Source organism: Oncorhynchus keta, chromosome 24 (genome assembly GCF_023373465.1).
Source record: "Oncorhynchus keta strain PuntledgeMale-10-30-2019 chromosome 24, Oket_V2, whole genome shotgun sequence".
NCBI classification, from domain to species: Eukaryota; Metazoa; Chordata; class Actinopteri; order Salmoniformes; family Salmonidae; genus Oncorhynchus; species Oncorhynchus keta.
In genome coordinates this window covers 28,180,986-28,253,074 of record NC_068444.1, presented here as the reverse complement: position 1 = coordinate 28,253,074, position 72,089 = coordinate 28,180,986, and the positions used below count along the sequence as shown (strand labels likewise).

General features: G+C 43.8%; 2 protein-coding genes across 8 annotated transcripts; one reads left to right on the top strand and one right to left on the bottom strand.

Annotated features, from left to right (window-relative positions):
- The first annotated feature begins 31,259 nt into the window (after positions 1-31,259).
- Positions 31,260-61,964, top strand: LOC118402906 (putative sodium-coupled neutral amino acid transporter 10). 7 transcript variants are annotated; one of them, XM_035801269.2, is made up of 17 exons: positions 31,260-31,360; positions 31,680-31,967; positions 32,301-32,464; positions 32,605-32,698; positions 35,791-35,934; positions 38,196-38,320; positions 46,689-46,791; positions 46,958-47,140; positions 47,260-47,371; positions 48,485-48,591; positions 48,841-49,000; positions 52,970-53,170; positions 53,385-53,765; positions 53,873-53,983; positions 55,794-55,814; positions 59,483-59,620; positions 59,781-61,964. In XM_035801269.2, exons 2-17 carry the CDS (start codon positions 31,872-31,874, stop codon positions 60,893-60,895), a joined length of 3,255 nt encoding a protein of 1,084 aa, XP_035657162.1. In that variant the 5' UTR covers positions 31,260-31,360; positions 31,680-31,871; the 3' UTR covers positions 60,896-61,964. The 7 variants fall into 7 exon arrangements, with proteins under 7 accessions (XP_035657162.1, XP_035657161.1, XP_035657159.1 ...); XM_035801268.2 differs by having other exon boundaries at positions 31,284-31,490; XM_035801266.2 differs by having other exon boundaries at positions 31,284-31,495.
- A 38-nt stretch (positions 61,965-62,002) lies between these two features.
- On the bottom strand, positions 62,003-64,083 carry ndufaf8 (NADH:ubiquinone oxidoreductase complex assembly factor 8). Its single transcript, XM_035801296.2, is given in 4 exon segments — positions 62,003-63,027; positions 63,125-63,220; positions 63,222-63,239; positions 63,774-64,083. Coding segments are annotated over 4 exon segments (216 nt in total). The 5' UTR covers positions 63,855-64,083; the 3' UTR covers positions 62,003-63,006.
- Positions 64,084-72,089: the final 8,006 nt, after the last annotated feature.

Sequence of the window (72,089 nt, the reverse complement as noted above, 5' to 3'; positions counted from 1 at the left end):
CGACAAACTGTCTTCACATAGTTCGATGGTCAGGCATCAAAATCTCTACAGGCCTCATCCTGTCCTTCCTCGAATAGGAGTGTGGGAGTGTGTGCGTGTGTGTGACCAATACCTTAATAATAAGCAATCCATATGAAATGTTTCATGGATTTTTAAAAAGTCCCTTGTTTATACATTACATTAGAGCGATGCGCTACCCGCCAAAACCATGCCGAATCAGTAAATATTGTCATTATTCTACTTTTTAAATGTGGCCGACGTAAGAGGCTCACTCACAGTCATATCCAAACCTAAAAATTGTCTACAGATGAACAACACAGGCAACATGATCGGTGTATGTAGTCCTGCTTATAGTCTACTCTAAAGTCACCCTGAGTAATTTAGGTAGTCTACAACAAAGGTGGTCAGAATGTCAAAGGTTTCAATGTGCAAATAGGCTACAGGAAAAATGGTGTTGTCTCGGAAAAAGGCTGTGCTACGCAGTCAAATTTAACCATAAAGGTTGTGCTATAAGAGGTGAATAAATAGCAACTCTAGAACAATTGACACAAGGTTATTACTACGAATGTTATATTTCAGCTGCTAGGGACTGTGGGAAAATAAATGCATGCTACAATCATTACTGCAGTGTTATAATCGCCAAAAGTGCATATTTAAATCGGATACAAAGAGGAGTCATTTATTTGATAAATGGAAAACATACAACATATTTCCGTTTTGACTAAATAAATAAAGAATGCGTTGTTATTTAAATGCATGTGTGTGTCCTTGCAGCGTTTGCAATCCATCTAAACAAGACGCAATTAGAAACGCAAACCCTATGACAAAATAAAAACATCTAAACCAGTTTATAACACGCCAGTCTATTCAAGCCGTTATATGATAGTTTATCAACGTTTAAAAACGTCATCCGTGCAAAATACAGCAGTTTGTTTGTATTCTGTAATGCACAGTGACAATGATAAATAAAAATGTGGAAAGTAGAAAACACCTACCTATAAAAACGACCGTCGGTCCCGCACAAAACTGTAGCCCATTTATAACACACGGTATCGCTATTGATTTACGCAGAAGGGAGAATAAAACAAAACATATAGATAAGGTGTAAAACCTTACCCTCTTTAAAATGTAAATCTTCAAACAGTCTTAATCCCTGCAAGTGTAATCTAACTAGTCTATCTAATCAAATCAGTGATTTATTAAAGGTTATCCGCATTAATATACATAATGTTCGAATACCTCTCCACTTCCTTTCCTGGTACTGTTTATTCCAAAGAAATAACTTCAGTAATCATCTTTTGGGGGGGTTCCGTTCGCTCGAACTCTGCACATAGTGTTTTAGAAACACCGGATCCTGTGCCTGTGAGCGCGCGAGACGGAATCCGTCCGAGCAGTCTTCCTGAGACTGTATAATCGCACATTTATGGCTGGATGACGCGTCTCTCTTCCCACAATGGAGCTCGAGCGTTGACATTAAACAGAAAATTGATGGAAAGACGAACGTAACGCAAACCCCATCTCTCCTTGTCCAGGACAAAGCTTTCTTGCCGTTTTTAATTAGGGGTGGGGGCACATGCACACACCGACCGATAACATGTATGCCCCCCTCCCTCCCTCCCACACATAGCCTACAGAAAACACAAACACACACCTTCCCCGTGCCATTACTGTTTTGTTTGCATTTCTGATTGTAGTCGTGGGCCGGATCTATGGAGGAGTCTGAGACAGAGAGATTGAGAGCGAAGACGTCCCCATCTTGGAGAGATATAACGTTAGCTGGTTAACATCGAGTCCCATCGGAGCCTCCAGTCAGAATTTTCACATTTTCTTTCCTCTAAAAAAATACCCTACATCTATCAAACTAGGCTACTGGCAGCAGAAAAACAAGTTTCGGCACACCCCCTCTTTCCCAGCTCGCGTCCTACCACAAGAATTTCACGGTTCTCAGACTTTCAGAAGCACACTGTTGTGCCATTTCAAAGATGACGAACGGACACAAACACACGGTCTGAGTTATAAGGAACCTCTAACTATTTAGCACACGCGTAAATGTCCATGGCGTTTACTTGCGCCCGTCGAAGACCTTTGATCAGGTTTAAACGGTTTCGACGAGCTTGTGCATAAGAGGTGCGATTTGGCGCGCTAAAGTAAAAAACACTGATTATCAACTGTTCGCCATGGAGAGAATACAACCCACATATTACCCATCTGGATTCACCACGCAAATAAATGTAAAAGCAAAGAGGACACAAACACACAGTCCTGAGCCGTTTACTAATAAGTTTACTTTTGCATAAAAAAATCAATTCAGTGCTAAATAGAAAATAAAATATACAAAAAAACTTTCAAAATGTGCGTCTCGAAAATAAATGAGAAACGTGTAGTCTAAAGTAGGACGTGAGACTTGATAGTCAGACTTTCTTTCCCTGTCCTTCCTCCAGCCTAAACTGCCCCCTACATAGGTCACCGCCCCAGGAATTATGACGTCACGAGGTTAACCTCTACACTACCGGTTGGAGGGAAAGAGCTTGCTCTGTCTCGGGACCATGTGTGTGTATGTGTGTGTGTGTGTGTGTGTGTGTGTGAGAGAGAGAGAGAGAGAGAGAGAGAGAGAGAGATAAAGATAATATCTCTATATCTCTAATGTGGTGCCTGGCAATAAACTGAAGCTCATATGAAATAAATCTCAAAACATACATACAATAGGTTTAAATAATTTCAGGTAATCAATTACATCTAAACACACACACATACACAAAGGAAAGCCCGGAAAATCTAAAAACACACATGCACACACACACCAAGGAAGGCCTGGAAAATCGTTAAAGATTCCAGCCACCCAAGCCATAGACTGTTCTTTCTGCTTCCTTACAGCAAGCGGTACTGGTGCATCAAGTCTGACACCAACAGGCTCCTGAAAAGCTTCTATCCCCAAGCCATAAGACTGCTAAATAGCTAATATAATGGTTACACGGACTATCTGAGTTGACCTTTGTATTTAATTTACATTTTTGCACTGTCTCTACGCACAGTCACAGGACTCTACATTCACAAGCACTGACACTTCAACACATAACCTACACACACATTCATAATGACTCTACACACACACACACACACACACACACACACACACACACACACACACACACACACACACACACACACACACACACACACACACACACACACACACACACACACACACACACACACACACACACACACAATCCTAATTTACACTGCTGCTACTCTGTGTTATCATATATCCTGATGCCTAGTCACATTACCCATACACATATCTACCTCTATCTCTCCAGTATCCCTCCACATTGTAAATATGGTATCGGAACTGACCCTGGAACTGACCCTGTCTATAGCTTCTTACTTTCTTGTGCTCTTATTTCTCATTTTTATTTATTGAGGTGTTTTTGTTCTACCTTGTTATTTTTAGTGTAATATTGATATTGATTACTGCATTGTTGGGTTTTTAACTTGCAAGAAAGGCATTTCACTGTACTTGAAACACACACCAGGGTTTTGTCATGCTTTTGGAATACAAATGTTTGGTAGGATTTATGGGGAAGGGAAGTGGGATGGTCAGGTTGACCAGGGCCTCACTCAGGAAGTTGACCTCTAGCCCGCTCTAGCGACTAAACCTTGATGCACTGTGTGTTCTGTAATACAACATAAAAATAAACCCCTTATAAATAGTGTCCTATACCACACAGGCAATATTAGCATGCAATCCAATAACAATTACAAATGCAAACTAAATAAAATAACAAAAGTGTGTTCTCACAATAATAAACTATTTGCATTGACCCCTCCCACCTTTGTTTTTACACTGCTGCTATCGCTGGTTATTATCTATCCATAGTCACTTTACCTCTACCTACATGTACAAATTACCTCGACTAACCTGTACCCCCGCACATTAACTCGGTACCCCCTGTATATAGCGTCATTATTGTTATTTTATTGTGTATTTTCTTAATTCTATTTTCTTAAAACTGCATTGTCAGTTCAGAGCTGTAAGAAAACACAAGAAAACACCTGTTGTATTCGGCGCACGTGACAAATAACATTTGATTTGATTTAGTGGGCAGTTTGTCCACAGACAGAACCAAACTTGGTTCACATTTGCTGGTGATGTGTGAATGCTCCTGGTATTGCTGAACGTGTGTGTGTGTGTGCGTGCATGCGCGCGCATATGTGTGTGATTGCATGCGTGTGTGTGTGTATGGGGTGTATAATTCAGTTGCAGGTTCCTAACAGGGCCATGAAAGCCTGACTGCGAGCGTGGGTGGAGCGGTGTGGGGGCGGTGCGGCAGGCAGGACCACAGCTGGAGCGGGTTAAGAATCAGGCACTCAACCTGTTTCTGCTTCCAATTTGGGCCAACAGACTGCTCTCTGGTAAACAGAAAACACTTCAAGGTGCCACGGACACTCTGGGTACAAGTTACCCTCAGGCACAAATCTAGGATCAGCTTAACCCTGCCTGAATCTTAACCTTAAACATTAGGGGTGAAATGGAAAAACGGACCTCAGATCAGTGTCTATGGGTAACTTAAGATGGTTCCTTGGCATCGGCCTCGTAAAATAAATACATGGTCACGTGAGCTCTCTAGAAATGGAGTTGAAGAGAGCCTGCTCCGGAAAAGGCCATATGCAAACACACTCACACTCTGTTCAGTTTAACCACAAACTTCACTCCCCCTTGTTTTTAGAGTCCTCATGATTCGTCAGGTGGGCATAGAACACACGCAGAAACGGTTTAACCACAGCAAGGAATGGACATAGAAAAACACTGGGCCGCCCGCGATCAGAACATGTGAGCCCATGATGTGTGGCTGCCTGGTTGGGTAGTCAGACAGACAGAGGGCATAGGAGAGAGTCTTATAGCGCCATAGTTGAGAAGCAGGCCAGAGCAAAGGCCCAGATTACAGAACCCCCTTTTATGGGTCTTTGACATGCTAATATGCATGTACTGTATGATACATAAAATTCCAGTACAGCACAGTAGTCGAGGATGGTCAAGCTGCAATCTTCCCATTATTGAGGATATAGGTATTTCCCCCTTTGACGTCGTCACAATATGCATGTACCCCATAAAAGAGTCTTACAGTACAGGATGCCGAGGCTGTGAACAGAGCCGTCTCTTAAACGCCAGGCTAGGCATTCTGCCCTCTCTGCCCTCTTTACCATTCCCTTCATCCCTCCATCCATCCATCATTCCTCTCCAGGGTTTCAGTCTAAAGTCTTTTTATCGCAGCTGCTGGTGCAGCCTCCGGGACAGAGACAAGGGCTGCCTTGTCACCCTCCCTCTCTCTGCTGACGCAGTTGGTTGTTGCCTATACCCTTCATCTGTCCCTCTCGCTCTCACTCACTCTCTCTCTCTTTCTCTTCCTCTCCGTTCCATCATTAAAAAACACAAGTTTTATCTCTCTCCTTATATCTTCAACAGCATCACAAGGAGTGGCGTGGCCGAGGTAAGTAATGTGAACGATAGCGATGGTCACCCCACAGCAGCTTCCCGCAGAGAGAAGAAAATAAAGTTTGTGTCCGAAACCTTTTTCAGACCCAGCAGTGGGTTGAAAGGTCAATGCAAACGCTGATCCAATAGGTTCGTCCCGACAAAGAGCCAACTCTCTCCCTCTTGCTTTTTTGCCAACGTTCCTTTCCTATTTGATTTCTTCCCCGTCTGATCCATCTCCATCTCCGTCTCTCCAGGCCCGAGGCAGATCTCAAGATAGCGCCAGCTGACCCAGGCATCACTGCCACAACATGGTCCCGAGACTCGGCAATTTAGTGTTCTTAGAACGTCATATAAAACAGTTTGAAGAGGAACAATTCAGGGCATTTGGAAGAAGGGAGAAGGAACTGATACAATACTAATCATTCTCTCTTTTATCCCCCTGCTCCGCTAAAAGGGTTACCTACCCACCACCAGTTTCTACTTCATATAGGTGCCTCCTAACCTTTTTATAACCCTGAACATCAGCATAGGCTTTCCATAAAGCTGTACCTACATACTTATATGACATGTATATGACATGTATTTTGATTTTACATGAGCTGTTGCATTAAAAACATTCATTCCATAATTCCATCCCACTGCTCCCTTCCACCTCTCCTACTTTGCTATTCCTCTGTCGTCCCTGGCAACAGGTGGCCTCTTCCTCAGATTAATTTTTACATTGGTAGTATCGTGGGGGAGTGTGTTCCTGACGTGAAACAGAGGGGTGATATTTCATAGATTGGGCTTATGGGCCTCCAGGAACATTGAGTTATATGGGACAGCGAGCAAGTGCACTAGAAGACGAGGGGGTAGGAGGAATAAGCAGAAACACACACACACACACACATACACAGATGAACGGTCAGAACACACACCCACACAGAGGAACGTTTAGAACACACACACCCACACACAGAGGAACGGTCAGAACACACACCCACACACAGAGGAACGGTCAGAACACACACCCACACAGAGGAACGTTTAGAACACACACACCCACACACAGAGGAACGGTCAGAACACACACCCACACACAGAGGAACGTTTAGAACACACACACCCACACACAGAGGAACGGTCAGAACACACACCCACACAGAGGAACGTTTAGAACACACACACCCACACACAGAGGAACGGTCAGAACACACACCCACACAGAGGAACGTTTAGAACACACACACCCACACACAGAGGAACGGTCAGAACACACGTCCTCTGAACAACCTTACTTGACTTACATTTTTGTGTTGCAGTTATGTCTTGTCCTAGGGTAATGGTACTGAACCCCCTACTACTACTACCCCCACCGAACCCCCATATGGTCCCCTACTTGCTACCTACCCCCTACGCTCCCCCACAGGTTCCCCTTACCCCCTTAACCCCTAGTGCTCTGTACCCCTGACCCCATCCTTTCACTGTTCCTGCTGGCTTTCCATTGTACAAGAGACTGAATATGCAGCAGTGTGTGTGTGTGTGTTTTGTGAGAATGTGCCCCAAATTAAAGACTTGGTTCATTCCACAATACCCACTGAGGTTTAAGAGTAAGGAGAAGCATTTTATCATAGAACATTGCACATTTATAGATCTGCCTCGAAAACAGCAACAACTGTTTATGAAAACGTTAATCCTGCTGCTATCTTCCTCTGACATTTATAGGGTGGCAGGTAGCCTAATGGTTAAGAGCGTTAGGAAAGTAACTGAAAGGTCTCTGGATCAAATCCCTGAACAGACTAGGTTAAATATCTGTTGATGTGCCCTTGAGCAAGGCACTTAGCCCCAATTACTCCTGTAAGCAATTGCTCTGGATAAGAGTGTCTGCTAAATTACTCAAATGTAAACATACACCAAAATGCCATCTAAATCGTCAGCAGTGATGTGACTGTCAGTGAGTTTACTCTATATTATACATGTGAGTGGATTAGTGGCAGGCTAGCATCACATTGTTACCTCCTTCTAGAGAGTTATCCATTAATTCAGGGTTAAAGTCCATTTGCATCCAGACAAAAGGGACATGGGGAAAAGGGGAGGGGGGAGTGTGTGTATGGGGATGATGTGTGTGTGTTTGTGGGGGGAGGGGTGTCACAGTGTGTGTGAGCGTATGTGTGTGTGTGTGAGTGATATGGGGAGGGGGAAATGTGTTGTATGTGTGAGTGTGTATGGGGACGGTGTGTGGGCTGGTGAGGTTGAATGGTCCTCTTGCAGATGAATCTGTTGCCCTCAGGGGTGCGTTTACATAGGTGAGGACTGACTGTTCAGCAACCCTAGAGTGATTTATCTGAAATACCACCACCTACCCCCGAGCCCCAGCCCCGGCTTCCAGCCCTGTCCCCCGACCTCCAGCCCCGTCCCCCGACCACCTACCCCCGGCCTCCAGCCCCATCCCCTGACCAGAGAGAGAGAGAATGTGTGTATAAACTCTCACCCAGGTAGGCACATTCCATATAAGTGAGCATACACAGACAGCAAATTCCCCAGTGCTATATTGGCACTGAAAGTGTTGGCCCATATAGAAACTGACCAGCGTTGAATTAACACTGTTTAGTGTAAAGCTTTATCTGCATATATTTCATAGAATACTTTGCCTTTTGAGTTTCCACCCATGAATAAAAAATGTTTGTGACAGAGACATGCTTGTTGCATACATCCATTTTCAGTCCCATGGACTTCACCATGTGACATCCTAGGTGAATATTTTTACAATACAATATGTATTTCATAAGGACTTATTTTGAGGGTTTACACAAAAAAATACTGAGTTGTTTGGATTGGGCCACTTAGTTGGGTTGTTTTAAAAAGAGCAAGGTTGGTTTGTTGACACTGGGTTATTGAGATATGACCCAGCAGATCAACTACTATGGGTGGGCATTTGAATAATTGTTCAGCAGTCTTATTATTTTAATGTTACCTTTATTTAACGAGGCAAGTCAGTTAAGAACAAATTCTCATTTACAATGATGGACTACCCCAAACCTTGACGACATCCCATGGGACTCCCAATCACAGCTGGATGTGATACAGCCTGGATTTGCACCAGCCTTTTGGTCCTAGACTTGGTACTCCGGTACCGCATGCAGTGTGGTAGCAGAGAGAACAGTCTATGACTTGGGTAACTGAAGTCTTCAACAGTTTTTTTAATAGAAACACAATTGATGGTCAAATGAACCCATGTTTGGGTAATCTGAACAACATGACATGTTGGATGATTAACTCAACCTGTTACATTACGCAGGCCAGCATGGGGATATCGAACGTTGGATTTTTTTTATCACCCGTATCCTGCATTCAGAACGACTGCCGGGGTTGGGAAGACTGAAATATGAGACTACCTAAAGAATCTAAACTGGAACAACCATTTCAGTAACGGGTGTAATAAATCCAAATAACATGTTGGATTATACTGAAAAATTATATAAACGCAACATGCAACAATTTCATTTTTTTTACTGAGTTACAGTTCATATAAGAAAATCAGTCAATTTAAATAAATTTATTAGGCCCTAATCTACTGATTTCACATGACTGGGCAGGAGTGCACACACTGGGGAGCCAGGCCCAGCCAATCAGAATGAGTTTCCCCCACAAAATGGGGGAAGACAGAAATACTCCTCAGCACCCCCCCAATTTAGCATTACATTCTTTGGAAACAGCTCTGGTGGACATTCCTGCAGTCAACATGCCAATTGCACGCTCCCACAAAACTTGAGACATCTGTGGCATTGTATTGTGTGATAAAACTGCACATTTGACCTTTTATTGTCCCCAGCACAAGGTGCATCTGTGTAATGATACTGCCGTTTCATCAGCTTCTTGATATGCCACACCTGTCAGGTTGATGGATTATATTGGCAAAGGAGAAATGCTCACTAACAGGGATGTAAACAAATGTGTGCACCAAATTTGAGTGAAATAAGCTTTTTGTGCGTATGGAACATTTCAGCTCATGAAACATGGGACCAATACATTACATGTTGTATTTATATTTTTGTTCAGTGTAGTTTCGAAATATTTGAGAAGCATAACATTCATTAATAAATCAATGTACATGCTAAAACATAGATATTGAAACAAACAATTCTTAAAATTAACATGCAATAGAGCATGCTGGGAAATAAGATAATAATGGGCATTGTTTTGGTTCAACTCTGGTTATTAACAACAACATTGGGGTTATTTTACACCCATGAGTGTTAATTCAACACTTACAGAGTTAAATGTTATGTTTAGAGTGTAGGCCCTCAAAATAAGGTCTTATGAAATATGTATTTCATTGTGTTTAATAATAATTTACATTTGTACATTCGCTCAATATCTCAGTTGGTTATGTCCTAAGGACTGAAAATGTCAAATGTATTTTCACAAAAAAAAAGAGTCATAGGTGGTAACTACAATTCACTTGAAAAGGCAAGGCACTCTGGGAAATAAGGCTTTATACCAAGAAGTGTGTTAATTTAACACTTTCCAGTGTCTACATGAGTCCACATTTTCAGAGTTAATTTAACACTCAGTGTTGATTTAACACTGGAGAATTTGCTGTGCACACACAGACGAGACACACAGATGTCAACTAATCACCGACACAGTGAGTGTGCAAAACATTAGGAACACCTTCCTAATATTGAGTTGCAACCCCTTTTGCCCTCAGAACAGTCTCAATTTGTCGGGCATGGACTACAAAGTGTCAAAAGCTTTCCACATGGATGCTGGCCCATGTTGACTCCAATGTTTCCCACAGTTGTGTCAAGTTGTTTGGATGTCCTTTGGGTGGTGGACCATTCTTGATACACACGGGAAACTGTTGAGCATGAAAAACCCAGCAGCGTAACAGTTCTTGACACACTCAAACCGATGCGCCTGGCACCTACTACCATATCCCGTTCAAGGACACTTCCATCTTTTGTCTTGCCCATTCACCCCCTGAATGGCACACACACACAATTCATGTCTTAATTGTCTCAAGGCTTAAAAAATATTATTTAACCTGCCTCCTCCCCTCTATTTACACTGATTGAAGTAGATTTAACAGGTGACATAAATGAGGGATCATAGCTTTCACCTGGATTCACCTGGTCCGTGTATGTCATGGGAAAAGCAGGTGTTCCTAATGTCTTGTACACCCAGCGTATATCCACTACTTCAAGAGAGCAAGACTTAGCTGGTGATACAATTATAGCTCCAGTCATGTTGTAAAGCATTGCACAATAAATGTCAAAGATTCTGTTCACGTCCACAACAACTCTGTCTAACTGAAAGCTGCAGCAGAACACAGAACAGCCGCTAATGCTCTGACAGCACGGGAGTGTGAAGAGGGGGAGCTATACTTTGACGGAGGATAAATGTTGTAAATTCTGTGACTCCATACATTTGTATGGGTATGTATTAGCTATGGTAATGTATGGTTTTTGACTGATCCACTTCACCCAATAATAGCTAGAGGGATTGTCTGACCTAAAGGCAGATGCTGAATCATGAGAAAAACATCTGAATTCATAATGGTTCATGGATTTTCAATTAGATGTAATATTTATACTATAATCTATAAATGTATAATAACAACAACACAGTAGAATTTCCCCCATCAAACCAGTTGCCAATCCAACTCTTCATCTCCTCTCCTCGCGTGAATATGCAGATCCCCCTTTAACCCACGTGCCCTCATGCGGGATTTCGAAGCAACGATTACAGAACGCTACACAGCTCAGCGCACCGGGGCTCCCTCCAACTAACCCCCCTGCTCGGCTGAGAGAAGAGAAGGGGAGGGGGAGATCGCTTCTTCGCGTCTCTCCCCTGCCAGCCCAGCTGCCGTGCAGTCTGCAAGAACACTTGAACAGAGGTAATGGCGTTGTTTGGATATGGATAGGGCTACACGGCAATGAGAGAGGTAAAGCGCACGACTGGACAAGGACTGGATGGACCAGGGCAACGCGGGAGGATATTTATCTGAAGAGGGCATCTAGGTCTTCGATATGGGAGAATTTTGGGCAAAGGAAAGTCGTCTTGCGGAAAAACTGTTCGCTTTTCAGAGAGGGGGGATGGGGACATTGGACACGGCACCATCTATACCCAAAATCAATCCCTTTTCACTTAGAAAAACGCAAGAATGCCAAAACAATTAGTCTGGAAAGGTGTGTTTTCGTAAGGAACATGCTCGACTACCGGCAAATACCAGGGATTGGTTTCATATTCGAATTCTACAACAACATAGGAACGCAGCCTATGCGCGCGACACAACGCCGTTTGGAACGCCCCCCATGACAAGGAGGTGTCAGCTCCAGGGCGCGAGATTCAAATTTTTGCATAATGTGGTATATTTTGTATTCTTGAGCTAAACTGCATCCGTGCTCACTTCTCATGTTACATGCAATCTGCCAGCTCTGAATGAGTTTAAATCCTGGAAAATAGAACAATTGCGTTTTCATCCACTTTGCGTTAACATATATAGAGGAGTTCCAAATCAATTGCAACGCTTTATGGAAAATATTTTGTAAAATAGTAATCGGAGCTGCAAAGGATTTATTTTTAACAAGAAAAGGTGGGCAATGTACTAAATGTGTTTCCCCTCTATTATATTATTCATTCATAGTTGTGATGCAGATTGCAGAGCTAATTTATTTTGTATTCGATCATTTGGATAGTCTTTGCGGAACATAAAATGCATGAAATTATCTGCAACAATTTAATGTAGCATTATGAAAAAGCTAATATAACTTCTATAGTTAGTTTCAAATGTAGGCTATAGTAGGCTATTACTACAATATGGACAATTTGAGAAAGATTATTATCCAGCATTTGTAAATTGTGTGCATGTTAGTAATACAATTATTTACCATACACATAACAAAGTATGTTGTTTAGGACGCGTTTCTATTCAATTTGAAATAATTCGATTTATTTCACTATGTACATTTAATTATCATTTGTTTTAAATATCAAACGTAGTAGAAAACTAACCAGATATACTAATAATATATATATCTACAGAATTGTTGTGAAAGTGCCCTTTCACTCCTGTAGGAGCCATTGGTGCATTGAAGGCATCAAATCCACAGCAATAAAACCTTAAAATCGATCAAACGGGCGGGGTGAGCGCGCCTCTTTCGCCATGTTGAAATCCTTTGTGTAGCCTATATAGATAAAGACTGTTGTTAACCATAAACTTTTTTTTTTTTTTTTTTACTTCAATACAATCAAGTATATCTGGTTAAACATTAAGCATGGTGTGACCCTGAATTGTTTTTGAGGATAATAGGTTTAGAAGATTTGATTTCAAAATCAACTAATTTGACTTGATTTTACAATGTGTTTATAGATAAGACTACTTCAATTCCACTTTAAACTCCTTTCTGAACATTTATTTTCATGTGTGAGTGTGATACAGTATAATTAAAAACCATGACTAAGTTTGCCAATTTTGTGTGCACATTAGTATGTTAATTGATTCATATCTAGTCGTTGACACTGCATTATTTGATAATGCCACAATTTATTTTGCATTACAATTAAGCCTATATATATGATCTAAGAATAATCAATTTTAGTAATATTATTTCTTCATTTTTAAATGTGTTTAAAAATAAGTTATTGTTGTCAAGGCCACTGGAAAATTTCATCCTAAAGTAGAGTGCAAAATAAAAAGTTAGCTACAAAAGCTTAGTGTTGAATGATAGTTTGTTATTAAATAGAATCCTAAATGACCATGTTAGTGTTTATAAACATGACTTATTGTGAACATATTTAGCAAAAACAAAGAAACCTTAATGAGTTAGAGTTTAAAGAGACTTCTCAAAATGTATACAACTCCTTATTATACAAGTATTATTATTATAATGATTAGAATAATAATAAGGCTCTAACAAAAAAAACGCTATTTTGGAAGGTCTTGCTTCACTATCTTCTCCCATATCGTGTTCCCACATACAGGCCTTTAACACAGTTTGACTGCTTGGTTTAATCTTGGCCTAAACAAAATTCCACCGTGCACACTACCATTCACATAGAATAAAAGACGTGTTTATTTATTGTCGATTATGAACGACATATAGGGCCTACACACACAAGTCTGCATTATGTGGTGTGCTTTTGATTAACAACAAGTGGGCATTGAGACAAATTAGAAATAACTCTAGCTCTTTTTTTGTCAGAACGTTTGAACGTAACGTTTTTGAGGAATGGAATGGAGCCTATGGAGGCTCAAGCAGGGACCTGTGCACGGCTGTAGTGAAGTTAATTCGAAGTGACTGCGGCGGGAGGGAGAGCTTTTGACTATGAACATGATGACGGCGATAATAGCAATAATAATAACACCGCCAGTCTGAACACAGGGCCTAACCTTAAATATATTAGGAAGAGAATATCAACATTTTCGCGACATTGATCTCTTTTGAATTAACATTGTCCCGTGTGGCTCAGTTGGTGGAGCATGGTACTTGCAACGCCAGGGATGTGGGTTCGATTCCCACAGGGGACCAGCACGAAAATGTATGCACTTACTACTGTACATCTCCCTGGATAACAGCGTCTGCTAAATTACGTAAATTAATTTGAAAAAATCACTTGAAGAAGAGAACAAGGCAATGTCTTCAGAATTTCAATATAGGCTATAGGACAAACCCCGAGTATCTTAAAACATATATTGTTGTTAGATGGTTATTGCATGACTCTTTAGGAGCATAAATGCACAGAAGAAAACTGGGGGCAGCATACGGGTGCTTCGATGTCGCATGTTTTACTTTTGGATGGGGGAACTTTCCGTAGAGTTTAGCTAGCCAAACAAACAGTCCCCTTAGATAAGATTGTCAGTAACAATGGCTTATTTGTTGAAAGAAAAAAATATGATCAAAATTCCAGTAAGCCCACATTCAGTGTAATATTAATAAGACATAAAAATAAGTATAAATATAAATATTTATATAAAATGTAGGCCTACAGTAAATATAGTATATCACACATTTAGATATGGCTGCAAGAACACCTCCCAGTTTAGAGAAATGTAGCCTACAATGTCCTTATTTGTATTTCGAGTATTCAAATACTTCCAAAATGTTACACTGTGAACATATGTTGTTGTGCGTAAAGATAAAACATCTCGAATTCGTTGTAGAATTTAAAAAATACATACATCTAACATGTGAGGGGAAGGGGGCAATTATAGCGTTGAGACCTGCAGAATCATGTAATGAGGTAGGGCTACTGATCTACAACTTGGACATGGGCAGGAAGCTATAGCCTATAAGCCCCTGCATTTAACTTGCAATCGTTTACTACAAAGGCAAATAGAATATGTTTCTAAACAACTGCATTTGTTTCACGAGAAGCACCGGTGTGAAGAAAACACTTCAAATCAGAAAGCAATGACTATTCAGACTCCGTAGATGTAGGCTGTCCTTTGATGGCTTGCGTTCCAAACCCCCATTTTGTACTCTGGCCCTTTACGCACGATGTTTTGTAAGCGGAACGCGTCTTAAATATTAAAGAAACCCGCCAGTCTCCTGAAACATTATTTGTTCATCAGGGGACAGGCCAAGAGAGCCTTATTTTACACAGCTTGGGGATTTCTCCACAAATAGGCCTATGAGCTGCTTATATGGGCGTTATACCAGCTGGCTACCATCTCGCCTCATACAACTGCACCATGTTTTATATCACGCACAAACTTTTGACTAGAGGTTATGTGATTTTAAACAATAGTGGAGATAGTGTGGTCCATAGTAGAGGATAGCAGCAGCCACGTCGAAGTAGTCAACCGATTTCAGTTCAGATCATTAAGTTGCCTTATTTGCATAGATAAATCATTAGGCTACTGTCTCTGATAGTCTACAATACTTCCAGTAGGCCTACTTTGCCTTGGGGACCTGGCTGCATCAGAATTTATTTCTTATTTTTCTCGACGTAGATGATAGGCCTGTACAGTTTTCTTAGGCAAGACAGGCCAGAACTACCCGTGGTCAAAGATGCAAGATGCCTTCCTTCACTACCAGTTGATTGTTTGGTGGCCAGCAAGGCAGAGTAGCTGCCTGCCTGCAGCGGGGGAAGGGGCCTCCATCTCGACGGGGGCTTCTCTCGCCACCCCGCTGAGTTGGGACGGGCAGAGAGCGAATCCTCACCCTAGGCATACTGCGCCCAGCTAAGAAATACAATACAACGTCAATTAAATGCAGTCTCCGCTGCGATTTACTGCAATGAATTATAAATTGGTAGTCTTTCTCACATACTAGAATCTTTCAAATTGCAATAATAGGCAAAATCGTTATGTAAAATATGCATACATTTTACCACATTTAGTCTCGCTGGTAAACCATCTCTCGCTTTTGTTGCAAATTCCAGTCTAAATAACCAGGTTTGTTTCAAGGCGTCAGTGTTTAAGGTCAAATTGTTTTATTGCTAGATTGCTAGTTATCCTTTTTTACCAGACGTTGGAAAATAAAAATGTACACATTTGCGAATAACAAAATAATTTCGTTGCTGTCGACCGTGAAATGAGAACAGGGAAAATATGGTTTAGCGGTAAACAGTGTAAACAATAATTACAAGTAGAAGGGGGAGGACGTGGCCTGACAGACAGGCGACACGCAGGGCTTCAATTCCAGGTCTGCAGGCCCATAGGGCTGAAAGAGAAGCAAGCGGGGTCTACCTTCTAGACCTCAGGTATTTTAGAAGGAGACCTACATACGATATAAACGCGTACTTATTTAATGAAATAACTTCGATAATGGAACAGAATGACATGGTTTCATCATTCTGTTTTCAATCTAGTAAACTATGGATTTCACAAGCTGTTGTTGCAAGTAGGCTTCCATGGATCCAACCATGCACATTCAATAGCCGTTTCTTCTATGTGCGTATCCATACTAGACAACTATAAGGCTTTTCATTTGCAGATGTACCATGATATGTTCACGTACAAGCCTTACCCAATTACCTCGTCGGTGTAGAAAAATGTGATAAAACAACAACATCGATTCAATGTTTCCCTCCTTCAGCCTTTCATTTCGCAGACACATTCATGTTAACTGGGCGAGACGAGGCGTGTTGGGAACTGTGAAGAAATATTATCAAGGTACATTTATTGAGGTAGCTAGAATATAGGACAATTGCGCACGTGCTTCAGAAGCATATCTCCATCGTGGATCTTGGCACGTGAAGTCCAAGCCTGGTCAAGTGATTTTACCTTCTATTTTAAAAGTAGGACTGTTTTATGATTCAATTTCAATGGGTCAAATGTCTGTTTTAATCGTGTATTTGGAGATAAAAATGTCGATATATAGTTCAAGTTTTTTTTAAAAAGTGAGTTTAGATTAAACAATCTAAACTGACAGCAATAGCCTGCCACCTTTTCTATAATTTACACTCCTTAAATTAACAATGTTGATGTTGGTATGTACCAATTGATTCCCCTGTCAGTGTCAATGCCTTTCATGTTTGTTTTTTTTGTATGATTTTTTAATCTGTAATATATGAATAAATATGAAATATAATACAATTCATCAAATCTTTTACTAAAATATGATGGGGACAGAAAGTAATTGAATGATAGTCTGGGCATTTATAGAGTAGCTAAATCATTTCAGGATTTCCTATGTAAACTGTAAATGGGATTTAATTTATTTAGGCTATGACAAATGTTTTGTAAGACTTGTACCTATGGACATGCCTCTTCTTCCCGATCTCTTTCTTTGCATTCCCACTTTCTTTCTCTCAATCTCCTCCTCAGCGGAATGGGCCATGGAGCGTTTTATACCGCTCCTCTCCTCCACCCTCCATCCTGTATTAAATCCCACTACAAATGTTTTGACAGCAATAAAAATCATTTAAAAAAGATCAGCACACGCAAATCCTCTGTTGCTGAACCTTTAGCTCTCTGTCTCTATCCTGCTCTCCCGTCTCTCTCTCCCCTCCCTCACTCTCTCTTTCTCCGGGGTGTAGGAGAGTCGGGTGTGGGGTTGTAGGGAGAAGAGCAGTGGTGCTTACTTAATTAGTTGTGGACCTCCCAGAGTTTCAGTATTTCCAATGAATGATCCAATGATCAACTATTCTATGCTGATCTATTATAATGTATGGTTTGCATTGAAATGTGCCAAAGTCTCATGTCATTTTATGTTGTTGTGTTACAATGTAATGTACAATGTTATCATAATATCCAATAATAAAGGGATGAACTCACATTTTTTGCACTGACACATACACACACAAACAGACAGAAGCAGACACAAACATTTTCTATCCTAGTGGGGACCTACAATTTTCCCTAACCTTAAACCTAACCCAAAACCTAATTTTATCCCTAATCCCTGAACTTAAAATAGTCTATGTCCTCATGGGGATGTGTGAAATGTCCCCACAAGCGAGACATTTCCTTGGTTTACTATCCTTGTGGGGACTTTTGCAGATTTCAGGTCCGCAGGAGGATAGAAGAACAAGACCACACACACGCACACACACAGACACACACACCACCAGGGGGCAGTGTCAGATGTTAAGGTCATGGGGGAGTCCAGTGGAACCACACACACCTACCTATCTATCCCAGGCACCAGACCCCAGGCAGGGATAACCAGACCCCAGCCAGCAGCAATGCAAGCCAGGGCCCATGGCTGAGACTGACAGGCCAGAGGACCACTGGGGCAGACGAAGGGGGCAGGTGTTCTGCTTTCAGAGGAAGGAGACAGGGGAGGTCAGCAGGGTCAGCAGAGGAAGAGAGGAGGGAGATGGCTGGGGAAGAATAAACGAGGGGAGAGAGAAGAGGTGAAGAGAACAGGGAGAGAGAGGGAGAGAAAATAAGAAAAAGATAGGAGAGAGTGAGGGAATGGTAGGGGGTCTTTCCTAACGTGTGTATCCGGTGTGGGATAGTCCATTTATTACCCTCACGTTACTTTGCCAATGATCGAGAGTGGAGAGACCAGAACACTACGGGGAGAATTAATGTGTGTATGTAGAGGGGGGAGGGGTACGGTCTGGGCCCCCTCGAACAGAGACACAGACATTCAAGTTCGAGTTGCGTCTTCTTTTGTACAGGGGTGCAGTCAGTGTTGCTAGCTCTCTTGGACCACATCCCTCCCTCCCTACCAAAACGACCCCCCCTCCCCCTTGCCTGCCTAACGGCTAGGCGCACAACTGCATTGTCGGGGTGGAAACAGGGTGCTTGTTGCTAGCCTTCTGTCTCTGTATGCTGAGTGCTTGACCATGGGATGTGTTTTTAATACGCAGACAATGACAAGAAATACAAATTCCTCCCTCCTGTCTGTTGTCACTTTATTAAAAGCTCTGCCCTTCTACATTTCCCTCTTTTTTTCTTCAGACTTTTCTCAGCTTTATTCAGGCCGTTTTAATCTTATGGCACAGCTGAAAACATTTCATGGCATTTGGCATTGAAAATGTTAGCACTGAAAAGTTTAGCGTTGAAATTTGGGTATTGGTTATTATCTCTTTATCCAGTATTTTTCCCTAGTTTGACATCAACCAAAAGTATTGTGTAAAGGTTAAGGTTGTCATTATACTTGAACGTTTTTTTTCTAATGACTAGCTTAAATAGCTGATGCAACAGTTTATGTATCATTCATGGCTTCCTTATAACCTATACAGCAAGACTTCTAATTCTCTAATAGAAACAGTGCTGCCAATCTGCCTTTAATGGTTTAACAGTGTTCTTTTACCTCCAACAATGTGTGCAGTTTGTGGTCGTGGGGGGTTTAAGATGGATCTTCCCTATGAAACCGGACACTTAATAAGTCCTATTTAGTATTAATATTTGTAACTTCACAGTTAGTGTTTGTGAGGGGTGAGGAGAAAAGGATTAGGAGAAAGGGGGAGGGGGTACATCAGTACCCGGTTGCCAAACCAGATGTTTAGGGGGGGTTGTGTGTCTTTCCCCCTCCCCTTCCCTACCTGCCGATGAAATTAATGACAATAAAACACTGTCACACACGTAGTTGTTTACGGAACCTATGTACAGCAACCTCAACCCAACCATTACTTCTCCCTCTCTCTCAAGTACACACACACACACACACACACACACACGCACGCACGCACGCACGCACACACACACACACACACACACACACACACATCATGGCAGAAGATCACACTGTTGCAGCCACAGCCCTCTCCAGGAACTGACTCTGTGTTTGCAATGACATCAGCCTGAAAGAGTGTGTGTATGTGTCTGTGTGTCAGAGAGAGTTCAGGGTGAGATCAGGTGACATAACAAATGACTTGGTTGGAATCTCAAACAATTCAGCGTTGCCATGACAAACAGAAGATTATGCAACAGGCTGGAATGGGATGAGAAACAGAAATGGAGGGTGGAGTAGGTAGATGAAGGTGCCTCTAGATACTGATCTTAGGTCATTTTCCCCCACAGCTTCCCCTCCCCCAATCCTAAACTTAAACATTAATTAACGTGAAAGCACAAAACTGACCTTAGAACAGGATCTATGAGCGACCTCACTCTATACTTCAATGATATCACTCTCTGGATGTGAGACTGAAAGGATGCTTTGGGGCCCCCCCTACTGGTAAATACACAAAACTACATGTTGATGCAGGAAGAAGGCAGCAGAGGAGTATGAATAGTGTGTGAACAATATAATGTTCTAATGGTGGCAAACAGATATTTGTCAAATATTTAATGACTATCATTGGTCTACCAGCTGATCAACATACAGATCTACTACAATTACTACCAAAACTGTTGATCAATCTGCATGGAGGTCTGTGAGTCTGCATTGGGATGTCTGGCAGCCAGCTGTAGAATAACAGGACTGTTTCTCTTCAGTTTGTGGAGGAGGGAAATGGGGGAGGTTCATATTAGTAAACTGTAACACCTGTAGGATATACAGCATATGATTGGTCATAACACAGACATGTGCACACACTCAGAAAGAGGCACATACACACGCGCGCAAAGAGGCGCACGTGCAAGCACATGTGGCATGCACACACACATACATGGGCGCACACACACACACAAACAGACACAGGGACACACACACACAGGCATGCACACACACAGGCATGCACAGGAGGCAAACATCTGTAAGGGATTTGTACAGTGAGATGACACCCAATAATAAATAATGCCAACATTTGAAACTCATTTTGGTCCCCCTCTGTGTGACCTCAAACAGGGTCAGAGGTGTGTGTGTGTGTGTGTGTGCGTATGTGTTAGTGAGTGACGTCAAGAGAAATGAAGGATGATCTTTATGTGGTAGTTTACTTGTTTTTGAATGCAGGTAACTCTGAGGCCCAGGGGAGAGGGCTCCAAATACAGCATGTTACTACCAGAGTGAAGGGCAGGCAGGCATACAGAACTAAATAGGGCTACATAATGTTACAGAGAGTTGCATAGAATAACACATAGCTACATAATATTATGTATTGGATAGACACACACACGCACACACCCACGCACGCACGCACATACACACACACACACGCACACAGCAGGATTGGCAAAAAAAAACCTGCATGGTCTAACTACTAACTATGTGGCCTCTGGACAGGAGGGGACACTGATCAGCAGCTGGATAGCAGCTAAGGATTTAGGGAGAGGGGTCAAATCAAATCAAATTGTATTAGTCACATGCTTCAAAAACAACCGTGAAATGCTTACAATACTACAGGCCCTTCCCAACAACACAGACAGAGAGAAAAATATAGAAACAAATAATACCACACTGAATAAATACACGAGTAACAATAACTTGGCTATATACACGCGGCACCAGTACTGAGTCGATGTGCAGGGGCACGAAGTAATTGAGGTAGATATGTATATATAGGTAGGGTTAAAGTGACTAGGCAAAAGGTTAGATAATAAACAGTAGCAGCAGTACGTGATGAGTCAAAAGAGTTTGTGCAAAGAGGGTCAATCGAGATAGTTCGGGTAGCTATTTGGTTAACTATTTAGTAGCATTATTGCTTAGCGGTAGAAGCTGTTCAGGGTCCTGTTAGATCCAGACTTGGTGCATCAGTATTGCTTGCTGTGCGGTAGCAGAGAGAACAGTCTGTGACTTGGGTGGCAGGAGTCTCTATGGGCGGTCTCATCGTTGTTGGTGACCAGGCCTACCACCATCCTGTCGTCAGAAAACTTAATGATGGTGTTGGAGTCGTGCACGGCCACGCAGTCATGGGTAAACAGAGAATACAATAGGGGACTAAGAATGCACCCCTGAGGGACCCCTGTGTTGAGGGTCAGTGTGGCGGATGTGTTGTTGCTTACTGGAAGTCCAGGATCCAGTTGCAGAGGGAGGTGTTCAGTTCCAGGGTCCTGAGCTTAGTGATGAGCGTTATGGCGTTGAACTCTGAGCTGTAGTCAATGACCCACTTTCTCATATAGGTGTTCATCTTGTCCAGGTGGAAGGGCAGTGTGGAGTGCAATAGAGATTGTGTAATATGTGGATATGTTGGGGTGGTATGCAAATTGGAGTGGGGCCAGGGTGTCTGGGATGATGGTGTTGAAGTGAGCTATGACCAGCCTTTCAAAGCATTTAATGGAGACAGATGTGAGTGCTACGGGGCGAAAGTCAATTAGACAGGTTCCCTTCACGGTCTTGGACACAGGAACTATGGTGGTCTGCTTGAAACATGTAGGCATTACAGACTGGGTCAGGGCGAGGTTGAAAATGTCAGTGAAGACACCCGCCAGCTGGTCAGCGCATGCTCAGAGTACGCATCCTGGTAATCCGTCTGTCCCCACGGCCTTGTGAATGTTAACCTGTTTAAAGGTTTTACTCACATCGGCTACGGAGAGCGTGATCACACAGTTGTCCGGAGCAGCTGGTTCTCTCATGCATGGTTCAGAGTTGCTTGCCTCGAAGCAAGCATAGAAGGTATTTAGCTTGTTTAATAGGCTGTCACTGGGCAGCTCGCAGCTGGTTTTCCCTTTGTAATCTGTGATAGTTTGCAAGCCCTGCCACATCTGACGAGCGCCAGAACCGGCATAGTAGGTTCTGAACTTAGTCCTGCATTGCCATTTTTCCTGTTTTCTCCTGTTTGATGTCTCGTCGGAGGTCGTAGCGGGATTTCTTATAAGTGTCCAGATTAGTGTCCCGCTCCTTGGAAGCGGCAGCTCTAGCCTTTAGCTCAGTGTGGATGTTGCCTGTAATCCATGGCTCTTGGTTGGGATATGTATTTACGGTCACTGTGGGGACGATGTTGTCAATGCACTTTATTAATGAAGGTGGTGACTGATGTGATAAACTCCTCAATATTATTGGATGAGTCCCGGAACATATTACAGTCTGTGCTAGCGAAGCACTCCTGTAGCTTAGCATCCGCTTCATCGGACCATTTCCGTATTGAGTGCATCACTGGTACTTCCTGTTTGAATTTTTGCTTGTAAGCAGGATTGAGGAGGATAGAGCTTTGGTCAGATTTGCCAAAGGGAGGGCGAGGGAGAGCCTTGTATGTGTTTCTGTGTAGAGTAAAGGTGATCTAGGTGTGTGTGTTTGTTTCCCGGGCAAAAGGGGATGGAGGAGGTACAGGTCATATATAAATGCACCCACATGTTGCAGGGGGATACACATCTCTATCCCCTATGGGGTTTTTCCTCGTGGGTGGGTGATTGGGGGGTTGAATATCAGAGGCATGCATGTACGCATGACTCCATACTCCAACACAGAGGGATCCGACAAAGAGTCTGTGAAAGAGAGAGACGGACGTAGAGATAGAGACAGAGAGAGAGAGAGACACAGGGAGACAAGAGTCCCTGGCAAAGGCTGCATTCAGGAAAGTAAATAAAAGTCCCCATTATGTGGGCCTACAATAGCTAGCTGCTCCCTTGTTTCTCTTCTATTCAAAAAGAGGGGCAGAACATGTAATCACAAAGGGAACCCGTGTCTTTTCTTCTTAAACCACAGCGGTACTGCTCTCCTCTTCTCTCCCTCTCACTCCCTTTCTCCTCTTTCTCATTTCTCTCTCTGATCTAAAATAACCCTTTAAGTTGATGTTTTTCAAATATGTAGGAAGCAGATCAATCAGGTCCACCGACAGTGAATTAAACAGCCGTATTTTGATGAGAGAAGAAGAAAGGAAGGAGACTAGAACTAAGTATGGGAGAAGAGAGGAGGGGGTGATGTGTGTGGGTCATCTGGACTGTAAAGTGTTTAGTGTGGTCAGGGTTGTAGGCGACAAATATTTATGGAGTGCGGAGTACACAGACAAAACACAAATAGGATCTGGGCAGGAACCAGGAACACACATTCAGTGTTAAGTGTACACATCACAAGATATGATTCAGACCTTAATGATTTAGACCCCATTGCACAATTTCTAATATATTACACATTCCCTTATAATGAAGATCCACAGTCTCCATCATGATCTGTTTACATTGCTGTACATAATGTTCACTGCTGCTTCACATTTTTGTCATGAAGTAGGACAAGCAGCCGTGTTATGAGGTCAGGGTTCGCCTGGGATAATGAATGGCTGCGTCTGTGTTCTATTTACTGGTATTAAAGAGATATTTCCTGTTTATGAGAACCTTAATGTTTTATTTTCTTCCCAGAAGCAACTGCTTCTCAGCCACCAGCTGCTGTGGGGCCATCCACATGCATTGTTGAGTGACAGGGGAAAGGGGGAAGAGGAAGGAGAGAGTGAGAGAAGGAGAGTTTGGAGAATGAGAGAGCAAGGAGGAAGACATATAGAGGAGAGAGAGAGAGAAAGAAAGAAAGTATGAAGGGTTGCGGGATGATGCAGAATAGTGAGACAGAGGAGGGAAAAAAAGGAGAGAAAGGAGGATAGGTGTGCGAGTTAAACTAACTAATGGATCCAGTTAATCTACCGGTAACTCATAGTTGATGAATATTGTCTATACAGTCAATGGGCTTAACTGGAAACCAGCGGAGGAGAGGGTTCAACAACAGGACCAAGATGGCATCGACTTCTCTTAGCTCAGTAAGAGTTGAGATCCACTTCAACCCAGTAAAGGCAGTAAAGTCTAATCACAGAGTGTTGGTAGACCCAGTTATGAAAGAGAGAAATGGAAGGATGGAGTGAAGGATGGAAGAAGGGATGAAGGGAGGGAGTAGAGGTGGTGTCAATTAAGGAGAAATATGGCAGGGTTAATTTCCGCCAATCACTGAGTGACTTCAGTTTTACCCCGGCCAGTCAGTGTGAAAGTGAAAAGCCTGTGTAAATGATCATCCCTAGATCCCTGATTTTCTACATTTCGAACTCCACCAAAGAGACTTATATCTCCATTTAAATGTGAAGGAATTTTCTCCCTACACTGAACTACACTCATCACCACACGTACACACTGACACACACGGGCTGTAGATCATAGGTGTGGGCAGGAGTGTCAGCACTCAAACACACACTGTACCTTATAGCCTGGTTTAATAGAGGAGACCCAGCATGAATCCACACAGACGCTCTGTTCCATTCACTCACACAGGTAACAGTCTCCGCCATTCACACTGCATGCTGTCCCCGGAGGGTAATATACCTTCTGTGCGTGTGTGTGTATGTGTATATACATCGTTCTTTGTGTGTGACTGTGTGTATGTATCTGTACGTGTGTGCATCCCTATATGTGTGTCCCCATAAGTGTGTATCTGTGTGTGTATCTGTGTGTGTCTGTGTGTGTGTGTGTGTTTCCGTGTGTGTGTGTGTGTGTGTGTGTGTGTGTGTGTGTGTGTGTGTGTGTGTGTGTGTGTGTGTGTGTGTGTGTGTGTGTGTGTGTGTGTGTGTGTGTGTGTGTGTGTGTGTGTGTATCCGTGTGTGTGTGTGTTTGAGCTGATGTAGACAGTGTAGAGGGGCCATCAGTGCAGCGTTTCCACCTCTCCTCTTTATGAGTCTGGCCTTTTAAAAACACACTGGATTTATGGTCAGTTTAGGCGGTATTTCATAGAAAGAGTGTGTGTGTGTGTGTCCAGGCCTAAAATAGGTGACGGTTAGAAAGAGGCACCATTCGTATACGAGAAGAGTGTTAAAGGGAGGATTGAGCTGTCCTCCTTACCAAAAATGTTACACTGACACTTTTACTGTCCCAAGCTCCCGCTCCACACACTGGAAATAGATGTTATTTAGACAGGACCATAACGTAACTTCATTAAGACATTATAAGAGTGTTTGTATATATTTGACATAATAACTGCATCACAATGCATTAAACCTTCCAAAATTAGGAAAAGGATTAAGGATTCCACGGTAACGGAATTATGCTTTCAGTCAGTTTTTTCCCACTTTATATGGGAAATATATGCCAAACAAAAACCATTGACTTCAAAGTTTAACAAACCATATAACTCTATGCACAAGGACTATTTTTAACAATTTCAATTGAAAAATTACAAAAACTAATTTAGTGGAAGAACTGTGCAATGCAAAAAAAAAAAGTAAAATGATCTTATTCTACTGTACTGTACACTACCTTTCTTTACTGTACTGTACTGCTGTATTGGACTGTACTTTACTGTGCTCTACTCACTGTACTGGTACTGTATTGTACTTTACTGTGCTCTACTCAATGTACTGGCACTGTATTGTACTTTACTGTGCTCTACTCACTGTACTGGTACTGTATTGTCCTTTACTGTGCTCTACTCAATGTACTGGTACTGTATTGTACTTTACTGTGCTCTACTCAATGTACTGGTACTGTATTGTACTCTGCTGTGCTCTACTCACTGTACTGGTACTGTATTGTACTCTACTGTGCTCTACTCAATGTACTGGTACTGTATTGTACTCTACTGTGCTCTACTCACTGTACTGGTACTGTATTGTACTCTACTGTGCTCTACTCAATGTACTGGTACTGTATTGTACTCTACTGTGCTCTACTCACTGTACTGGTACTGTATTGTACTCTACTGTGCTCTACTCACTGTACTGGTACTGTATTGTACTCTACTGTGCTTTACTCACTATACTATCCAAACTTATGAAACATACACCTATGATTGATTTGATTTGACCAAATCTAAACCTATCAAATTAAATGAAAGTCTGTGGGCGTTAACATCAAGACCAGGGTGGACTGACCGAATGTCAACTACTTTCCAACGTCCGTGGTCGGTCGTCCGGTGTCGATAGGTGCTCAGTTGGTTCTGGTTACAGTACATGGGAAAAGAGGGAGCCCATCGGTAGGTGTCAGTAAGAGCTGGGAGATGTTACATTAACTGGAGAGTGAGAGGCAGAGAGGGAGAGAGAGTAGGAGGGGTTGTCCAGACTCACACTCTTGGTTTGACCACCAGAAAACAGAAAGACAAAGAAAACAGTTATGAGCTGAACATAACAGTATGTCAGTAGAAGGGAGGATAATGGCAGGTGGCCAAACTGTGATTTGTGAATATTGTGATTTCCCATTGTAGCCAATTCAGTTGCAGTAACTCCATTATTGATTTTGGGGTAATTCTGTTAATTTGGTAACGGAGTTACGCTTCTGAATAAGTTAACAATTCTTAACCAAAATAAATATACAAAATAATCACTATAACTAATTGGTATGTCTACCATTACTTGTTACTTCTGTGAACTTTCATTACCCTCCCTCCTCTTGAGGAAGAAAAATGAGCAAATATCTTCAAGATATGTGGGGTTTGGTAACGGAATTACAAGGCAATATTTCTTAAACTTACAGAAGGTAAAACATTTCTCCAAAACTAAATATAAGTGTTGATATTACACTGAACAAAAATATAAAAGTAACATGTAAAGTGTTGGTCCCATGAGCTGAAATAAAAGATCCCAGAAATGTTCAACACGCACAAAAAGCTTATTTCTCTCAAATCTTGTGCACAAATGTGTAACATTTTTGATTTGACCTTTATTTAACCAGGCAAGTCAGTTAAGAACAAATTCTTATTTTCAATGACGGCCTAGGAACAGTGGGTGCCTGTTCAAGGGCAGAACAACAGCTCGGGGGTTTGAACTTGGAACCTTCCGGTTACTAGTCCAACGCTCTAACCACTAGGCTACCCTGCCGCCCCATCTCTGTTAGTGAGGATTTCTCCTTTACCAAGATAATCCATCCACCTGACAGGTGGGGCATATCAAGAAGCTGATTCAACAGCATGATCATTACACAGGTGCACCTTGTGCTGGGGACAATAAAAGGCCACACTAAAATGTGCAGTTTTGTCACACAACACAATGCCACAGATGTCTCAAGTTTTAAGGAAGCGTGCAATTGGCATGCTGGATGCAGGAACGTCCACCAGAGCTGTTGCCAGATAATTTAATGTTCATAATGCCGAGGCCTCATGTTGCAAGAATCTGTACTCTTTTCCTGGATGCTGAAAATGTCCCAGTTCTTCCATGGCCTGCATACTCACCAGACATGTCACCAATTGAGAATGTTTGCGATGCTCTGGATCGACGTGTATGACAGTGTGTTCCAGTTTCTGCCAATATCCAGCAACTTCGCACAGCCATTGAAGAGGAGTGGGACAACATTCCACAGGCCACAATCAACAGCCTGGTCAACTCTACGTGAAGGAGATATGTCGCGCTGCATGAAGCAAATGGTGGTCACCACAGACATGGACTGGTTTTCATATCCACACCCATACCTTTTTTAAAGGTATCTGATCTGTGAACAACAGATGCATATCTGTATTCCCAGTCGTGTGAAATCTATAGATTAAGGCCTAAGGAATTAATTTCTATTGACTAATTTCCTTATATGAATTGTGGCTCTGTAAAATCTTTGAAATTGATGCATGCCACGTTTATATATTTGTTCAGTATAGTTGGCAGGGGTCTTCACGTCAACATTATTGTATTTTGATGTATTTCTGATAACTTTTAAGACTTTTTCTGCTATATGTTTTCCATGCCAACATCTGTTTATCCAAAAATCAAAGCACTTACAGTACTACCTAATTATTAAGCTGAAAAATGGTTGAAAATGTATTCTATGCCTTAATTGAAAAAAAAGATGGACTCTTATTTGACACCCAATTTGATATGCTTCTATAAACTTCACATGTTGGTGCTCATGTGTCCTTTTAGAATGAAATGCCCAGAACTAGCTTTCTCATGACCCAAATACTTAGAACATAACGCTCCATTTTTCAAAGACAGAATCAACTAAAATTAACTGAAGTTGCATTTTAAAGCTTCATTCCGATTCTACATGGCCTCCCCATTTAACAACAACAACACCAGGCCTAACCATCCAGCCCAGAAGACATCTTTTGTCCATTCCTTCATTCTATCTGTAGTCTAGTAGCCTATTAGCAGAGTGGTCATTAGAGCCTCTAGCCCCCAGTGTATTACTGATGGTCAAATGACAGGGGGTTAATAGAATGTTGAGGGGCCAGAGGCACAAAGGTAGGCAATGTTCAGTTGGATAGGCAGGGCCATGCAGTCTCTCTCTCTGTATAGGAGGCTGGTTGAAAACCCCATTCATGGCCAGGGCTAATGCTGCGTTGTAATTAACTGTGATTACTGGAGCAGAGGGCTCTCTCTCCCTCTCCCTCGCTCCCTCCCTCCCTCCACTGGTTTCCTGGGCAGACCTAGGACCTCAAGCCCCCGGTGCTCATGGGAAATCGTGTGCATGCCTGGCCCCAGAAAGGCCTCCATTCAGCGGGCCGCATGCTTGACCTCTCAGGGGTCAGCACTCTGCTTTGTGTCCCGCGACCCCACCGCGACCTGGGGTCACCTACAGAGGTCAGTAGGTCAAATCCAGATGCCTGTGTCTAATTTCACCCCGACTGGATTATCCTCCCAAATCTGCCCTGAAATGTGTCCCCAGAAAAATGCCCCTAACTACAACTGCTGGCCATGTACCTGGTCCTGCCCCCGCCAGTCTTAGCAAGGCAACTGCCTTCCATACCTTCATGTACCCATCTCCTGCCGGCCTCATTGCACGCACGCAAGCACACACACACACACTCCCTCAGACCCCAGCCGTATCCCAACCGAGGCCTTGGGCCTACCTTGAGGGATTAAGTGTGGACAGCTAGGACCCTCCAGCCAATCAACCAGTCTGTCACATTGATTTTGAGGGGTCACTGGAGCACAATGGCTAGGCTTTTCGTGTCTTAACCTCCCCATACCTCCGTGATGCACACACACTTGCGCATGCACCCACACACACACTCTTTCTCCTTCCCTCTCCCACCACCGAAAGCTCCATCGGATCCCTGCCTGTCAAATCCCCCTTCCCCAGAGCCCTTACTGGGGTAAAGTGCTCGGGTCATCCCCCTCCTCTGGTCCCACACCTGCCTGGTCAGATGACACAATAACCACTAGTGCTCAGGGAAGTTACCCTAACCACAGATCTAGCCTATAGGATCGTTCGTCTTCCTTTCCCCCAGTCATAACTGTAACATTTGGAAGAAATACACAAAACTGAAGCAAAGAATCTGAAGCAAAGAACATCTATTCTTCTTTGAAGTTTTATGTCATACTACACCTATTGGTGTATTGCTGTCTCCTACTGTATGGGTTCTTCTTCTTTGATATTACTGTGGTCTGCAAACAAATGCTATAGGTGCATGCCTCCGCCTATTGTTTTGGCTGTATATCAGCAAAAAATAATTAACATAAAAGTAAACTAAATAAACTAAACTCAATGTACTCCTTTATTCAGATTCAACTGCCAACACCCATCCCTACAGGCTCTGGTGCCTGAGAAGGAAGAGCATCTTCAAATCAAATTGTCTTTGTCACATGCGCCGAATACCTTACAGTGAAATGCTTACTTACAAGCCCTTAACCAACAATGCAGTTTTAAAAAATTGACTTGGCGCTAGATCTTTGGACAGTAATCTTTGCAATGTTTTGGCAGTGAAGTCCTTGGAAACCCAAAAACCTCTCAGCCGCAGATACTATTAAGGCCAGTTTGTTGGACTTTTTGTTTGTGTGTGCAGTACAATTAATCACATGCATAATAAACACCATAAAATAAGATTGTCTATTCTCTGCCTGGAGGTTTTTCATATGGTCGCGGCTGCGCAAACACAGTTCATTGGTTGGATCTTGGGACGCTATTTTTCCGAAATGCTGTAACACGCCTGGCCGCTAGAGAACGCCCAAGCGCATCATGAACAGTCTTGTCACGATTCAACGACAAAAGAGATAGGAATCCCAACTGCAATGAATAAAACAGTATTAACACCCACCCAGCAGACTATAGTCATGCTGCGTCACGCAATCCCTTCTCGAAAGTCAGGAGTCGAGAAACTTCACTGTTTTCCACGAAAGTACGTAATGTCACGATTCCAAAGCTATACGATATTACAGAGAATAGGATAGTTATCTTACATCTCGGAAAAGATTTGTAATGTTGTACTCCTTGTTCCCGAATTTCATGCTAATGTTGGGTTTCTAAGCAAGCGCCAAATTGACTCCCATTGCCTCCTTGAAGGAGAACTCGCCTGGTCCCAAAATAGCCCAGAATGCATCGTGCGACGTATGGACCATTTACACATTGGGCGTTAATACGATTTCAAAGAACTTTCCCATGCCCTCAAAAGCATCTCTGGGTATAATATGAGCCAGATGCATTGGTAATAAACTGCACAGCTTTAACAAAGAACAAATCAGAGAAAATAGGCATCGTTGTGAGTGCGGGACTCCGCGATTGTACAGCAGAGGCATTACAAGGAATCCTGTCGATGAATGTTCCTTCCACACAGGGACCTGGAGTGGGGTGGGGATTTATTTTGTTTGTATTGTATATGACGTTGGTATTTTCCCGCAATGGATATTTATTATTTATCGTTCAGAATCCATACAGTAGGTGGCGGCAATACACCAATAGGTGTAGTCTGTCATAAAACCTTAAAGACGAAGAAGAGTAAGAGCCAGATTCATACTTCCTGTGTACACGTTCAGGAAAGAGTGATTTCCGTAGCTTTTGTAGTTGTTTATCTCATGGTAAATATGAAAATAAAACTTTATAGCATTATGTGATGAATATAAATTGATAACGGTCTATTTTAACCAAGTGGACGAGTCACCGATGATAACATAAGCTTCAACATCAAGGGAATCGAAAACTGTTAAGGTTAGGTGTGTGTTGAACAAAGTTTTTGCAACAACAAAAGCTCGATTTCCTTTCAGCTGTCAATTTTTCATTTTGAACGTACATGCACGATGCAGATAAATGTATTTTATTTCGTGCAATGAAATATAACTACATGTATTTTAGCTGAATGATCTAGTTTGCCTGTTTGGAATGTTTTGGTTTCTCTAGCTATCCTACTAGCGCCACGTCACATAGCTCTTGAAAAGGATACGCTTTGGAAAAAGCAAAGCAGAATCGGACGGATTCAACTACTGTCACCATCGTTACTTGGACCAAATAACGGCCGCAACTTTACAGTGGTAATTTCTCTACGTAGTACTGAACGTTTTTTGTGTGGTGAAGAAAACCTAAACATTCAAAATGACGGCGGCGGCTTCAAACTGGGGTTTGATCATGAACGTGGTCAACAGCATCGTTGGAGTGAGCGTTCTGACCATGCCGTTCTGTTTCAAACAGGTACGGTTTCCGCTATCTTACACCGGTCACACGATTATTCCATTGCAGATGTAGTTTATCTTATCGTGTGTAGCGACTTTGAACTCACGATAAGCTACTAGTGTGACGGCAGGTAATGAGTGAACATTTGTTCCGTGTTTACCTTTCCACGCGCCTTAACAGGTGCATTATACAGGCTGTGCACCTCATGCTTTATGCTGATCTTGACATCTTTGTACCGAATTGCAGTTTTAGGCCCCCATCATGCCCCTGTCAAACTGAAATGTGTATGACAGAGTTGCCATATTTGCAGTTTTGACATAACCCTCTCTGTCTCTGCTTCTCTCGCTCTAGTGTGGGATAGTGCTGGGGACTTTGTTGCTGTTCTTCTGTTCGTGGATGACCCACCAGTCGTGTATGTTTCTGGTCCACACGGCTAACAGCACCAAACGCAGGACCTATGCTGGCCTAGCTTTCCATGCCTACGGCAAACCAGGCAAAACACTGGTGGAGACCAGGTATGTGTCCTTTCCTTTGAGAGCCAATACTGTTTTGATGTATGTCTTGTGTCTTTAGAGCCTTGATCAAATGCTAATATCTGAATTTCTCTCCCTCTTCCTCCCACTTTCTCTTGGTCTCTCCCGCTCTTCCTCTACAGTATGATAGGTCTGATGTTGGGGACCTGTATTGCCTTTTATGTCGTCATCGCTGACCTGGGCTCTAATTTCTTCGCCCAATTGTTGGGCCTACCGGTAGGAGTCAAGAGTTTTGAATTACAGAAGCAATCAGAGAATACAATAGGGCTGCATGATTTGGACAAAATACCCAAGTGCACATGTTTTGGGCCAGATATTGCGATTATGAATTGAGATTTTTAAAAGCTTGGTAATTCCATCAGCCATGGTTAATACAAGTGTCTGGGTAGAGGACATCTCTTCTAAAATGAGATCATATGAATTAATACATACCGTGCTAACTGAATAAAAAACAAATTAAACAAATATGTTATACATATGATAGCAGATAGGATTATTGCACCCACATATTAACCAATGGAATATAAAGCTTATGATTGTGTAATTATGTATAAGTAGGCCCAATCATTGTTATAATTTAAATGAAGGCAAATTGCTTTAAAAACATCTGACACGTAGCCTACTTATTGCAAGGTGCAGCCTGTGATCAAAACATTGGAGTTTGGTCCAATCAACAACGCGATGGCCTTTACCGCGTTTGGTCCAGTCAACAACACGATGGCCTTTACCGCGTTTGGTCCAGTCAACAACACGATGGCCTTTACCGCGTTTGGTCCAGTCAACAACACGATGGCCTTTACCGCGTTTGGTCCAGTCAACAACACGATGGCCTTTACCGCGTTTGGTCCAGTCAACAACACGATGGCCTTTACCGCGTTTGGTCCAGTCAACAACACGATGGCCTTTACCGCGTTTGGTCCAGTCAACAACACGATGGCCTTTACCGCGTTTGGTCCAGTCAACAACACGATGGCCTTTACCGCGTTTGGTCCAGTCAACAACGCGATGCCCTATGATGTTTGCAAGCACCGACCTTTCAGTTGAAACTACTCATCAAGTGTAGTTTCAAAGGAATGTAGGGCTCGGTGGTAAACAACATGTGTGAACTCTGCTTCAACTTCTCCATTTTGTTATATAGTGTTGGCATGGCGACTTGGGAGAAATGCAGTCTTTTATCTCCTGTCCAGCTTTTAATTTTTTAATCTTCTTGAAGCCGTCTACAGTTACATGCACACTGATTATTTTGAATAATCAGATTTAAACATTTACATTATTTGCAAGAATGCTGATTTCCCTAATGATTCTGTTTACATGGATACATCTGAAGTCAGGGTAGACTAGTCAGAGTTCGGGACATATAAAGTTTGTATTTAAAAAACATTTCTAAGATTAATGCATTCAGTTTACCGAACTCACCTCATTCTTGGTTTTAATGTTCATGTGTCACATGCACAAAATAAGAAGTAAGCTTGTGCTTTTAATTGGTGTACACTTACTTTGAGTATGATTTAGGAAGATTAAGATAAGCAGAGTAAGGTGTTTACGTGTCTAATGCCATACTCGGCCTAGTGCCATAATCAGTTTAATATAGAATCACTAGTGTGCATGTAAACGTAAGTGTAGACATGAGTCATGTCGTTGGCTATATGATAGATGGGTGACAGCCTCTGTGATTTCTGTGTGTCTGCGTGTTGTGGTTTCGTAGGGTGTTACACTTGAAAACGCATTAGCAATCAATGCCTGCTTAATGTACAGTGCATTCGGAAAGTATTCAGATCCCTTGACTTTTTCCACATTTTGTTACATTAGTCTTATTCTAAAATTGATTCAATATTGTTTTCCTCATCATTTTTTGCACAATACCCCATAATGACAAAGTGAAAACAGGTTTTTAGACATTATTGCTTATATATATATTTTAAAAATATAGCTTATTTACATACGTTTTCAGACCATTTGCTATGAGACTCAAAATTGAGATCAGGTGCATCCTTTTTCCATTGATCAACCTTGAGATGTTTCTACAACATGATTGGAATAAATTCTGTTTATTGGATATGATTTGGAAAGGCACACACCTGTCTATATAGTTGACAGTGCACGTCAGCGCATAAACCAAGCCTGATAGAGCTCCAGAGTTCCTCTGTGGAGATGGGAGAACCTTCCAGAAGGACTACCATCTCTGCAACACTCCACCAATCAGGCCTTTATGGTAGAGTGGCCAGACAGTAGCCACTCCTCAGTAAAAGGCACATGACAGCCCGCTTGGAGTTTGCCAAAAGGCACCTAAAGGACTCTCAGAACATGAGTAACAAGATTCTCTGGTCTGATGAAACCTAGATCGAACTATTTGGCCTGAATGCTAAGCATCATGTCTGGAGGAAACCTGGCTCCATCCCTACAGTGAAGCATGGTGGTGGCAGCATCATGCTGTCGATGTTTTTCAGCGGCAGGGACTGGAAGACTAGTCAGGATCAAGAGAAAGATTAAAGGAGTAAAGTACGGAGAGATCCTTGATGAAAACCTGCTCCAGAGCACTCAGGACCTCAGACTGGGGTGAAGGTTCACCTTCCAACAGGACAACGACCCTAAGCACACAGCCAAGCCAACGCAGGAGTGGCCTTTCGGACAAGTATCTGAATGTCCTTGAGTGGCCCAGCCAGAACCCGGACTTGAACCCGATCGAACATCTCTGGAGAGACATGAAAATAGCTGTGTACCAACACTCCCCATCCAACCTGTCAGCTTGAGAGGATCTGCAGAGAAGAATAGGAGAAACTTCTTAAATAGTTGTGCCAAGCCTGTAGCGTCATTCCCAAGAAGACTAGAGGCTGTAATCGCTGCCAAAGATGCTTCAACAAAGTACTGCGTAAAGGGTCTGAATACTTGTGTAAATATGATATTTCAATTTTGTATTTTTTTAATACGTTTGGTAACATTTCTAAAAACCTGTTTTTGCTTTGTCGATATGGGGTATTGTGTGTAGATTGATGAGGGGAGGGGGGGAAACAATTTGATCTATTTTAGAATAAGGCTGTAATGTAACAAAATGTGGAAAAAGTCTAGGGTTCTGAATACTTTCAGAATGCACTGTAGGTGGCTGGCTATGGCTCAATCTTCATAAAATAGGGGATTGTTCTTCTTCAAATGATTGAATAAATGTGTCGTGTTGCCTCTTGTTGTCTCCACAACTCAAAAGGTACTTTTTGCACAACACTTGGTTTCCTTGTACTGTTGCTGATTTGTTCTAACTGATTGTTTGCGTGGTATGATTGGTTAGAGATTGTGTCCTTTCTCGCCCTCCGCAGGTGTCATTTGGTTTCCGTGTGCTGCTGCTGATCACGGTGTCTCTGTTCATCGTGCTGCCTCTCAGTCTGCAGAGGAACCTGATGTCATCCATCCAGTCCTTCTCTGCCATGGCCCTCATGTTTTACACGTTCTTCATGTTCACGGTGAGACCAAAACCACACGGGTAGGGGAACGGGTACAGGGCTGCCTGCAGCAGGTGTAAGAGGGCCATACTCAGATGAGTAAATGTTAAGAGTTTTGCTAATATACATTTTACTCGATAGGTTTTTACAAAGAATTATGGCTCTTCTATCATGATGATATGTGTTTCTAATTCCTGTTTCACACTGATAGAATAATGGCTGTTGACACTGTGACTCCCTTGCCTTTTCTTTGACCCTATTGCAAAAATGTATTGATGTTGATGTTATTGTCGATGGCTCTGTGAATTTCTGTAGTATTTGCACTGCTTACACAGTTAGCCTTTAGTACTGCTACTGTAGTATAGTGTAGCCTCTTTGTGCTATCCTGTGCTCTGCCCCAACCTCCTGTAGTAAAACCATGACATCTCTACTGAACACCACTGTGTGTCTGGGATTAGAACCAGTCCTGGCCCTGACCTCCACCCACCTTGGTCCAGACCACTAACCCTCTAACTGATGTATCTCCCTTCCTCTCCTACTTCTTTCTCTATCACTGCCGTTCCTGACCCCCCTTCCTTTCTGACACCTCCTTTACGATTCTCTCTACCTTCCTCTCCCTTGTGACTGTTTCTCTCCTCTCCTGTGTTGCTGCTGACTGCTGTCTGGCTGGCTGCTGTAGATAGTCATGTCTTCTCTGCGTTACGGCCTGATCTCAGGCTCCTGGTTCGAGCGTGTACACCTGTGGCGGGTCAGGGGCGTCATACAGTGCCTGCCCATTATCGCCACCACCTTCTGCTGTCACCCGTAAGTAACCATGGAAACAATCCTTGAACTCCGACCTGGGGGAAGGTATCAACTCCGACGCTAAAGGGGACAAAATTCAATCCCCAACCCACCTACCACCTCCTAAAAGTAATAGCATCCTCCCTCTCAATCTCCAATCCAATCCTCGCATTTCCATTTCCTCTCCCCTCTTCAAATTCATTTTTGTTTGTCTTTTAGGTTGTTTGTGTGTCCATGGTTTGGAGGAAAGGGGGTGCACAATTATTGATTGCTCAACCCTTGTCCCCCCAAACTTCCATCCTCTGATGTGGAGGATGCTCATGGAGCTCTCTTTCTCTGGTCCTCTGGAGCTGGATATGGGAATCAACTACAGACAGTAAATGCCGTACCGATCAAAACATCTGCCCCTCAGAAATATTTATTTATTTCCTTGATCAGTCTTTAAATTCTGCATTTTAGTTGGTTGGGCTGCACAAAATGAGTAAAAATCAAATTGCTATTTTTGTACCAAATATTGCTATTTTACAGGCGATTATTGATCAAAACACTTGGTTAAACTGTTGGAATCATAGAAATTGAATAATGATTTTAATTTTATGGTTGGAATACAGTGGGCACTTGGAATGCAATTCTGTTTCGCATGACAACAAATGAAAAGTAAGGGAGGAGATGGTTGTGACAGAGCAGGAACCAAAGTGTTGGTCAGTCTTTCCCATGGGAACCTAATTAGATTTAAATGGATAGGTACATTCATACAAAGATTTTAGAATGTTCTTCACCTTTTCCTCTCTGATTAAGAACAAGCTGTCTCTCATTAAGAACAAGTGGATTAGCATTAGGAGCTAACAGGAAACCTTTAGGCATATTTGCAGTTTCCTAAGGCCAACTAAGAGCAAGTTACACTAACAAATAGTATAATATAGAAAATATGTGGATTTATATTAAGAAGTAAGGTGGAAAGTTGTGTTCTTGTTTGGGAAAAATCTGTTGACTGCATGATGTTTGGTCGATGCATGCAGAGTGAATCTCAAGCACGAGAAACTGTCTGGCTGAGTGACGGGGCGGAGAGAACTCTGTCAACTTAAGCAATAGATCCAAAGTAAAAATACGGGCCTTACAGATGGCTGCTTCAAAATAACGCAGCCTCTTGTCATATGGATATTGTGCATGTCAATATCACAATTTAGATTACCATTCGATTAAATGTGCAGCCCTACAAGTTGGGCATTGGGCATGTGTAAATGTCTAACAGGTTCGAGAGGATGATATTGTCACAGCCTTATTTGGGCAGGAGGAGACATTTTTATCAACATGGCATATTCTGTCTTGTTTTTTAAATGTTGTGTTCAAATTCATTTTCTCTGGTTCCTCCCTTCTTCATTCTTTCACTCATGATCAGACAGGCCTTCAGAATGGGCTTTTCTCCTCCTCTTCAATCCTCCTGTTCTTCTTTTGGTTCAAGCCATAATTCCCCCCTGCTCTCCCCCTCCCTCCCTCAGATGGTGCTGTCCTCATTCAAACACGGGCTACTCAGTGGCTTTTGGCTGGGGCGGGTCAGTTTGGTGCGCTGGGATGGTGTCTTTCGCTGCCTCCCTATCTGTGGCATGGCCTTCGCCTGTCAGTCGTAAGTACCTCCCAGTCCCTTCCCGCCCCTCCTGCGCAGTCCCTGAAAGGATGATAGGATATGGGTTGTGTTCATTAGGCACAAAAAGAAGTCCAAGACACTTTATAAAAAAATACATACCTAAACTTGTCCATTACGTTTTCAAAAGTTTCCTGTTTCATGCCTATTGAACATGACCAGGATGTAGAGTCTATAGACAGAAATAGAATGGGTAGAATGGACATGATAGTCATGTGGTCTTTCTTTCATGCTGCTCCTAATATGTTGTAAATGTGCTATTGTTGCATGTAGAACACTGATAAATGTACTGAATGGAGCATGACTACCTGCATTCATACAGACAACACAAAGGCTATAGGGTTAGTCTGCAAGGTGACGGAGACAGAGTTAGGGGTGGGGGATTTTTGTTGGGGGGAGTTTGCTGTTTCACTTTCACGGCTTCACACTTAACCAATCGGCTACTTCATTCCCTGTTCTATTGCCAAGTACTTCTACTTCTAGACGCAGTCGCCTGCTGTAGTTGTATCTGTCTAACAAAAGTGCATTATGTTGTTTCGGGGTGGGTTTTATAATGGGTTGCCAGGAACGGCATTCTAGCCCTGGGAAAATATGTTATTATCACAACAGCACTGCTTGCATACCGGCTGTTGAAGCCTGGAGACGAGATGTTGATTGGAGATCTTGAGGAGTAAAGAGTAGGATCTATAATGTAACTAGCGACAGATGGACCAAGAGAGCATTTTCTTCCTCTACATTTGACATTTGAGTCATTTAGGAGACGCTCTGACTTACAGTTTGTGCATTCATCTTAAAATAGCTAGATTGGACAACAGAAAGGCAATAAATTGTTGCATCATTTTGGGGGTAGGGGTGGTGCGAGGCAGGGTGCTGTGGGATTATTTAAGATACTCTTTGAAGAGGTAGTGTTTCAGATTGTTTTTGGAAGATGGGGGGATGGGGGGGGGAGCCAGGACAGAGAATAGCTACTCTACTGTAGGGGTGGGAGGGCTAAGAGACCAGAGGTGGCAAAACAGAGTATTCGGGTTGGGGTTTGAGCCTAGCCTGAAGGTAGCTGCTCCATAGGCAAGTACGATGGTCTTGTAGTGGATGCGAGCTTTGACTGGAAGCCAGTGGAGTGTGCAGAGGAGCGTGGTGACATGGGACAACTTCGGAAGGTTGAACACCAAGTGGGCTGCAGTGGTTGCAGGGGTAGTTGCAGGGGTTTGATGGCACAAGCAGATAACGCAGCCAACAGCGTGTTACAGTAGTCCAGACAGGAGATGACAAGTGTCTGGATAAGGACCTGCGCCACTTCTTGTGTGAGATAGGTTTGTACTCTACAGATTTTGTAGAGCATGAACCTGTAGGAGTGAGTCACTGCTTTGATGTTTGCAGAGAACGACATGGTGTCCAGGGTCATGCCACGGTTCTTTGCACTCTGGGAAGGGGAGACGTGGAGTTGTCAACCGTGATGGAGAGGTCTTTGAATGAGCCGGCCTTCCCTGGGAGGAAGAGCAGCTCCTTCTTTTTGAGCTTGAGGTGGTGGGCCAACATCCCAGCTGAGATACCTGCGTTTCGCTACCTGGGTGTAAGTAGGGGGGGGAAGTTGAAAAGTAGTTGAGTGTCATCTGCATACAAATGATAGGAGGGACCATGTGAGGATATGACAGAGCCGAGTGACTTGATATATAGAGACAAGAGACGGCCTAGAACCGAGCCCTGTGAGAGAACGTGGTGCAGACAAAGATCCTCCTCACCTGATAGGAGTGGCGTGTCAGGTAGGATGCAATCCAAGAGTGCAGAACCTGAGACACCCAGTCCTGACAGTGTCGAAAGGCAGCAGGTAGATCTAGGAGGATGAGAACAGGGAGAGAGTCAGCTTTGGCAGTGCGGAGAGTCTCTGTGACATAGGAGAGCAGTCTCAGTTGAATGACCCGTCTTGAAGCCTGACTGGTTAGGGTCAAGAAGATCGTTCTGAGAGAGCTGGTGAGAGTGTTGGTCAGAGACGGCACGCTCAAGTGTTTTGGAATGAAAAGAAGCAAGGGATACCGGTAGGTCGTTTTTGACGGCAGAGGGGTTGAGTGTTGGTTTCTTAAGGAGGGGAACAAACATTTTGAAGTCAAGAGGGAACAAGCCAAATAAAATGTTATTTGTCACATGTTTTGTATAACAACAGGTGTAGACTAACAGTTAAATCCTTACAGGCCCTTCCCAACAATGCAGAGAGAAAGAAAATTGAGACATAATAGAAAAGTAATAATAAATACACAATTAATAACAATAACTTGGCAATAAAGTAGGACTGACCCCAATTATTCGACTAGTCGATTGTTTGGTCGATAGGCTGTTGGTAGACCCAAGATATTCTTTAGTCGAGCAGAGGCAAATATATACCCTACCGTTCAAAAGTTTGGGGTCACATAGAAATGTCATTGTTTTTGAAAGAAAATCACGTTTTTGACCATTAAAATAACATCAAATTGATCAGAAATACAGTGTAGACATTGTTAATGTTGTAAATGACTATTGTAGTTGGAAACAGCAGATAATATATATTTGTACGCCTATGTAGATATTACATTAAAGAGGCCCATTATCAGCAACCATCACTCCTGTGTTCCAATGGCACGTTGTTAGCTAATCCAAGTTTATAATTTTAGCAGGCTAATTGATCATTAGAATACCCTTTTGCAATTGTTAGCACAGCTGAAAACTGTTGTCTGATTAAAGAAGCAATAAAACTGGCCTTAGACTAGTTGAGTATCTTTAGCATCAGCATTTGTGGGTTCGATTACAGGCTCAAAATGGCTAGAAACAAAGACCTATCTTCTGAAACTCGTCAGTCTATTCTTGTTCTGAGAAATGAATGCTATTCCATCTAGAAATTGCCAAGAAACTGAAGATCTCGTATAACGCTGTGTACTACTCCCTTCACAGAACAGCGCAAGCTGGCTGAACCAGAATAGAAAATTGAGTGGGAGGCCCCAGTGCACAACTGAGCAAGAGGACAAGTACATTAGTGTCTAGTTTGAGAAACAGACGCCTCACAAGTTCTCAACTGGCAGCTTCATTAAATAATACCCGCAAAACACCAGTCTCAACGTGAACAGTGAGGAGGCGACTTTCGGATGCTGGCCTTCTAGGCAGAGTTGCAAAGAAGAAGCCAAATCTGACTGGCCAATAAAAGATGGGCAAAATAACACACACTGGACAGAGTTCAGAGTTCTGCCTAGAAGGCCAGCATTCCGGAGTTGCCTCTTCACTGTTGATGCGCACCTGATTACGTATAGAATAAGGCCTATAGGCTACCTGGCCTGCTCGCAAATGTAGGCATATAAAATGGGCCCATTTGGGGATGTGGTAGTATTTCTGATTGGCTTAATGCACCACCACTAATGAGCTGTGGAGCTTCTCAAAATAATGTTTTCTTCACCTCAAACAGCAAGTAAACAAAGGTTTTACACTCTGGAGGGCCCAGAATTGTATACAATGTTCAATGAACTTCAGGCCAGACCCAAGTTAATAGTTGATCCAATGTTTCAAGGTTATTGCAGACAGGCCATGTGTAGCCATTGCGATTTATCGGATATTTATTTTCATCAGGATATTTTCTACCTGCAGGCTGCAATGTTTTTATTTGTTGGCTTTAGGCTATTTTTACATAGTTGATCATTTAGATTTGGATAGAATTTTGGTTAACCACATGACAATGATTTTAAGATACGAATACGTTATTATAAATGAAAGGAAAGTGTCCTACGAAAATGTTCTATGAAAACCATAACTGGCACACAGATCGGTAGAAATTGTAAGATAAATCGTCATTACACATGAGAAAGGTTGCCGACTCCTTGTTTAGCATGTTACCGACAACTTCAGGAGAGTAACGGCAGAATCGGCGAAAGCCAGTAGGAGCGGGAAGAGGATGGTCGGGACAGGTTCAGTTTGATTTTCTTCTTGTTATCTTGATCTCTGACTCCCGCTTGAGTCATTTGTGTCTTATTTCATCAAACAGTGAGCTTAAAGCATCAGGCATGCTCAATGCATATATAGTTGACCATTCGCAATGCCAAGCGTCGGCTGGAGTGGTGTAAAGCTATTGGACTGTGGAGCAGTGGAAATGCGTTTTCTGGAGTGATGAATCACGCTTCACCATCTGGCAAGTCCGATGGACGAATCTGGGTTTGGCGGATGCCAGGAGAACGCTACCTGCCTGAATGCATAGTGCCATCTGTAAAGTTTGGTGGAGGAGAATTAATGTTCTGGGGCTGTTTTTCATTCTAGACGATTCAGTTTTAGCAACAGTTTGGGGAAAGCCCTTTCCTGTTTCAGTATGACAATGGCCCTGTGCACAAAGCAAGAGCCATACAGAAATGCTTTGTCAAGATCGGTGTAGAACAACTTGACTGGCCTGCACAGATCTCTGACCTCAACCCCATCAAACCCCTTTAGGATGATTTGGAATACCGACTGCGAGCCATGCCTAATTGCCCAACATCAGTGCCTCACCGCACTAATGCTTGTGTGGCTGTGCGGAAACAAGTCCCTGCAGCAATGTTCCAACATCTAGTGGAAAGCCCAGAAGAGTTTAGGTTGTTATAGCAGCAAAGAGGAGACCAAGTCATATTAATGCTCATGATTTTGGAATGAGATGTTCGATGAGCAGGTGTCTACATACTTTTGGTCATGCAGTGTACATGGGGTACAAGTACCAAGTCGATGTGCAGGGGTACGAGGTAATTGAGGTAGATATGTACATATAACCTATGAATAAAGTGACTATGCAACGTGATAGGTATTAAACAGTAGCAGCAGTTTATGTGAAGAGTCCAAAAAAAAAGACTTGCAAAAAGGGTCAATTCAGATAGTTTGGGTAGCTCTTTGGTTAACTATTTAACTAACAGTTTACCAGTTTTATGTCTTTAGTGTAGATGCTGTTCAGGGTCCTATTGGTTCCAGACTTGGTACATCGGTTCCGCTTGCCATGCGGTAGCAGAGAGAAGAGCCTATGACAATATTTTTGGGCCTTCCTCTGACTCCACCTGGTATAGAGGTTCTTGATGGCAGGGAGCTCGGCCCCAGTGATGTACTGGGCCGTACGCTCTTTAGCGCCTTGCGGCCCGATGCCAAGCAGTTGCCATATCATGTGTTGATGCAGCCAGTTAAGATGCTCTCAATGGTGCAGCTGTAGAACTTTTTGAGGATCTGACAGCCCATGCCAAACCTTTTCCGCCTCTTGAGAGGAAAGAGGCATTGTCGTTCCCTCTTCCCGTCTTTGTTTTGGTGTGTTTTTGGACCATGATAGATCCTTAGAAAGTGGATACTGAGGAACTTGAAGCTCTCGACCCGCTCCACTGCAGCCCCATCGATATGCTCGGCCCGCCAGTGGTCAGGGATGGGGGAAGTGAGGAATGGGAGGAGGTCTCCGGAGATGGTCTAGAGAAGGGAGGGGGAATGGGGTCAAACAGGCAGGTTGTCGGGTGGCCGGACCTCACCAGTTGCAGGATTAGAGGGGAGATAGAGGTCAAGGTGTAGGGTAGTTCTGTGTGAGTGGGATCAGTGGAATCAATAGGCTGAGTGAATGAGGAGCGTATGTCGTCAACCTTCTTTTCAAAGTGGTTGGCAAAGTCGTCCACAGAGGGGGATGGGTGGAGGATTAAGGAGGGAGGAGAAGGTGTAAGAGTTTCCTAGGGGTAGAGGTAGAAGCTTGAAATTTAGAGTGATAGAAAGTGGATACAGAGGAAGAGAAGATAGACAGGAGGGAGTGAAAGGATGATAGGGTCTCCAGTAGTTTAGCTTCCTCCATGCCCGCAATCCTGTTCTGTAAGCTCGCAATGAGTCACTCAGCCAAGGGGCAGGAGGGAAGGGCTGAGCCGGCTGGGAGGAAAGGGGATTGTGCGAGTCATAGGATGGAGAGTGGAGTTGAAGAGGCAGAATCAGGAGGCAGGAGGGAGGATTTAGCAGAAGGGGGAGATGATAGGATTGAAGAGGAGAGGGAGAAGATGGCAACGGCACACGACCATCTGGGTAGGGGCTGAGTGGGTAGGGTTGGAGGAAATGGAGACCAAAAAGGAAACATATTAGTGATCAGAGACCTGGAGGGTGGTTGCAGTGAGATTAGTAGGTAAAAAGCCTCTAGTAAAGATGTCAAGCATATTTCCTGCCTTATGAGTGGGAGGGGACTGGGGAAGAGAGGTCAAAAGAGGCAAGGAGGGGAAAGAAAGAGGTGGAAATAAATTATTTAAGGCAGATGTTGGGAGGTTGAAGTCACCCAGTATGAAGAGCTGTGAGCCATGTTCAGGAAATTAGCTTATCAAGGTGTCAAGTTCATTGAGGAACTCTCTAAAGGCACCTGGGTGGACCAAATATGACCACAATGTTAAGCTTGAGTGGACAAGTGACAGTAACAGTATGGAATTCAACAGCATAATCCACCCACCCACCCATCCATCCCTCCCTCCCTCCATCTTCACCTCCATCTGCATGTTCTGTCACTGCCTCCTCTCTTCTGTCATTGCCATGGTGCCTGGGATGAAAGGGGAAGGGTTTTGGGTGGGTGGGGGGGTTAGGGGTGTGTTTGGGGTTGGACTGGGTTGTGTGTTTGGATTTTGGGTTTGACTGGTACATACGCTTACGGTTTGCATGGATGAAGTGTCTTAAGGGAGTTTTTTGGAGGTGATTTGATGAGGTTTATTGGGTGAGGTTTTTTTTGGAGGGGGGGGGGTGGAGAGGCTGACTGGTGCTGAGACTGGAATAAGACTTAAAGACTGGAACAAGAATAATTATCCCACTGAGGTAACAATACTCTCGTGTGTGTGTGTACGCACGCACGCACGGGCCTGTCCTAGTGTGTGTGTGTGTGTCACACTCTAGCGGTGATGAATGTTATTTGGCAGGGCCCTCTGTTGGCCAGTGGTCAGACAGAGAGCGGAGCGCTGCTCGACTCCATGCTGCTTCAGCCAAACCGCTAATCAGACCAATGGACGGCTGCCATCTAATGTATTCACACACTGATTAAACAGCTTTCAACACATACACTTTTTATTACCTTTTATTAAAGCTGTTTACGTTCATTTATAACATGACTTAATATCACCATTAACCAGGCCAAGACTATAGAGTTATGAAACTGTGCAGTCATAGAAAAGACAAACACTAATGAAAATGTCCCTCTGTGATACTGCTGTGGAGTCAAACAAACTCGATAAGCAATATGAAGACCATGTCTGTCCCTCTACCCAAACATGCTGGAGTGTTAGTTTCAGTTTGACTTCAAGAAGTATTTCAAATAAATAGCTGTTTTACAGTCGTATAAACCGAAATAAGAAAACATACATTGGACTATTTTACAGATGGTTGTAAACTATAAATAGAATGAAAAAACATTGGAATGAGGTATATTGAGAGAATGTACAGTACTCTACAGGTTTGAGGTCTCGTTCCAGTAAGCTGTTTTATTTGAGCTCAGTTATAAGTTGGAATAGTTCCTGAGTTTAAACAGGCGTCAAGGAAAAGCACCGTGGGACAGTGCTGTACACCCATAAAAACCAGAAAGAGGGAGAGAATGCGGTAGAGAGACATGGTAACTGTATGCTCTCTTTCTCTCTCTCTTTCCCACACACACACACAAAAGTGAGTGCAAAAAAGACGGCCAAGAAAGGTTATAATGCTCTAACCCTCGTCGAACACTAGCTGTTATATAGAAGGCCTGTAGATTCCCCTGCTAATGTGCTGCTGGCCTGTTCTTTTACAGCGCTGCTTGATGACAGACAGCCCGTTCTTTCGCTTCTTTGTTTCTCAGCGATAATAACCAGCACTTTACTGCACCCCTCCCTGACTGACAGACAGCCTCACCCACTCTCATTCTCACACACACACACACTTGTGCATGTCATCGCACGAACACGCACATGCACACATGGTGTCGCACACACACTGTGCGGAAACCACAACTGCCTTTTTGTGAAATGAGCTGTTTTTCTCTCCCTGTGTGTTAATCTAATATGATGCCAATGCTGATCCTCGCTGTTCAATCTCACCATCTATATAATGAGTAGAGCTCTAAACTGACAGATAAACCTTTTTACCCTCTCATGACCAATTTGCCTCGACCAATATCTTATTCTTTGATTCAAATATACAAATTTGATTTTGATTTGATTATGATCTTTAAAAACCCCAAAACATTGAATTATCCCCAGTTGATGTTGACGGGTGTTGTGTCTTTAGAGAGAGGAGACCAGACTACAAAGTTTGTACTAAAACTTTTGCTTTTTCTAGTAGAGCACAAAGTTTGCCCTGAAATTTGACCTGTCTAGTCCTGTCTGATGTGGCAGCTGTAGTTTGTGTGCTGGTTGTTTGTTTACAGGCAGGTGTTGCCTACCTACGACAGTCTGGACGAGCCCTCCATAAAACGCATGAGCACCATCTTCACCACCTCCCTCAATGTCGTCACCACCTTCTACATCACGGTGAGTGGTGCACGCTGATGTCACTTCCTGTCTCGATGTCTTCACCTCATAGTACATCGTTCTATACTGCATGATGGTTTAGGTGTGTGTGTGTGCGTGGCTTTTGAATTTATCACTGTGATTTTTCCCCTCTTCCCTCCTTCCTTCCTCTATTCCTCCTCTCAAGGTGGGCTTCTTTGGTTACGTCAGTTTCACGGACGACATAGCCGGTAACGTTCTGATGAACTTCCCTTCTAACCTGGTGACAGAGATGATCCGGGTGGGCTTCATGATGTCAGTGGCTGTGGGCTTCCCCATGATGATACTGCCCTGTAGACAGGCCATCAACACCATGCTGTTCGAACAACAGGTGAATCTATACACAAATGAAGGTTAACACACACACAGTAAACAGTAATAAGAAATGATCATTCCCTAACCAGAAGAGCTTTACTGTAGAATACTGTTATGAGTCTTTTTGTCCCCCAGCAGAAGGACGGGACGTTTGCTGCAGGGGGGTACATGCCTCCACTTCGTTTTAAGATGATCACCCTCGCCATAGTCTTCGGAACCATGCTGGGAGGCATCCTCATCCCCAATGGTGTGTGTTTGTATGTGCGTGTGGTGCAGGCGGGCATTCACGTGTGTGTGTGTTCACGTGTGTGTTTGCGCGACTGTTCGTGTGTTCTTATGTTTGTATGTCCGCAGGCCTTTATGATGCATGTGTTGTTTTATGTGTGTGTTGTAACTCAAGCTTTTTACGACGTGTTTGAATATGAGTTTATGACTCAGTGACTGTCACACTCTTAACACACTCCTTAAATCACACCTCTACTTTTATCTCCTCTGGACGAACAGACAGGAAGATAGCGCTATTATTCTCCCTTCCCCACACACACACACACACACACACACACACACACACCACCCCCCTCTGGCTCATAGACCCCCATAGAGCACATTTGTTCTTTAGTGGTCTCCGTTAGTTGTCTGTGTGCTGTAATAATGATCTAGATGTGAAGGTTGGGGTGAGTTTGAATGTTTTATTCATCTTGTTTGGTAAGGCTATTTGTTAGGGCTGTGTTTGGGTAGGGACACACACACACACACACACACACACACACACACACACACACACACACACACACACACACTGCTGTGTTTGGCTGGGGTGTGTGTATCTAATCAGGCTAATAGAGAGGAAGGGGGAGGAGGGACTCCAGGGGGAACAGACACTAAATCTGAGGGACACAATATAGCCTGGGTTCCCAGGATGAGAGATGGGGCCTGGGCCCAGCGCCCAGACAGACCTGCCCAGGGGAGGGAGGGGTTGGGTCGGGAGGAGGATGGCACTGGTACTGGCTTGAAACACAGGTTCTGTAAGTGAAGCTTGTACTAGATTAGATCAGGGGGGTGTATGTTTGTGCTTCATTTGGGACAGGGCCATGGGCAAGATGGGTTGAAAGATGGTGTGGAGATACTGACTTCTGATTGAACAGGAAGGCTAAGCCCTGTCCCTGACCTGTATGTATGGTGTGGAGGTGCAGGAAGAGGTGGAGAGAAAGATGAGAGCAGATGAGGAGGATGAGGACTGTTTGCCTGGCTGACGCACAGACCCACGTGGTACACTGTCAGCTAGAGTATGTCGCTTTAGCCAACCAAGGGATTGTGTGTGTGTGTAACAAAATGTTTCTCTATGCTCTTATGTCTGTAGTGGAGACCATCCTGGGACTGACTGGAGCCACCATGGGCTCCCTCATCTGCTTCATCTGCCCCGCACTCATCTACAGAAAGATACAGAAGAATGGACTCACTGCACAGGTACCACACACACACACACTATCCCTACTAACCCCATCACTGACCAACATCCCTCGCTCGCTCTCTCTCTCTCTCTGTCTCTGGTGGTCTTCTGTAGCTCAGTTGATAGACCATGGCGCTTGCAACAACAGGATAGTGTGTTTGATTCCTGGGACCACCCATATGTAAAATGTATACACACCTTTGGATAAGCGTCTGCTAAATTGTATATTTTATTATTATATAATCTTTCTCTCTCTCCTTCTATAGCTGGTGTTATGGGTGGGGTTAGGCATCCTGCTGGTCAGCACCCTTACCACGTTGTCAATCTCAGCCAGTGACTCCATCCCCAAGCAGGCCCCTCCTCCCCCTGCATCGGTCAAGAGTGCCATCTTTGGGGTCCTTCCTGATGTTCCTGATATACGGAACGGTACAGCCCACATATTACTATTATAGCCACAGGCCATGTTCCATCGCCGAGGGAACTTTCCATTCTATTCTGTTCTTTGTTATTCTATTCTAATCAGTTCCAAATCTGCAATGTTCAAAACTCCAAAGTTCACATTTTGATGTCATTGTTGGAGAGAGAGGTGCAGAAAAGTGAGAGTATAGAGAACAAGAGCCAAAAGGTGAAAGCAATCTTAAAACAAAGAAATATGGAACCGCAGATAAAAGGGGGAATATATTGGGTTTTTGACTGACAGACAGTTAGACAGACTGACAGACGGGGGTAGAGGATAACCACTTGATAATATCGAAGAGAAGCAGCGTTTGACATTGATGGAGCCAGAATGATGCCCTTCAAACTCCAGTGGTTTCCCATCTTCCCCTTATCCCCCCACTCTCTCCCTCTTTCCCCCTCACCTACTCCCTCTCCTCTTCCCCCTTTCCTGGGCAGTTGAAATGCCTGCTAGCTCTTTCCTGTAACAGTGGTATCAGATGGAGGTGCCATGGAGGGAGGGGTTGAGAGGTACAGACAGAGGAAATGAGGGGAGAGATGAGTGAGACAGGAGGGCTGGGGTTCGGGGCTTGAGGGGTTTTGGTAAGAGGAGAAGAGGGGGAAAATTAGAAAGAGCTCCACACATAGGAGCAAGGACAGTTCACACAGCTCCATCCTCTGCCTTCCGTTTTCCTCTTTCTATCACTCTTTTATCTCGCTCTCTCCCTCCCTCTGACTGATAGTCGCCCACTTCCTTCCACACCTGTTTCCTGTTTATTGCAGATTAGTGAGGCCAGTAGAACAGAAGCATGGGTCTCTCTCTCTGTACACTCTTGTAATTTTCTCTCCATTCTCTCCTGATTCTCTTAGACTGTACTGTAGCAGGTATGTCAGCATTAGTGCTGCATCTCTTTATAGTTTAGATCTCTGCTTCCATCTAGTGGATCTCACACTCACACATATTGGTATATACAGTGCGTTCAGGGAAGTATTCAGACCCCTTGACTTTTTCCACATTTTGGTACGTTACAGCATTATTCTAAAATTGATTAAATAAAAATGTTCCTCATCAATCTACACACAATACCCCATATTTACTAAGCGAAAAAACAGGTTTAGACATTTTTGCAAATTGATTAAAAAAAAGATGACTGGTACTTTATGTAAATAAGTTAAGTTTGGACACACCTACCTCATTGAAGGTTAAAAAAAAACAACAACAAAAAAACTATTTTCTACATTGTAGAATAATAGTGAAGACATCAAAACTATGACATAACACATATGTAGTAACCAAAAAAGTGTTAATCAAATCCAAATATATTTTAGATTCTTCAAAGTAGCCACCCGTTGCCTTGATGACAGCTTTGCACACTCTTGGCATTCGCTCAACCAGCTTCATGAGGAATGTTTTTCCAACAGTCTTGAAGGAGTTCCCACACAAATTCAATTGATTGGTCATGATTTGGAAAGTCCCACAGTTGACAGTGCATGTCAGAGCAAAAACCAAGGCATGGGGTTAAAGGAATTGTCTGTAGAGCTCTGTGACAGGATTGTGTCGAGGCACAGATCTGGGGAAGGGTACCAAAAAACATCTGTAGCATTGAAGGTCCCCAAGAACACAGTGGCCTCCATCATTCTTAAATGGAAGTAGTTTGGAACCACCAAGAATCTTCCTAGAACTATCTTCCTAGAGCTGGCCACCCGGCAAAACTGAGCAATTGGGGGAGAAGGGCCTTGGTCAGGGAGGTGACCAAGAATCCGATGGTCATTCTGACAGGGCTCCAGAAGGACAACCATCTCTGCAGCACTCCACTAATCAGACCTTTGTGGTAGAGTGGCCAGACGGAAGCCACTCCTCAGTAAAAGGTACATGACAGCCCACCAAAAAGCACCTAAAGGACTCTTAGACCATGAGAAACAAGATTCTCTGGTCAGATGAAACCAATATTGAACTCTTTGGCCTGAATGCCAAGTGTCAGATCTGGAGGAAACCTGTCACCATCCCTACGGTGAAGCATCGTTGTGGCAGCATCATGCTGTGGGGATGTTTTTCAACAGCAGGGTTAGGAGACCAGTAAGGGAAAGTTGAACGGAGCACAGTACAGAGAGATCCTTGATGAAAACCTGCTACAGAGCGCTCAGGGACCTCAGAAAGGGGCGAATGTTCACCTTCCAACAGGACAACGACCCTCCGCACACAGCCAAAACAATGCAGGCGTGGCTTCGGGACAAGTCTCTGAATGTCCTTGAGTGGCCCAGCCAGAGCCCGAACTTGAACCCGATCTAACATCTCTGGAGAGACCTGGAAATAGCTGTGCATCGACTTTCCCCATCCAACCTGACAGCTTGAGAGGTTCTGACATATTCAATCAATTCTTATCCCAGTCTGCTGTTCCCACATGCTTCAAGAGGGCCACCATTGTTCCTGTTCCCAAGAAAGCTATGGTAACTGAGAATGCTGTTCATCGACTACAGCTCAGCATTTAACACCATAGTACCCTCCAAACTCGTCATCAAGCTCAAGACCCTGGGTCTTGACCCCGCCCTGTGCAACTGGGTACTGGACGGGCCACCCCTAGGTGGTGAGGGTAGGTAACAACATCTCCCCCCGCTGATCCTCAACACTGGGGCCCCACAGGGGTGCGTTCTGAGCCCTCTCCTGTACTCCCTGTTCACCCACGACGGCGTGGCCATGCACGCCTCCAACTCAATCATCAAGTTTGCAGACGCCACTACAGTGGTAGGCTTGATTACCAACAACAACGAGACGGGAGGAGGGGAGGGCCCTCGGAGCGTGGTGTCAGGAAAATAACGTCAACAAAACAAAGGAGATGATCGTGGACTTCAGGAAACAGCAGAGGGATCACCCCCCTATCCACATCGACGGGACAGTAGTGGAGAGGATAGAAAGTTAAGTTCCTCGGCGTACACATCACGGACAAACTGAAATGGTCCACCCACACAGACAGCGTGGTGAAGAAGGCGCAACCTCAGGGGGCTGAAGAAATTTGGCTTGTCACCAAAAGCACTCACAAACTTTTACAGATGCACAATCGAGAGCATCCTATCGAGCTGTATCACCGCCTGGTACGACAACTGCTCCGCCCACAACCGTAAGGCTCTCCAGAGGGTAGTGAGGTCTGCACAACGCATCACCGGGGGCAAACTACCTGCCCTCCAGGACCCTTACACCACCCGATGTCACAGGAAGGCCATAAAGATCATCAAGGACAACAACCACCCGAGGCACTGCCTGTTCACCCCACTATCATCCAGAAAGCGAGGTCAGTACAGGTGCATCAAAGCAGGGACCGAGAGACTGAAAAACAGCTTCTATCTCAAGGCCATCAGACTGTTAAACAACCACCACTAACATTGAGTGGCTGCTGCCATACATGTAAAAAATGTATCACGAGCCACTTTAAACAATGCCACTTAATATAATGTTTACATAGCCTACATTACACATATCATATGTATATACTGTACTCGATACCATCTACTGCATCTTGCCTATGCCGCTCTGTACCATTACTCATTCATATATCTTTATGTACATATTCTTCATCTCTTTACACTTGTGTATAAGGTAGCTTTGGTGAAATTGTTAGGTTAGATTACTCGTTGGTTATTACTGCGTTGTTGGAACTTGAAGCACAAGCATTTCGCTACACTCGCATTAACATTGCTAACCATGTGTATGTGACAAATAAAATCTGATTTGATCTGCAGAGAAGAATGGAATGCTGCCAAAGGTGTTTTTGCTTTGTCTTTTATGGGATATTGTGTGTAGATTGATGAGGGGGGACAACGATTTTATCCATTTTAGAATAAAATTCATAAAATAACGTAACAATAACGTAATAAAATGTGGAAAAAGTCAAGGGGTCTGAATACTTTCCGAATGCACTCCATTTTCTCTCACTTGTCTCTATCTCTCATTTCTCTCCCTCCCAGCAGTAGAGAAGCCAGTGGCAGTGAAACAGCCTGAGGTGAAGCCTGTGTTGGTGGAGAGGCCTAAAGCCCCAGCTGCAGTAGAGCCAGACCGTCCAGTGGAGAGACAGCAGGAACAGGCTGAGCCCCCCCAGATCAAAGGACCTGAACAAGCAGGAGCAGACATGAAAAAGAAGGAGGTACAGCTGGACCGCCCCGACGCAGGTATGGAACTAGGGAGAAAGTTTCAGAACCTAGGAGAACCTGTTAGAACCAAGCAAAATCCACTAGACTGCAACATACAAGAAAACCAGTAATCTATAAGTGCTAGGTTTAAAAAAAAGTCAGGAATACTATTTACAGCAACACCTGAAAACCCATGTGTTATACCTGTGTGTGTGTGTGTGTGTGTGTGTGTGTCCCTCCTCCCTCCCTTCAGGTGTGGCGGTACCTGATGGGGAGGCCCATCGGCACGAGCCGCCCATCCCTCACGATGAGGTCCAGATAGAGAAGAGGAAGAATGACGCCGAGCTGGAGGAGGAGAAGAACCAACCTGCAGCGGGAAGAGAAGAGGGGCAGTCTGAGGGAGGAGAGAAGAAGGAAGTGGTGGTGAAAAAGGAGGAAGTGGAAGAGGCCGAGGCTCAATTCAATGAGGTGCTGGAGAAGCCTGACCCGGGCGTGGGGAAGAAACAAGAAGTCCTGCCCCTAAAGGAAGTGGAGAAACTTGAACCAGTGAAAGAGGTGCTTGCTGTGAAGGATATGGTGGCTGAGCAGGCGCTGGTTGATGATTCGGCCAAAGCCCCAGATGCTGCTGGGAAACGTGCGTATGACTGCTCTTTATCCAGAACATTCAATCAACTCAGATGCTCAGGGATTTGATTGGCAGTAGATGTTTGACGTCACCCGACCTTTACCACTGTGGTTTAGGTGAACCGGCGGCCCCAGTTCCTGTAGCAGTGGTTCCTGGGGCAGCGGAGGTGGCTGCTGCTCCAGAAGCAAAGGAAGAGAGGGAGGGAGGAGCAGAGGACAAAATGGATGGTAAGTGGAAGAGTAAGAAGTAGTAAAGCATTGAAGTACAGACCAAGGACCAGGGTTAGCAGCTCATAGACTGGCAGAATGGATGGATTTTTTATCAATTCTTGTTATAGTGGATATACAGTGAAGTCGGAAGTTTACATACACCTTAACCAAATACATTTAAACTCAGTTTTTCACAATTCCTGACATTTAATCCTAAAAATGCCCTGTTTTAGGTCAGTTAGAATTACCACTTTATTTTAAGAATGTGAAATAATAGTAGAGAATGATTTCTTTCTTTCAACATATTTCCAGTGGGTCAGAGGTTTACATGCACTCAATTAGTATTTGGTAGCATTGCCTTTAAATTGTTTAACTTGGGACAAACATTTCGGGTAACCTTCCACAAGCCTCCCACAATAGGTTGGGTGAATTTTGGCCTATTCCTCCTGACAGAGCTGGTGTAACTGAGTCAGGTTTGTAGGCCTCCTTGCTCGCACAGGCTTTTTCAGTTCTGCCCACAAATTTTCTATGGGATTGAGGTCCGGGCTTTCTGATGGCCCCTCCAATACCTTGACTTTGTTGTCCTTAAGCCATTTTACCACAACTTTGAAAGTATGCTTGGGGTCATTGTCCATTTGGAAGACCCATTTGCGACCAAGCTTTAACTTCCTGACTGATGTCTTCATATGTTGCTTCAATATATCCACATAATTTTCCTTGCTCATGATGCCATCTATTTTGTGAAGTGCACAAGTCCCTCCTGCAGCAAAGCACCCCCACAACATGATGCTGCCACGGTTGGGATGGTGTTCTTTGGCTTGCAAGCCTCCCCCTTTTTAGTCCAAACATAACAATGGTCATTATGGCCAAACAGTTCTATTTTTGTTTCATCAGACCAGAGGACATTTCTCCAAAAATTACAATCTTTCTCCCCATGTGCAGTTTCAAACTGTAGTCTGGATTTTTTTATCCAGATTTTGGAGCAGTGGCTTCTTCCTTGCTGAGCGGCCTTTCAGCTTATGTCGATATAGAACTAATTTTACTGTGGATATAGATACTTTTGTACCCGTTTCCTCCAGCATCTTCACAAGGTCCTTTGCTGCTATTCTGGGATTGATTTGCACTTTTCGCACCAAAGTATGTTCATCAGAACACATCTCCTTCCTGAGCGGTATGACGGCTGTGTGGTGCCATGGTGTTTATACTTGCGTACTATTGTTTGTACAGATGAACGTGGCACCTTCAGGCGTTTGGAAATCGCTCCCAAGGATGAACCAGAAGCTTCTAAAGCCATGACATTTTCTGGAATTTTCCAAGCTGTTTGAAGGCACAGTCAACTTAGTGTATGTAATCTTCTGACCCACTGGAATAGTGATACAGTGAATTATAAGTGAAATAATCTGTTGGAAAAATGACTCCTGTCATGCACAAAGTGGATGTCTTAACCGACTTGCCAAAACCTATAGTTTGTTATCAAGAAATGTGTGGAGTGGTTAAAAAACGAGTTGTAATGACTCCAACCTCAGTGTATGAAAACTTCCCACTTCAGTTGTACCATTGCATGCTATGTCTGTATTCTTTCTCTTACTCTGACTTGTACCACCTCTTTGTGTTTCTGCGTCTCTCTCTATCTCTATTCTCGCTTTCCATCTCAAGTGTGTCTTTGGCAACAAGCTTTTGCCTGGTTGTTTTTGAAGTGGGATTCTCTCGTTACTTTCTCGCTCTTTGGCTTGATTCACACTCATTTTTGGTATCTCTCTGCTGACTCACTCTTTCTTTTCTCTCTTTCTCGCTCCTTTTCTTTTCCTCTGCCGGGCTCCTGTCACAGTGATAAAAAAGATGGTTGCAGGTATGAACTCCTCTCTCCTACTGTATTCACATCTAGTCATTCAATCAACTAATGAAGTCTGGAGATGAGAGCGTAGTACCCAGTTTAGTAATATTTTCTAGTTCTGCCCCCCCCCAACCCACGGCCATAATCCCCAAGTCCTATCCCACCTCACGCCCTCTCACACAGTACCCCCCCACCTTGCCTAAACTGCTCACATCTTGTTTGTAGCAACCATTAGTTTGACTGAGTTATCCCTCCTCCAGCCTCCCACCCATAGACACATCCCTATGCTGTTTGTTTGGATAAATCGAATGCTCCTTCTCCCTCCGATGTAGATACCAATACTGCTCAATATACAGTGCATTCGGAAAGTATTCAGACCCCTTGACTTTTTGCACAGTTTTTGTTACAGCCTTCTAACATGTATTCAATTGTTTATTTTTCTTCATTTATCTACACACAGTACCCCATAATAAGAAACAAAAACAGGTTTGTCAAAATTTTTGCCAAATAATTAACAAAAAACTGATCACATTTACATAAGTATTCAGACCCTTTACTCTGTACTTTGTTGACGCACCTTTGGCAGCGATTACAGTCTTAAGTCTTCTTGGGTATGACGCTAGAAGCTTGGCACACCTGTATTTGGGGAATTTCTCCCATTCCTCTCTGCAGATCCTCTCAAGCTCTGTCAGGTTGGATGGGGAGCGTTGCTGCACATCTATTTCTATCTATTTCCTGGGCTCAGAGACTTGCCCCAAAGCCACTCCTGCGTTGTCTTGGCTGTGTGCTTAGGGTTGTTGTCCTGTTAGGTGAACCTTCGCCCCAGTCTGAGGTGCTGAGCGCTCTGGAGCAGGTTTTCATTAAGGATCTCTCTGTACTTTGCTCATTTCATCTTTCCCTCGATCCTGACTAGTCTGCCAGTCCCTGCTGTTGAAAAACATCCCCACAGCATGATGCTGCTACCACCATGTTTCACTGTAGGGATGGTGCCAGGTTTCCTCCAGACGTGACGCTTTGCATTCATGCCAAAGAATTCAATCTTGGTTTCATCAGACCAGAGAATCTTGTTTCTCATGGTCTGAGTCTGTAGGTGCCTTTTGTCAAACTTCAAGTGGGCTGTCATGTGCCTTTTACTGAGTGGCTTCCGTCTGGCCACTCAACCATAAAGGCCTTATTAGTGGAGTGCTGCAGAGATGGTTGTCCTTCTGGAAGGTTCTCCCATCTCCACAGAGGAACTCCAGGAGCTCTGTCAGAGTGACCATCGGGTTCTTGGTCACCTCCCTGACCAAGGGAGTTTGGCTGGGCGGCCAGCTCTAGGAAGAATTTTGGTGGTTCCAAATTTCCTCCATTTTTAAGAATGATGGAGGCCACTGTGTTCTTGGGGACCTTCAATGCTGCAGACATTTTTTTCGTCGCCTTCCCCAGATGTGTGCCTCGACACAATCCGGTCACGGAGCTCTACGGACAATTCCTTCAACATAATGGCTTGGTTTTTGCTCTGACATGCACTGTCAACTGGGACTTTCCAAATCATGTCCAAACAATTGAATTTATCACAGGTTGACTCCAATCAAATTGTAGAAACATCTCAAGGATGATCAATGGAAACCGGATGCATCTGAGCTCAATTTCAAGTCTCATAGCAAAGGGTCTGAATAAATCATTTTTAATACATTTGAAAAAAATGTTTATTAAAGATATTCGCTTTGTCATTATGGGGTATTGTATGTAGATTTTTTTTTTCACCTTTATTTCACCGGGTAGGCAAGTTGAGAACAAGTTCTCATTTACAATTGCAACCTGGCCAAGATAAAGCAAAGCAGTTCGACACATACAACGACACAGAGTTACACATGGAGTAAAACAAACATACAGTCGAAACAAGTCTATATACGATGTGAGCAAATGAGGTGAGATAAGGGAGGTAAAGGCCAAAAAAAAAGGCCGTGGTGGCAAAGTAAATACAATCTAGCAAGTAAAACACTGGAATGGTAGATTTGCAGTGGAAGAATGTGCAAAGTAGAAATAAAAATAATGGTGGTGGTGCAATAATAAATAATGGTGCAAAGGAGCAAAATAAATAAATCAATTAAATACAGTAGGGAAAGAGGTAGTTGTTTGGGCTAAATTATACTGTAGATTGGCTATGTACGAGTGCAGTAATCTGCTCTGACAGCTGGTGCTTAAAGCTAGTGAGGAAGATAAGTGTTTCCAGTTTCAGAGATTTTTGTAGTTCGTTCCAGTCATTGGCAGCAGAGAACTGGAAGGAGAGGCGGCCAAAGAAAGAATTGGTTTTGGGGGTGACCAGAGAGATCCCCAAGGATTGGAAAGCTGCCGCAGTCATCCCCTCTTCAAAGGGGGAGACACCCTGGACCCAAACTGCTATAGACCTATATCCATCCTGCCCTGCCTATCTAAGGTCTTCGAAAGCCAAGTCAACAAACAGGTCACTGACCATCTCGAATCCCACCGTACCTTCTCCGCTGTGCAATCTGGTTTCCGAGCCGGTCACGGGTGCACCTCAGCCACACTCAAGGTACTAAATGATATCATAACCGCCATCGATAAAAGACAGTACTGTGCAGCCGTCTTCATCGACCTCGCCAAGGCTTTCGACTCTGTCAATCACCAAATTCTTATCGGCAGACTCAACAGCCTCGGTTTTTCGGATGACTGCCTTGCCTGGTTCACCAATTACTTTGCAGACAGAGTTCAGTGTGTCAAATCAGAGGGCATGCTGTCCGGTCCTCTGGCAGTCTCTATGGGGGTGCCACAGGGTTCAATTCTCGGGCCGACTCTTTTCTCTGTATATATCAATGATGTTGCTCTTGCTGCGGGCGATTCCCTGATCCACCTCTACGCAGACGACACCATTCTATATACTTTCGGCCCGTCATTGGACACTGTGCTATCAAACCTCCAAACGAGCTTCAATGCCATACAGCACTCCTTCCGTGGCCTCCAACTGCTCTTAAACGCATCAGTAAAACCAAATGCATGCTTTTCAACCGATCGCTGCCTGCACCCGCATGCCTGACTAGCATCACCACCCTGGATGGTTCCAACCTTGAATATGTGGACATCTATAAGTACCTAGGTGTCTGGCTAGACTGCAAACTCTCCTTCCAGACTCACATCAAACATCTCCAATCAAAAATCAAATCCAGAGTCGGCTTTCTATTCCGCAACAAAGCCTCCTTCACTCACGCTGCCAAGCTTACCCTAGTAAAACTGACTATCCTACCGATCCTCGACTTCGGCGATGTCATCTACAAAATGGCTTCCAACACTCTCAGCAAACTGGATGCAACACTAAAGCACCTGTATACCACCCACCACTGCGACTTGGCTCTAGTCGGCTGGCCCTCACTCAGCAAACTGGATGCAGTCTCATTTCGTTCCAGTACACAGTGCCATCCGTTTTGTCACTAAAGCACCTTATACCACCCACCACTGCAAATGAGAACTTGTTCTCACTTGATGATTTAATACATTTTATAATATGGCTGTAACATCACAAAATATGGAAAAATGGAAGTTGTCTGAATACTTTCTGAATGCACTGTATGATTTATGAACTTCACCCCATCGCTGTGCCATTTCATTTGGTACATTCCAACCCCTCTAATTGACTCCCCCTGTGCGTGTTTTGGTATGTTCTAATCCTGTCTCCCCCCATGTAGAGGGTCAGTTGGACCATGCCGTTCTGCTGCAGGTTATAAAGGAACAGCAGGAGCAGCAGAAGAGACTGTTGGACCAGCAGGAGAAATTACTGGCTGTCATACAGGAACAACACCAGGAGATGCACCCCAAAAAGACAGGTGTGTACACACACACACACACATACTCAGTGTGTGCACTCTCGTACATGCTCTAAGTTTATATTCTGATGCATGTCTAAGTGCTGAGTATGAGTAATTGAAATGTTAGGTCAGTTAAAGGGAAAGTAAATAATGATCTTTGTATCTTGTGTAACATCAGATGGAGCTCCAGAGGCTGATGCAGAGAAGGGAGTACAGGAGGAGGGGGGAGCATCCAAGCCCAAAGACCCAGATCAAGATGGCCCTGCCCTGGCTTCAGATGCCAAGGAGCCCAAAGGAGCAGGAGCTCTACAGGCCGGAGGGGCCGAGCCTCACGTCCAGCCCCAGAATGAGGTCCTCCCTGTGGAGAAGAGTGCAGAAGAGCAGGTCGTCAAAGTGGTTCTCCCCGTGATCCCCAAGGAAGTAGTCCAGGAAGTCCCTAAACAGACAATTGTGGCAGGGGCAGCGTTGGAGGCCCCTAAGGAGAGGGAGCTGGGAGCTAGAGGGGTACCGCTGGGTCAGAAGGTGGCAGAGGGGGAGAAGCTAGAACCAGACCAGCCCAAACACAGAAAGGAGCAACCACCACCTGCTAAAGCTGAGGACCAGCCAGGGAAAGGATCGGTAGAGGCAGTAGTAGACAAGGACAAGGAGAGGATGGAGAAAGAGACACTGGAGGAGGAGAGGATCAATAGAGAGGTGCAGGCGAGAGTGGAGAAGGAACGGTTAGAAAGGGAGAGGAGAGGGAAACTGGTGAGAGAGCAGGAGATGGAAAAAGACCAAGTAAAGAAGGAGAGAGCGGAGAAAGAGAGGCTGGGAAAGGAGCGAGCAGAGAGGGAGAAGGTGGATAAGGAGAAAGCAGAGCAAGAGAGGATCCAGTGGGAGAAGGAAAAGACTGAGAGAGAGGTGATGGAGAGAGCTAAGAGGGGAGGAAGAGGGGAGGAACAGGCTCTGGCTGTAGCTGGGCCAGGACCTGTCGAACCAGGAGAACTAGGGGCTGTGAAGAAGAGTGGACGGGACCTGAAGGAGAGGGCAGCCGTCCAGTCAGACTCCAGGGACTTTGTGGAAGCCCAGCCCCAGGTGATCCACGAGAAGGAGAAGGCCAGGGACCAAGGAGACATGGACCTGAGGAGGAGAAGGAGAGCCCTGGGGGTAGGAGGTGCTGGAGGGGAGTCCAGGGAGGGTGAGCTGGAGCCCTTCTTTGACATGGGGGGGTCAGATCTCCATGCAGCCTTGGGGGGAGCACTGGTACACACACGCCAGATTAAACAGACCTCTGAGCTTGAGAGAGACGAGTAACAGGGACTGGGTAACGGCATACACGCACATGAATACGGTATAACATACACTCATGGACCGTTGGGTTGGACTGTGAATCCCTATATTTAAACAAACACACTCTCACATAGTGGGTCAGACTGTGCACACACACACTGGGTCAGACTGCGCTAACCTTGTACACATGTTCATACTAATCACAACGCATACACACACACTCTTTCTCTCCCCCACACAGTCATGTACCGTGGATCACACTCTATTGCCTTACCTTCACAATACCTGACAAGTACAGGAGGAGTGTGTGTGTGAGATGCATTGATGCATTGATGTGATGGGGAACATTCTGGCTGCATTAAACAGGCAATCCAATTCTGATCTTTTTCACAATTATTGGCAAAAGATCTGATCTGAATTGGTTTGCATCTTCATGTGACCTTAGTCTGTGGGCATCTATTACCAAATACTAGTGCTTTCTTTAGTGCTCCTTCCATGATTCCAGAAGATACAGGATAATAGTGATGATAAAGATATTGTAGCAATGATCACATATTATTCTATAATAATATGCTGTATAATGCTGCCATAGTTCTAGTCTTTATTAAAAATATATTTGTATGTAAATGTTAACTTATTTTTTGTTTTCTCTGGGGTGAGATTTGGACTAGAATGTATGTTAAGCGATGCAATACCACATACAGAGTTTCCTTTTTAATCCTGTGTTTTGAGAGAGCAATGTACCATCTATCCAATGACTTGTAATTTAGTCATTTTAAATCCCTTGATACTTCTAAGTGATTTGGCATTTTCATTTTGGCTCTGGAAAGATTACGTGCTGGTGTTTTTGTTACTGTAGTGGTTTTGTTAAGCCCAATCAATGTATGTTGGTTATCGTGTGCTGTAAATAGCATCTATATGTTCTCTGAACTGTCGCTAAATGTCCTTGTGCTGGTTTTTACATATTTTTGGAAAGCGTTCAAAGAACATTTAAATAGGGATCAATTGGTTAGCTTCAGTGCTTCTTCCAGATAATTTGACTCTTGATTTTGAAAACAGAATCATATTTTTGATGAATAAAAATAAGAATGTAGTGCTGTAGAAATGCGTATCCTTGTCACACACATCCGGTACAATTCCAATATGATTTTATTTTTTGTGAGTTCTGAATCCATAACTCTGATTCTACATTCCACGTTCTTGTGCCTTACATGTGCTACAGCAGTGTTTCTTCTGTGACTTAAAAGGAATATGGTTCTTTTGTTTTGTCATATCCTGTGTGTGAGGGCTCCACTGCTTTGTGCCTTTATCCTAACTTGTGATGAAATGAACGGGTCGAAGTGAATGGGTCGAAGTGAATATCTTTATGCCTGTATTGAGATGTAAATGCATCATTTCCAGAACAGAAGTGCAATTAGTCGTCATCTCTCGCTCTCTATTCTTGTAGCATTTGAAACAGTGGCTTGGACTTCTACAATGGTGCCCAGTGCTGTGGCTACCATAAGGAACAGTGAATGAAATGGACTTCATAGAGGGAGGACATCAACAGTGGCTTCATAACTCATGACTTCTTTTACAATTAGTTATTTCATTCTGGGTCGATTTCATATGTTGGTTGTCAATGTGTGTTGTGTACATTAACCAAAGAGAACCCCCATACATCAATTTGCATATTTCTACATGACAAATACACAGTCCTACAAGTCTTCGGTGGTGGGTTACATGTTATTGCATAGTCAAACGGTATGACCTTGACGCACTATTGAAGACTAGTTGAAACACCATGCTAGCATTACCTCTGGGACCAACAACTGGTCCAACATTATGCTTGTGGGACTAGTTGAGATATCTTTCAGCACCTGCCATCGCATTACTGAAACAGTACTACATGATGTTCATGGAACAACAGGGACATTAGGTCCACTGCCTGGGGTGTAGTCATTAGTGCAGACTGCAAACAGATGCAAATGTTTTACAATGTAATTAAGCGTTTCTATTGAACAAATTCAGGTAGGTCCCTCATCGTTTCTGTCCGTTTAGTTCCTAGTGAATACACCCCTGTTTATGTTCACGATAAAGCCTATGTCCAGCAGAATGCACTATATGTCCATCAGAGATGTGTTGGGCGGAATGGTCTACTTCACTCCCTTCTTGGCCTGCAAGACAATAAGATGATCAAGTCAGTTGAATTTATACATCAAAGACAGAAAAATGTCATAGAAAATGATGGAACACCTGTAATATGCCACTCACTGCTGTAACAATGCAAGTCTTCAGAGCATCAAACTCTTTAACACACAGGTCCTTTCTCAGCTCCTGTCTGCCTGTGGTAGTAGCTGTCACACAAAAGCTTCCCATAAGCTGCAGCCTGAGGACATGATATTCAAAACAAAAAAAATAAACATGTCCCATGTTTTATTTAAAAGATCAAACCATATGCTGACAAATTTGGCTTAGGATGATGTGGCATATCAAGAAGCTGATTAATACAATAGATATATTTTGTCACATAACACAATGTTTAAGTTTTGAGGAGCAGTGTTTCCCCAGAGCTGTTGCTATGTTGTTAATTTCTCTACGCCAACTCCAATGTCTTTAGAATTTGGCAGTATGTCTCCCCAAAATCCGCATCATCCAGACCAGACCTGGCTCTCCCTTTTGTGGGGAAAAACGAATTCTGATTGGCTGGACCTGGCTCCCAGTGGGTGGGCCTATGCCCTCCCAGGCCCACCCATGGTTGCACCCCTGCACAGTCATGTGAAATCCATAGATTAGGGCCTAATTTATTTATTTGAATTGACTGCTCTCCTTTATATGAACTGTAACTCTGTAAAATCGTAGAAATAGTTGCATATTGCGTTTATATATTTTTTCAGTATGAATTTGTTTGGTGGCTACGCACCTCACCAGAACACTGGGCAAAAAGCTCTGGGAACCGTCTCATCCTCTCCCGACTGCGAGTCCACACATTTGTCCCCGACATGATCAGTTGTGTGAGCAGCAGCAGAGATGGACGCTTGTTCAATACTCTTTGACAGTGGAAAAACAACGAATAACAATCTAATGCCCCAGCATTAGCTCTTGTACAATATTAGCGAAGTATCATAGAAATAAAAGGCATTCGTAGGAAAATATCCACTCAAATCATTGGCTCGCCCAGACCATGGACGGCACCATGTTGTTGACCCTGAATCAGGAAATGACACGCATGTAAATCTACAAACGTGATTTGTTCATTTCCACGTCCATCTTCTTCTGTCGGGTTTATCAGCGATTGGCAACCAACGTTATGGTCCATTACCGCCACCTACTGTACTGGAATGTGGGTCGGAGACCTGCTAGCCCCGTTAAATATAAAATAAAAAAGTACCTTCTCCCTCATGCTGAATCTCAGCCTCTCTCTTCCCACTCATACTGCCCACACTGTATCAGTACATGCTCCACTGTCTCTGGTTTCCTGGCAAGAATCACACTCTCCTGCTGGATGCTTTTCTATCACATTTATAGTCTTATTCAACTGGCTGCTACATGAGCTAAAGGACTGCAGACTCATCAATACTGCACATGAATAAGAGAAAATAACTTCTCTGTCTGCCTTGACTTCCTCCACCCACTGCAAGGCCAACAGTATGGCCATCAGCTCTGCTGTATATACAGCCAGATGATCTGTAATACGTTTCCTGACTGCCACCCCACATTCTTGCACTACAAATGCTGACCCAGTATGTCCTTGGAAGTCCTTGGTCCTTGGCTGCCAAACCATACGCTATACTGCCATAGTCTATTACAGATTTGAACAATGCAACATACAGTACATGTTCCTCAATGACGATCGGCCAGCCCCCCACTCAATCACCGTCAGACAGCATATCACATCTAGCACCTTCTTACAGTTTCCCACCACTCTCTCAATGTGTTCTGCCCTGGTCAGCCTAGTGTCAAAGTACACTCCAAGGAACCTGAAGGCCCCCACCCTCTCCAAGTTTCTCCTATATAACCTCAAGCGTACCTCATCTACCACCTTCCTCCTGGTGAATAACACTTTACTTTACTGACTTTATTGTCCCCCTATGGGGACATTTTGTTGCAGTGTCATTTACACGTTTAAAGTGGCGTTTAAATAACAAAACAAATTGACAATACAACTTTCATAACAGTACATAACAATAAAAAGAGACTAGCCTCACTGGGTCGATAGGAACATTAGCCCGAGCTATTTAGGAGGGATATCACACCTGGCACAAATGATTGTCTAGTTCTGTTTTTCCTGCCGAGGGGTTCCCTAAACCTGCGCCCAGAGGGGAGTAGTTCAAAGTCCAGGTACAGGGAGTGGCTTGGGTCTAAAATGATTTTGTGAGCCTTGCGGAGGGCCCTGAACTTAAAGACCTCATCCAGGCCTGTATGTTTGACTCCAAGTACCTTGCTTGCTGTGGTGACAATCCTTCTCAGCATATTTCTCTGGCTGACAGTGAAATTGCCAAACCAACAAACAATACAAAAGTTAAAATACTCTAAATTAAAGATTTGTAAAACAGAGTCAGTATAGGACAATTAACATTAAAAGAGCTCAGCTTTTTGAGAAAGTACAGTCTCTGTTGACTGTTTTTGTGGATCAGGTCTGTACATTTACTCCACTGAAGCTTATTGTCCAAGAGGACACCCACATATTTGCATTCCTCTACAATCTCTATGTTCTGACCTCTGATAGATGTTGCAGAGGTAAGTGTTGTACGCTTCCTAAAGTCTACGCACATCTCTTTGGTCTTATTGGTATTGAGGACCAAGTGTGATTGGTCACACCACTCTACAAAGTCATTTAGGACCGGGCCATGGTGTTCCTCGTTATCATGCAACAGGTTGATCAAGGCAGTGTCATCAGCGAACTTAACGAGGTGTCTGTCAAGATGGAAACTAGTACAACTATTAGTGTACAAGAGGAGTGGGGACAAAACACATCCCCGAGGAGAGCCTGTGTGGGTGTTGCGGATGTCTGACACGTGGGGACCTATTTTGACCCGGCTGTGACCGTTGGCTCAGGAAGTCCAACAGCCACAAAACCAGCCCCCCATCTAAGGAGAAGTCCCGAATGAGTCTGTGCCAGAATGTAAGGCTGGATTGTGTTGAAGGCAGAAGAAAAGTCAACAAACAAAACCCTGACATGGGATTTGGCACCCTCCAGATGTCTATAGACTATGTTAAGGAGACTACACCCTCCAGATGTCTATAGACTATGTTAAGGAGACTACACCCTCCAGATGTCTATAGACTATGTTAAGGAGACTACACCCTCCAGATGTCTATAGACTATGTTAAGGAGACTACACCCTCCAGATGTCTATAGACTATGTTAAGGAGACTACACCCTCCAGATGTCTATAGACTATGTTAAGGAGACTACACCCTCCAGATGTCTATAGACTATGTTAAGGAGACTACACCCTCCAGATGTCTATAGACTATGTTAAGGAGACTACACCCTCCAGATGTCTATAGACTATGTTAAGGAGACTACACCCTCCAGATGTCTATAGACTATGTTAAGGAGACTACACCCTCCAGATGTCTATAGACTATGTTAAGGAGACTACACCCTCTAGATGTCTATAGACTATGTTAAGGAGACTACACCCTCTAGATGTCTGGAGACCATGTTAAGGAGACTACACCCTCCAGATGTCTATAGACTATGTTAAGGAGACTACACCCTCTAGATGTCTATAGACTATGTTAAGGAGACTACACCCTCCAGATGTCTATAGACTATGTTAAGGAGACTACACCCTCTAGATGTCTGTAGACCATGTTGAGGATATTAAGAATGGCATCATCAACTCCTCTGCTGGGCTTCACAATTTTCTCAAGGCATTTCATTTCTAAGGATGTCAAGGCGAAAGGGCGGTAGTCATTCAGCACAGATGGATTAGATGTGATTAGACACTGTCTGAGTTCTCTACAGAGAACCTGAATCCCAACATTAATGCCCATCGCTCTACCTCATCAATTGCTTCCTGTACCTTCCTGACTATGTATAGCACATTTCTTTCCCTCTTCTGTAAGGCGCCTTCATCTGCAAATGTTTAATTTTTTTATTTGATTTATTTCACCTTTATTTAACCAGGTAGGCAAGTTGAGAACAAGTTCTCGTTTACAATTGCGACCTGGCCAAGATAAAGCAAATCACATACGACACATACAACGACACAGAGTTACACATGGAGTAAAACTAACATACAGTCAATAATACAGTAGAAACAAGCAACATTTATTGGATGCCAACCACAGTTAAACCTCACGAAGAAGAAGAACGGGATGGCAAAATCGTAGCAATATTCAAGGAATGACTGGCTTTCCTTCAAAACGTTGGTGCTATTTACAAATATAAACACTATGAAAAATAATATTTTGATATCTGTATGTCACATTTTGCGGGAACAGTAAATAGTTTTGTATATTCCATTACGCCCACTGTTTACTGTACCACTACAGCAGCCTAACTAACGTTAGAATGCTTGCACATCATATGACATCACAGTCTCTGAACAGAAATCTTATGTCATCGTCAGACTAGACTTGAGCTTTACAGTCCGTCGATATGATTTCTTCCCACACTGTTTCACCACGGACCCACCCTGTGTGTCCTGTGTGTCCTGTTTGTGCTAAAGACAAAATTGATGCTTTGGCCTCCCGAGTGGTGCAGTGGTCTAAAGAGCTGCTTGAGGTCTCACTATCGACCTGGTGTTTGATCCCAGGCTGTGTCACAGCCAGCCGTAACCAGGACACCCATGAGGCGGAGCACAATCGGAGTACAGTGTTGTCCGGGTTAGGGGAGGGTTTGGCTGGCCGTGATTTCCTTGTCCCATTGCGCTCTAGCTACTCCTTGTGGCGGGCCGGGGGCCTGCAAGCTGAACAGTGTTTCCTCCGACACGTTGGTGCAGTTCGCTTCCGGGTTAAGCGAGCAGTGTGTCAAGAAGCAGTGTGGCTTGGAAGGGTCGTGTTTCAGAGGACGCATGGCTCTCGACCTTTGCCTCTCCCGAGTCCGTAGGGTAGTTGCAGCGATGGGACAAGACTGTAACTACCATTTGGGGAGAATTATTATTATTTTTTAATAATTGAGGCTATGTCATGACAGCAATCCTTGCTAAATGTTCTATTCTGGGCTTCACCTGGCCATGCCTGATGATCTCTCTCTCAGGTTCCCACTCTGATGAAAGCAACAGCAGATGATGAATCGCCTTGTCCTGGCTACCTCTTTGAAGAAATCGGAAGTATCCTTTTAACCCCTTCACCTCCCACTGTATGATGATACAGCAGTGTTCTGATATGAAAAATCATTTAGTAAGATTCACCTCTTTTCAAAGTCAACTCAAAGACAGTACAGTTTGCATTCTTTACCCTCCTGGCTGTGTAGAAATCTCCCAGGAGTCCACTGGGTGTGGTCAGTTCCTGTTGTAGTACCTGTTGAAGAGGCTGGAGGTAGAATCCTGCCATGTCAAAATAAAGGTGAGCTCAGCTAGCCAGGTTAGCAGGATTTCACCTGCATTAAGAAACCTCAAACCCTGAATTTTACCATAGTTTGTTAACTGAGGCTGAAGAGGAATCATGTAGAAGAATGAAGCTACTCTTCACCATATATAATATAATCTATTAATCTGTTCATCCTGAGCCTTATCCCTCTTCCCTTTCCATCGTTTCTGTCCTTCCAGGTTCTGAAGATCTTCGTCCATCTCTGTGGCCACGGATTGCCTCACTTTCTGACAGAACTTGGACGGAAATCCACCTTCATCCAACAGGCCTCAGGTGAGATGATGGACATGACGATGATGATATGACCAGTAACACACCTCACTGTCTCCATTTCATCTTTCTATTTACGACAGTAGCATTTCAGAGAGCTATGAGTGTTATACTGAATATGTGTTTTTCCCTTCAATTTAGTGGTCCCCCTGATCCCATCCATGGCATTGCTCTGTATCAGGCCAAGAGAATGAGAGACAATGTCTAAGCCAATCACTATCCCTCTATGTATCTCACACACACAATGCTAATCCTGTCATTATCTGTCTCTAGGACATAGACAGGTTACTTTTCACAGACACAGCCTCTCCCCAGAGCAGCAAACTAGCAATGCCCAACATCGGTGAGTACATTATGTTGTTGTTATTCCATATTCTGCATGTCTACCTTACATTTACATGTTAGTCATTTAGCAGGTGCTCTTATCCAGCACTACTAACAATTAGTGCATTCATCTTAAGATAGCTAGGTGGGACAACCACACATCTCAGTCATAGTAAGTAAGATTTTCCTCAATAAAGTAGCTATTAGCAAGGTCAAAGTTAGTAAGGGGGGAGCTGTGCGATTATTTAAGATAAAATCAAATCAAATGTTATTGGTCACATACATGTGGTTAACAGATGTTACTACGGGTGTAGCAAAATGCTTGTGTTTCTAGCTCCGACAGTGCAGTAATATCGAACAATTTCCCAACATATACACAATGCACACAAATATAAGTAAGGAATGGAATTAAGAATATAAACATATATGGATGAGCAATGTCAGAGAGACTAAGATACAGTAGAGTAGTATAGAATACAGTATATACATATGAGATGAGTAATGCAAGATAAGTAAACATTATTTAAGTGACGAGTGTTCCATTCATTAAAACAGCCAGTAATTTCAAGTCTGTCACACCCTGATCTGCCTCACCTGTCCTTGTGCTTGTCTCCACCCCATCATGGTGTCACCCATCTTCCCCATTATCCCCTGGGTATTTATACCTGTGTTTTTTGTCTGTCTGTGCCAGTTTGTCTTGTTTTGTCAAGTCAACCAGCGTGTTACTCTATGCACCTGCTTTTTCCTTCTTCTCTGTTTTTTTGCTAGTCATCCCGGTTTTGACCCTTGCCTGCCTTCGACTCTGTACCCGCCTGCCTGACCATACTGCCTGCCCCGACCTCGAGCCTGCCTGCCACTCTGTACCTCCTGGACTCTGACCTTGTTATGATCTTTGCCTGTCCACGATCATTCCCCTGCCTGCCCCTTGGATACTAATAAATATCAGAGACTCAAACCATCTGCCTCCCGTGTCTGCATCTGGGTCTCACCTTGTGCCCTTATAGTATGAACTGGCCATGACAGACCCAGCAGACCTGGACCAGCTCCGCCACGCTGTCTCCCTGCAGGGAGCCACCATTGGGAGGCATGAGGAGTTACTGCTGGACCTTTTGGAAGGGCTTCATTCCCTGACAGAATGCCACAACCAAGGGTTCAAGGCTATTATGGAGAAAATCAGTGAGTTAGCTCATAGGCAGCCTGCCACCTCAGAGACCTCCCAACCTCCCAGTAACCGGTCTACTATCAGTGGTGGGGTTGTACAGCCTACCCCGGCTCCCCGAGAACCCCGCTTACCTCCCCTGGAGCAATATTCTGGGGATCCTGAAACCTGCCAGAGTTTTCTTTCTCAGTGCTCCCTTATTTTTGAGCTTCAGCCATTATCGCTCCCTTCAGACCGGTAGAAGATAGCGTTTATTACTACGCTATTGACGGAAAGGGCACTCTCCTGGGCTACGGCAGTTTGCGAGCAACAATCCGCCATTTGTCGCCATCTGGAAGATTTCATGGCAGAGGTGAGGAAGGTGTTCGATTCTACAGTATCCGGGAGAGAGGTGGCCCGAAAACTACTTAAATGACGTCAAGTGTGGCAGACTACACAGTAGATTTTCACACGTTGGCTACCGAGAGTGCCTGGAATCCGGAGTCCCTATGATATACCTTCGTTCATGGGCTTTCAGAGGAAATAAAAGACAAGCTAGCAGCTCGGGAGTTTACCGCTGGGCCTCGGTTACCTTATCGCCCTTACTCTTAGGATTGATGGGCGTCTACGGCAACACAAGAGTAAGAGGTCTGGTCTTGGGCAAACTCGTTCATCCACTGTTGCTCATTCATCACCAAAGGAATCCGTAAGTCCCCAAAGGCTGTATTTCCGAGAAAACCCGAAGCCACCTGAGTTCTGGGAATCCTCTAATTCCCATCAACCGCACTCCCTTTTAAGTGATACTGCTGTGGGGAGACCAGTCTAAGTCTCTCCTGGTGCTCATGGACTCTGGGGCGACTGAGAGTTTTATGGACGCTACCCTAGTTTCTGAATTAATTCATATTTATTTATTTATTTTTGAGTGATATAACAATTTACCATTTGGAGCTTCCCTTTGAGTCAATGTTTTGTGTTACTTTACTCAACTGGTAGTAAGCACAGGGGAGGCTAAAGAATGTTTTGTACATTTCCACTCATCTCCTCTCTGTTCCCATGGACGCTAGAGCACTGGACGGCCACTCCATTGGTAGGGTTACCCACTGCACTGTTCTTGTTAATCTGCGGGTTTCAGGAGTGAGGCTATACAGCTTCTCCTCAATGAGTCCCCCAATGTTCCTGTTGTTTTGGGATTTTCTTGGCTCTGTGTATATCAATGATGTCGCTCTTGCTGCGATAGGCGATTCCCTGATCCACCTCTACGCAGACGACACCATTCTATATACTTTCGGCCCGTCATTGGACACTGTGCTATCTAACCTCCAAACAAGCTTCAATGCCATACAACACTCCTTCCGTGGCCTCCAACTGCTCTTAAACGCTAGTAAAACCAAATGCATGCTTTTCAACCGATCGCTGCCTGCACCCGCATGCCCGACTAGCATCACCACCCTGGATGGTTCCGACCTTGAATATGTGGACATCTATAAGTACCTAGGTGTCTGGCTTGACTGCAAACTCTCCTTTAAGACTCATATCAAACATCTCCAATCGAAAAAGCCCTCCAACTCATCAAGAGTCGGCTTTCTATTCCGCAACAAAGCCTCCTTCACTCACGCCGCCAAGCTTAACCTAGTAAAACTGACTATCCTACCGATCCTCGACTTCGGCGATGTCATCTACAAAATGGCTTCCAACACTCTACTCAGCAAACTGGATGCAGTCTATCACAGTGCCATCCGTTTTGTCACTAAAGCACCTTATACCACCCACCACTGCGACTTGTATGCTCTAGGTCGGCTGGCCCTCAGCTACATATTCGTCGCCAGACCCACTGGCTCCAGGTCATCTACAAGTCCATGCTAGGTAAAGCTCCGCCTTATCTCAGTTCACTGGTCACGATGGCAACACCCATCCGTAGCACGCGCTCCAGCAGGTGTATCTCTCTGATCATCCCTAAAGCCA

Bases quoted from the DNA above. Each gene is read 5' to 3' on its own strand.
- LOC118402906 (XM_035801269.2), top strand. From the start codon at position 31,872: ATGACGGCGGCGGCTTCAAACTGGGGTTTGATCATGAACGTGGTCAAC. The intron at 31,968-32,300 runs GTACGGTTTCCG...CTCTCGCTCTAG, and splicing joins TGCCGTTCTGTTTCAAACAG to TGTGGGATAGTGCTGGGGAC. The intron at 53,766-53,872 runs GTGCGTATGACT...ACTGTGGTTTAG, and splicing joins CCCAGATGCTGCTGGGAAAC to GTGAACCGGCGGCCCCAGTT.